A 72,089-nucleotide genomic window follows, 5' to 3' on the forward strand; every position below is an offset into this window, starting at 1 on the left:
TATGGGAAGCCTCAGTTAGCATAGGCACTAAGTTTGGCTCCTAAGCCACTCCTCCCAGCTGACAGTGAGTTGGAGTGGCCAGGGAAAATGAATTATTGAATTCCCCTGCATGCTTCTGATTCCAGTTATTAGCAGTTGCTGCATGTTAGAGAGCTCTGAAGGTGATTCTAAACTGTGACATGTTACCAGAATGTCCCCTTATTGAGGAAGTGGAAAAGAGTATTTCTTTGCTTGAACATCTTCTGTTACATTTGTTTTTAATAGTGCCAGCATTTTTTCAGGGATCCGCTAACATTTTGAAGTTTATGGCTCTTAAAGGGTATTCTGTGGAGACTATAGTTTGAGCACATTGTAAGAGAGATTTTTCAGTGTCAATGTAAGCAATTCACTGACCAAAACTAATCATAGACTTCTATTTAAAAATATCTTTCTATATTTTAGAGTAGTTTAGATTTTTAAAAAGGGCTTATTACATCACCAGAATTTGTCTTGTCAAGTTAAGCCTGTGAAAGTTGATTCAGCCTGAAAATAATTTATTCTTTGCTAAAAATACAAGGTTTCAGCACAAGGGCTCATTTGGTTTATGATAAGGGAGAAAAATCATTTAAAGTGTTTTTGTGTTTCAGTTTGTAATGCTTTTTAATGGAGTCATGAACAGGAGCAGGCCAGCTCACTGCATCTGAAGGTTCCTGAGAGGAAGGTCAGACCCCTCCTCAAAGATGCAACTATTTGAAAGTTACCTAAACAAATTGGAAGTGCCTGAGATGGAGGACAGAGTCTTAGGCAACTCAGTTTAGATTGTAGGAGAGGAGCACAGGAAGATGAAGGAAAGTCAGAGTAGGATCCAGGATTGTTGGGAGCAAAAGAGAGAAGCTAATTTCAAGAGCATTACATAACCAAAGAGGTTTCTGGACTAGTCGTGTGGTTTCTATGAGCCAGATAATCAACTAATGGAAATTGGCTCAGATCCACTGACTTCAGTAGAGCTACTAAAATTTACACCACCTGACTCACAGGGAACTTAATAAATTGCTTGATGAGAGCATGGATTGGACATTCTTGTTCCCTGAGTATTAGTATCAGATGGTTGCTTTTTAATATAACTGATTAATCACATCAAAACTACATCAGAAAAACATTAAATCCTGATCAGTGCATAATATACCTTCGCAAAAAACCAGACAATGTTACCTAGAGAGAAGATATGCTTAATGTAATCTCCTTGCAGCAATGCTAAAGGATAGGGCATCTGCAAGAGAATGAAAAATACAGGAAAATGCAGTTATAGTCTGTACGTGAAGATAAAATTTCAAATAGGGAAGGAAGGAGGCAACAGAATATGAGATTATATGATAGAGGCATGTTCCCTGTAGCAGCATGTTCTCATCTCTCAGGCACTTCCTCATGCCTGGTTGCAGCATTGCAAGGGGTCCTCACCTCTGGCACCTCTTTTTTGCCTCTCCATCAGGCCTCCAATTGCCTTTTCAGCCTGTCTTCTCCCAATTCCCCTTCTGATTGTTTTGTGGTTGGCCACCAGCCAAGTAACATAAAAGTCTAATCCCTTTCCAGAGTAGCATGAACAAATCCAAATACATTTTCAAAGTAATAGCCATTCCCCTTCCCTTGTAGTCTGTACCTCAGGGCTTCCCCTGCAGGAAGGTAACCTGCTCCTGTAGAGTTCTTCTTCATTGTCTCCTGTCTGTTAAACCCTATCCTTTGGCTTAACTCTACCAGAGAGACCTGTCTCCTTTGCAGTGTTTCCCCAAATGAACTCTCTCAGTCAATTTACAAGTATTAGCTCCATCTTCTCTGCCCAGAAAGCAAATTCCGCCTGCCCATTTTCCCCCAGGTGCAGAGCATGAGTATCTCAGGCCCTTCCCCTTGCTTTACAGGTAATGGCAGTTAAGTCCCATCACACACCCACACAGAACAGCTATAGTAAGATGGTAACAAGTATGCTTAGATAACAGGCCTTTTGCTCATTTTCTGGAGAAATTTAAAAAGAGAGCCATTTTTTCTTGGGTTCTGACTGATCATTAGAGAGTTCAGGTAAGGATTCATGTGCAAAAGGTGTAAGAAGCATGGAAAGGGAATCTGTCTAGAAAAAAGGTTGTAAGGTGTAAGGGACTGGATCTGAATTTTTCTCTGGATCCTCAGGCCCTGTACAGCTTGAAACGATCTTCTCTTCTTTGCTACAAACTCTTTTTGCCAGGGTGACAGATTGTGGAGTTTTCTGTCCACCTTTCCCTTTCCCAGCGGCATGAAGGCACCGTGGTGCATCCCCATGTGGTCAGGCATGGTGCTGCAGGTGAACCCCTGCCTCTGCTTCCCTCCATACAGGCTATGAACAAGTTCATATTTGCCTTTATAGTATTTAAGAGGAAAGCAGAAGACACAAACAAACAAAAGTTGCAGTCAATTATTCCCCTGGAAACCCTCCATCTTTGGGTTAATCAGTCACTATCTCACCCGTCCAGCCCCAGTACTCTCTCAAGGTGAATTCTCTGCCTTTGTTGGGCATTCAGCTGGATGGCAGTCATCCCCCCGAAGTACATCACTCCATGCTGAACTAGTCCAAGGGATCCCTCATTCAATTAATTCTCCTGGGCTGCTCCTTATCTGCAAGTACTTTCTCTCTGGGCCTGTTCCACTCTTTGTGAGCCTCTGCTCTCCTGGGAAATACAATATGGCATAGCTTCCTAACCAGCTATGCTGAGGATCCTTTTTGCTCTGGGGCTCTCTGACTAATCTCTCATAAGCCTTTATTAGGTCCAGGTTCTCCTTATCTAATTATCTATCCACACAGAGATCTTTTTCTGTCATAGGTAGGCTGGGTGCCTGACCTCCTTAGAAGCCCTCCCAATGTGACACCACCCACAGAAGGTGAGGCTAAAATCTTCTATATATATATATATATATATATATATATATATATATAGTATCCAAATGGGAGAGGAGTGACAAAGAAAAAGTAGACCTTAAATACTTGATACCTAGAAGCATTAAGGAAATATTATAGAGTATCAACACAATATTTATGTCCAGTTATTTTAATTCAATCCAAGCTAATTCAAGTACAATTAAAATAACAGCACTGTTAATTCATCAGCAGTTGTAATATGCTCATATGTTTCTTTAAGGAAGGTATGTGGAGAAATGGAAAAAAAGAAAGAAATCCCATTCTTACCAAGGTAATATGTAACTGTTGCCAAGGTAACAACATGGCTATTTTGTTGCTGTAGCAATGTTATAACAAGGCATATGTTACCATGGTTTAATCAATATTCCAAGAGTAAAAATAAAATAGTAAAATCTATTCATAAAGGTATTTGTTATGGAACATGAAATATTTTGCAAAAGTTAAACCAAGTGGCATTATTGTTGTATGGAACAACATCAACCACCATGCAACAACATCTTGCAGCAGGACAAAATAAAGATCAATAGCATTATTTTGTACAAAGTGTGGTTATCCCTCTTATTTATTCTGGGTCCCGGAGAACATAATATAAAACCTTTTATTGTGCACAGCATATGTCTCAGAAATAAATGGGTTTGTCATATGTTGAAATGATAGCTCACCTGCTGATCTATATACTCTACATCAACACATATTGTATATCAAATAGATCTGGTTGGAAAATTCCCATTATATTAAGTTGTGCAAACAAAAAGCAGGACATAACATTTATGATAGTTTTCACATTAAAACATATATATTACATACTAAATGGTGTTAGATGCCATACAAAACCAGGAAAGGCAGCAGCAGAGCTGGGTCAAAGGAACAGGACTGGAACAAGGCACAGCAGGGGTAAGACTACGGATAAGGCTCTGGTGGTATTACAGCCATAGGTGAATCAATGCTTTGAGGAGCTACTGAACAGCTACTGTTGCTTAGTTTAACAGCTGGTCTGCGTACCCTTCCCAGAAATCAGGCAATGTAGCCAATCAGGTAGCCTACTGGGCCAGCTGCTCTTGTTAAGTGTACAGATACTAGCTCTCCTGCAGGTCCTGATCCCCGAAAGAATGTGAAAAATCTAGTAATACAACTTTTTACCCCCTACTATATCTTTATTTGAAGACAACATCCTGGACTTAACATTCATTAAAAAATGTACCTCAGCTTTTTCCAACCCCTTTAGCATCACAAAAACATTAGGATATCTCCTTTACTGACTTGCTTCCAGTGAGCATAATTTCTGTTTTTCAGTATAAAAGGATGTCAGGGTTTGCCTAATATACTCCCCATTGCTAACAGTTGTTTTTTTTTGCTGCCACACTCAGGCAGGTGGGATGGTATTACCCTATCTATAAGGAAGGTAATAGTAGAGCTGAACCAGTAACTGATTTTTTTGGTTTGGTGGCTGAACCGAAAAAACTGAAAACAGAAAAATTAGTTTTTGGTCACCCCAACTCAGAATTTTTTTGTTGTTGTTTATGTCACTGAAATGAAAGACTGAAAACCCAGAAACACATTGTTTGGGGTTGAACAAATAAACCCTTTATCTGAAAAGTTTCATCCAGTTCTTTGAATTATTCTGCTACAGGTGTGTGCACTCCTTGGGCCCAGATGTTGGAGAACTTTTGCCACCAGAGGTACCCATCAGGGCAGCTCAAGGTCCCTATGTTGCCATGCACCATTGCATGCTGGTGTAAGAGGATGGAGCTACACCGATCCCCCTGTTCTCCTAGTGAAGGTTATTGGAGCGCTTCCAGTTGAAAGCTTGTTTCCCTCACTCTTTGCATATCTGTTTGCCATTTAATAGTTAGTACTTGGATATAGTTTATAGTTAGTGTTAGTGTAGGTTTCAATTTTTAGGTTCATTTTGGAAAAAGTTTGATTCTTGGGACTGGAACCAGAGCCATGTCTCACTCTCCACAGATGCTGGTCAGTGACCCACAGCCCAGGTGCCTAAAACTGGGGGAGTCCCATGTCAGTGACAAGTGTCATATTTGTAGAGAGTTTAAGCCTTGTTCTAAAAAAAAGATAGAGCAGCAAGACTAAAGTGTCTCCTTATGGAGGTGGCACTTCACACTCCATCAGTACTGTTGGGTTCAGAACATACTCTGAGTGTGGCACCTTTGGTACAGAGTGTACCTTTCTAAATGTTTTTGCCACCATCTTCTGTCTCTGAAGCCAAAGGAGAGACACAAATCTTCAAAGGTCATGGTACCTCAGTCAGCAAGACCTTCTGTACTGAGGCCAACTAGAAGGAAGAGCTCTGGTAGGGACCCTGAAGAGAAGCATTCCCCTGAGCTTTCCTCTGCTACAAAGGGAGATTCATTGACTACAGAACCTATGCCAGGTCAATTGAGTTGACCCTGAAGTTCCTATACATCAGACTCAAGACATAATTCTGGTACTGATGATGCCAGAAGCATACACTGACACCAGAAAATTGTTTAACCTTTTGGTGCCAGTGTCCTCAAGAGTGCAGGAAGTGTTTCAGATGGTATCCGTGACAGTAGTTCCTATACCAGTTCGTACACCAGAGCATGCAGTACCTATTCTGTTTCCAGTGCTTAGGAGTCAGTACATTCCAGGGGAAAGCCACAATTAATATCCCCATTACCACCATTTCTGGGTCCAGCTTCCTATCTTCTGTGTGCATGGATTCTGCTCCACCATTTTGTCAGGACTAAGAGTAATCTTTGTGGGATTCAGAAGTGGGGTCTTTTGTGTCCCATACCAAATGGGAAACTTATCTTCCATCAGACCCTTAGGGCCCATCAATATCCAGGCAGTCCCAAAAGTGGGAACGTTCCAAGCGGCAATGGCCTGAGTAAACATGGGACACCTCACTACCATGTGAGCTGCCTTTCTGGTCACTGTGGGGTATCACTCTCCCTGCTAGGACATCCCCTGGCCCATCTGAGTTGACTTCCTCAAGAGTGTACCGAGATCATTGGCACAGAAGACAACAATCTCTAACATCTGGGACTGGGACCAGGACCCAGCAACCAAAAGTTGCTGAGAAAGTTCCTCTGCCACAAATGGCACACCAGCCATTGCCTCATTGTCCTGGTACATCTTCCTCATCACCAGATGAGACTGTAGAAATGGTGAGTGATTCTCCACCACCAGAGGATTGTAAAGCTAACCAAGAACTGCTTAAAAGGATGGACTCAGTTTTAGACATTCAAGTGGAAGATGTACGTGAGACAGGTGGACATATTAGCATCTGCAGGGCTGTCCAGAATGGTGCTTTTGATTAATTAAGCAATTCTGGAGCCGGATAAAACACTTCAGAAGACCTCTTCTTCTTTCCCACTTATTGCTAAATGAGCAGAGAGGAAATACTATGTCTCTTCTAAGGTCTTTGAACACCTCTACTCTTACCCACCTCCAGGCTCTTTGGTGGTAGCAGCTGCTAGTGACTGGGAGAAGCAGGGGCACCAAGCATGGACACTGAAAGGCAAAGAATCAACAAGGCTGGACATGTTTGGTCATAAACTTATTTGGACAGGAGACCTACAGTTTAAAATTGCTATCAAGCAAGCTCTCATTGGTCACTATGATTTCGCCCTATGGGAAAACATCATGATGTTTCCTCTGCTACAAAGGGGGGTTCATTGACTTTGGCAACTGTGCCTGGAAGACTCCAGGCAGGAATTCACTCTGATAGTAGAGGAGGACAAGCTGTGGTAAGAGGTGGTAAGGGCAGCTCTTCAGGACAACTTAGGTGTGGCAGACTTAGCAGCTCAATCCCTGGCATCTGCCATATTTATAAGGAGGTGTTTGTGGCTGCAGCCTTCTGGTGTCCCTCCTGAAGTATAGCAGACCATTCAAGACTTACTTTTGAGGGTCCCTCCCTCTTTTCAGAAAAAGACAGATAGTAGGCTGCATAGCCTAACAGATTCCAGGGCAACACTGAAATGGCTTGGAATTTACACACCAACAACACATAGGAAAATGTAATTCAAAGCTACTTATTGACCCGGAGGGTAAAACACATTGACAAATGACCTAAGCATCTCATTCTCCGCTCACCACAAATGGTCATTACGTCCAGATGTGGCCAGGTCTATCTTCCAGGTGTGGGGAGCTCTACAAGTGGACGTGTTTGCAACAAAGGCCAATGGAAAGTGCCGTCAGTTTTCCTCACAAGGAGGTCACAGCCCAGAGTCTTTGATGAACTCTTTCCTGCTGTCATGGATGAATTTCCTGCTGTATGTTTTTCCTCTGATAGCATTCCTACCAAGAATCCTGTTCAAGGCCAAGTAGGATCATGCTTGCCTCATACCAATAGCAACAATGCAGCCTCAGCAACTCTGGTTCTTGACCTGCTACCTTTGTTAGTGATACCTCCACTACCTCTTCCATCAGATGCTAGAAGTCAATGCTAGAAGTCTAAATAATAAGATGGGTGAACTAGACTTCCTCATATTAAATGAGGATATTGATATAATAGGCATCACAGAAACTTAATGGAAAAAAGATAATCAATGGGACACAGTAATACCAGGGTACAACATATATTGGAAGGACAGACAGGTCATGTTGTTGGGGGAGTTGCACTATATGTGTAAGAAAGCATAAAATTAAATGAGATACAAATCTTAAATGAACCAAACTGTGTCATCAAATCCCTATGGATAGTAATTCCAAGCTCTAAGTGTAAGAATATAGCAGTAGGGATATATTATCAACCCCCTGACCAGGATGGTGATAGTGACCGTGAAATGTTCAGGGAGATTAGGGAGGGTATTAAAATAAAAAAAAACCTCAATAATAATGGGGGATTTCAACTATCCCCTTATTGACTGGGTATATGTCACTTGAGGCTGGGATGCAGAGATAAAGTTTCTTGACACCTTAAATGATTGCTTCTTGGAGCAGCTAGTCCTGGAACTTACAGGAGGAGAGGCAATCCTTGATTTAGTCCTAAGTGGAGCACAGGATCTGGTCAAAGAGGTGATTATAGCTAGACCACTAGGTAATAGTGACTATAATATAATTAAATTTAATGTTCCTGTGGTGGGGAAAACACCACAGCAGCCAAACACTATAGTATTTAATTTCAGAAAGGGGAACTACACAAAAATGAGGAGGTTAGTTAAAAAGAAATTAAAAGCTAGTGCCAAAAGTGAAATCTCTGCAAGCTGCATGGAAACTTTTTAAAGACACCAGAATGGAGGCTCAACTTAAATGTATACCCCAAATTTTAAAAAAAACCTAGTAAGAGAACCAAAAAAGTGCCACAGTGGCTAAACAACAAAGTAAAAGAAGCAGTTAGCGACAAAAAGGCATCCTTTAAAAAGTAGAAGTTAAATCCTAGTTAGGAAAATAGAAAGGAACATAAACTCTGGCAAATGAAGTGTAAAAATATAATTAGGAAAGCCAAAAAAGAATTTGAAGAACAGCTAGCCAGCTAGTATCAGACACATGATAGATAGATGAAAATAATTTGTTGGGGAAGAGTCAACCTGGCTTTTGTAAAGGGAAATCATGCCTCATCAATCTACTAAAATTCTTTGAGGGCATCAAAAAGCATGTGGACAATGGTGATCCAGTGGATCTAGTGTATTTAGATTTTCAGAAAGCCTTTGACAAGGTCCCTCACCAAAGGCTCTTAAGCAAAGTAAGCTGTCATGGGATAAGAGGGAAGGTCCTCTCATGGACTGATAACTGGTTAAAAGATAGGAAACAAAGGATAGGAATAAATGGTCAGTTTTCAGAATGGAGAGAGGTAAACAGTGGTGCCCCCCAGGGATCTGTACTGGGACCAGTCCTATTCAACATATTCATAAATGATCTGGGAAAAGGGTAAACAGTGAGGTGGCAAAATTTGAAGACGTTACAAAACTACTCAAGATAGTTAAGTCCAAAGCAGACTGCAAAAAGTTACAAAAGGATCTCTCAAAACTGGGTGACTGTGTTGCGGTTCGATGACAAGACAGCACAGAGATTTAAGCAAGCAAACAGGCTGGTCTGCCAACGGACTTCTGCCTGTCAGCTTTCCACCTTCCCCTTTATTCTTTCTCTCCCCCCACGCATTACATTCTCCAACAGATAAAAGGAGTACACTGGCTTTGTTTAACATTCTTATTTACCAATTTCTATCTACCGCATTCCTTGCTCTCGGGCCTTGAGCCCAGTCCTGGGAGGCTTCCCACGGTTCATGTCATCTGGGCGAGATTCCAAGGTTCATGCCCTTGAGAAGAGCTGTGTGTGCACAGCTCCTATACAACACTCCGGGTGTGCCCTGAATGTTGCCAAGCGCATGAACCTTGTATGAATCCTACATGACTGGGCAACAAAATGGCAGATGAAATTCAATGTTGATAAATTCAAAGTAATGCACAATGGAAAATATAATCCCAGCTACACATATAAAATGATGGGGTCTAAATTAGCTGTTACCACTCAAGAAAGAGATCTTTGAGTCATTGTGGATAGATTTCTGAAAACATCCACTCAATGTGAAGTGGCAGTCAAAAAAGGAAACAGAATGTTGGACATCATTAACAAAAGGATAAATAATAAGACAGAAAATATCATATTGCCTCTATATAAATCCATGGTACGCCCACATCTGGAATACTGCATGGAGATGTGGTCACCCATCTAAAAAAAAAAAAGAAATATTGGAATTGGAAAAGGTCAGAAAAGGGCAACAAAAATGATTAGGGATATGGAACAGCTTCCATATTAGGAAAGATTAATAAGACTGGGTCATTTCAGCTTGGAAAAGAGGATATTAAGGGGGGATATGATAGAAGTGTATAAAATAATGGCAGGTGTGGAGAAAGTAAATAAGGAAGTGTTATTTACCTCTTCTCATAACATAAGAATCACGGGTCACCAAATGAAATTAATAGGTAGCAGATTTAGAACAAACAAAAGGAAGTATTTCTTCACACAACGCACCATCAACCTGTGGAACTCTTTGCCAGAGGATGTTGTGGAGGCCAAGACTATAACACGGTTCAAAAAAGTACTAGATAAATTCATGGAAGATAGGACAGCCAGGATGGGCAGGGATGGTGTCCCTAGCCTCTGTTTGCTATAAGCTGAGAATGAGTGACAGGGCATGAATCATTTGATGATTATCTGTTCTGTTCATTCCCTCTGGGCACCTGGCATTTGCCACTGTCAGAAGACAGGATACTGGGAAAGATGGACCTTTGCTCTGACCCAGCATGACCATTCTCATGTTCTTATGTTATGTTCTTATTCATATGTGACTTCTCAGGACCATGGCTGTCTGCACCACCCCAACCTACAGGCACTCCACTTGACATTGTGGATACTTCATGGCTAATACTTGTGATGATGGCTTGCACAAACAATGTTCAGGAAGTGCTCCTGATTAGATGAAAGCCTTCAACTAAACATACTTATCTATCCAAATGGAAGCTTTTTCTATCTGGTCTCAACAGTAAAGTGTCTCTCCAGTGCAGTCTTCTGTTGACCATGCTTTGGATTATCTATTGCACCTAAAACATCAACATCTGACAGTTCCATTAATGTATGTTTGACAGCAATTTCAGCATTCAACCCTCCAATGGGTAATAGATCACTTTTTTCCAGCTCCATAACTATTAGATTTCTAAAAGGGTTGGACAGATTATACCCTCAAGAGCAAGAACTTGTTTCCCCATGGGATCTGAACCTTGTGCTAACAAAATTAATGGGACCTCCCTTTGAACCTTTCACAACTTGTTCCCTACTCCACTTCTCTATGAAAGTGGCATTTCTGATTGTGATAACTTCAGCAAGAAGAGTGGGTGAATTGAGATACTTGGTCTCAGAACTTCCTTATAGAGTTTTCCATGAGGACAAAATTTACCTCGGACTTCACCCAAAATTATTGATAAAGATGGTTTCCAATTTCCACATTAACCAGGCACTTTATTTGCCTTCATTTCCCCAAAGCCTCACAAGCATACAGTTGAGCAGAAGTTTCATTTGTTGGATGTGAGGACAACATTAGCTTTCTGCTTGGATTACACCAGATGATATTTCAAAAGATACTATGAAAGATTGCTAAATCCAAACCTACTCCAAGTTTAAGAAAGGTTCATCACGAAATTACAAATGGCTTTAAATGTATTGTTTTTAACCAAAATATTCCCCCTCTGTCAAAATTTTCTGTCTTCAGTCAGGACTGTGTTTATAGCAAATTTTGACATATTTTAAAATGTTGGCTTTAAGTTATCCAACTAAAAAATAGGAAACATTATGTAGTTGGTAAGCAACGTTTCCTTCCACCTCTATCCTTCAAATTGTGGGATTGAAATTACTTCTGGGCTGACATAAGACATTTCAATTTGAAATATGTTTTCTGATGAAGGTTGCAAGTGACTTTAACTGGTAAGTGTCATCTAATCTTTAATATATACCAAAGTGAAAGAAACAACTCATGAGCAGTGAATAGGGAATAATGGCTGTTTGTCGGCATTCAGACATTCAATAATGCATAAAAAAAATTTCCAAGAGACAAAACCCTAGTCATGCTGTTTATCATAAAGGGCTTGATCCTACAGATCTTTTTGCTGGCAAAACTTTTTGAAGTCAATGGGAATTTTACTTGAATGGGACTGCAAGAGTGGGCCACATGAAAGCTATGTCAGCCCAAACGACCATCTAGTGTGCATTTTTCACTCAAATAGGAATGCATATTATCTATTTTATGGAGTGAAATTTGAGTTTTCCCACTTTCAGAGAAATGAATATCTGTATTTTCAAAGTATCTAACCATCCTTCAACCTTCTATCTTCTCACTATCATTCTATGTATGCCCAATCTCTATGTATTATTTGAGAGCTTTCCAAAATTATGATGTATACATATAACAATATATTAATCTCTTTTTACTTCTTTCCAGTCAACAGGAAATAGACTTCCTTTATTTTGTATATTTTTCATTCTATTCTGTTTTATCTTTCCAAATGTGGTGTTATTGTGATAAAGCTACGTCAAATAAGAGATTTCAGTCCTATTAGAATCATTCTGTTGAATTACTAAAATCCAGAACATCTTTCATTTTAGTGTTAACGCTCTTGAAAGGTGCATTGACATTCATTCATGTTGTATGGCCCAGAAATTAAGTCTGCATAAATTGAGAGCACCCTTTTCTAAAAAAAGTCCAGAATTCCATTGACCTAGCAATTATCAGCTTTGAATGTCCTGCAGTGGACTCTTCAGGAGGTTTTCAATTCTTTTATCACCTTGGAATAAGAAACAACTCTTAGAATATATCAAGTTTTTCTACCTCTGCTTCTATTCTTACTAAAAAAACCCAGAACTGCTTGTTACCTACAGTATTATAAAGCTCAGCTAAGAAATGTCAGCTAACAAAAAAAAACATTTCATACCATTTAAGACTTTGGATGAGGATAACTATCACTCAGTAGGCTGGATATATTTAATAAAACATGAGCCAATAGGATTTTAATTGGACTACTTGTGCTTAAAGTTAAACACGGGCTTAAGTGCTTTGTTGAAATGGGATTTCGATTCACATTTCTATTTCTATTTGACTTTAATTATTTCCTAATAGTTAAAAAAAAAACGGGAATGGTTAATTTTTGTAGGCTGTGTGGTTTGCAAATAAATTAACCCAATATGATGGTCTTACAAGTAAATTAGAATGATTTTTTTGATAATTTGTTAACCCTAATTATATTCTAGATGTCCCAAATAGTAAGGATAAGAAGGAACACTTTTGAATGTGAAGAAGCTGGCAGACACATCATAACTATTATTATAAGTAACTAAGGAATGATAATTCCTAGCCTGTGGAGAAAGATGGGCTGCTCACCATGGGGCTGCCAAATCTGAATATTAACACAAAAGGTTGAATCAATTGTTAACCTGGATTGATGTCCATGAAATCAAAAGAACTCAATTCAACAAAATTTAGGTAGGTTTATGGTTTCTGTGTAACTCTTGGCACAGCCAAATACATCATCTTCCCAATTCCATGCTGCACAACCTTTCCCTCACAACACCTTAGAAGTTCTACACCAAACATTAATTCAGGAATAGGCCCTGGTCCTACGCTGACAGCCACATCATCCTCACCACTGCAAGTGCTAAGAACAGGCTAGACAAACACCTGTTAATGTCCTTGATCCTGACTCAGTCCAGAGGGCTGGACTAGATGACCTCTTGAGGTCCCTTCCAGCCCCAGTGCCCACATGGTCCTCAGTATAATATTGGGGCCTTAAGTAAATACTATTGTAAGAGAGCAGAACTAATAAGTTTCCAGGGATATGTAAGCTACTGATGATAGAGGAAAGTGATACATTTACCTTGATTCTTATATTCATACTTGTCTCCATCTATCTGTCATGTCTTGTGATAACCCTAGATTATGAACTTTTTGGGGTAAGGACTGTCTTTTTTTAATTCACTTTTTAATTCACTAATCAGTGGTTAATACATTGATCTCTGCTGGGGGTCACAAGATGCTACCAAAATATAAATAAAATAATAAAAAAAACTACATATTTTTGGTTCTGTAACTGAGATAGGAAGAAGGATCAGATCATCTCCTACACAGGAACAAATATTCATCCTTATACCATTACCAACTCTTCCAGTCATATAGGAGAGGATATATTTGCAAATGTAGAAGGGGAAGAAAGGGATCAGATCCCTAAACCTGGTGTTTCTCAGAGATCTGTGTGATCTATGTGTATCTTGAGGGATCTGCAAAGGCCAGGGACAACCTTTTTACAGTTTCCAGTATATTGATGATGTACAGAGTCAACAAGTAACATACATAATGTTAGGTTGGCATCTTACTTTCTAATTTCCAAGAGTTGGGAAGTATAGTGCTGTACACAGTGGCTGTCCCTTGGTAAAACTACTATGTTTGAACTGAATGAGTTAAGGTGGGTTGCATTTGAGATCCACCATTTCAAATTTTCTGACATTTAAAATCTCAACATTAGCATTACATAAATACACATCAGACTTCTTTTTTGCTGTTACAATGCTTACATTATATGCATGCATCCGATGACGTGAGCTGTAGCTCACAAAAGCTTATGCTTAAATAGATTTGTTAGTCTCTAAGGTGCCACAAGTACTCCTTTTCTTTTTACATTTTCCCTTGAAATTGGAGAAAGCAAAGAGAAAGAAAAATGAATGTGATCTCAGTATAGTAGCATTTGTTCTGCTGAGTAAAATCATCTTTATTGAAACTAAACAAGATTAATTTGGAATTGTTCATGTAAAAATGCTCCTCATATTGTGTTAATATTCCCAGAGGCCATTTTAGTTTAATTATAAATTTCCTTATGGTTTTCTTGATTTTAGCCAACGCTTACAAGGCTGTTTCTTTATGAAGTGTACTTTAATTAATTGCTCCCAAAATAATTTCTGTAAGCTCCCAATTGGACTACAAAATACACAGTACAGGCATATCAATGAACCGTTAATTACATAAATTATGACAATATTTTTATTATTTGGACAAAGCCATCTTTCATTTTTGTTTAGAACTTTAAGAAGCTTATAATTTAGTACATATTGTAGACTCAAAATTAAATAATGTATGAAAACTGCATAGAAACATAATTATTTTCCTATTTATCCATTATCTGATTTTCTCAGAATCTAAAATAATTTTAAGAACATTCAAATCATTTTTCTGCTGAGTTATGTGACTTCACATTATCAGTTCCTGCCATTAATATAGGAGACACAGTATTCAGTTCCACAGCTAATTTGAATTTCATGTATCAATATAACCCCTCTTCTAGTTGCTTATAACTTTGCAAACAAATTCCTTTTGGACTAAAATTTTGTATGTCTGGCCTCAGCCCTTCGACCACTTTTGAATTCTGTAATTCCAGCAATTTATTGTTCTGGGGTCATGGAGTCATTTAACTTTGAATTGGTCTCACTAAATAGTGTTCAAGATGCATCAGAGTTAAAAGAAAGGAAGCATTAGGTAAAGCATAATATTGGCAAGTCCCTGGGCAGAGCTTAAGGAGTGAAAGGTACCGTACAAAGAGTTGAAGAATATGATGTATCTGGGATGGCCACTTAGAACCATGAATGTCACCATGCATGTCCTTGATGCTGGAGAATGGAAGCCATTTATTTAACTATGAGACACATCTGTGCCTTAGTTTGTGAACATATGAACCGGGCAAAATTCAACTACTTCACTTAAAGATAAGCAGACATATTGAAAATGAGTACTTGTGGCACCTTAGAGACTAACAAATTTATTTAAGCATAAGCTTTCGAGAGCTACAGCTCACTTCATCGGATGCATGCAGTGGAAAATACAGTGAGGAAATTTTATATACACAAAGAACATGAAACAATGAGTGTTAGCATACAGACAGTAAGGAGAGTGATCAGCTAAGGTGAGCTATTACCAGCAGGAGAGAAAAATACCCTTTCGTAGTGATAATCAAGGTGGGCCATTTCCAGCAGTTGACAAGAACATGTGAGGAACAGTGGGAGGTGGGGGGTAGCTCACAAAAGCTTATGCTCAAATAAATTCGTTAGTCGCTAAGGTGCCACAAGTACTCCTTTTCTTTTTGTGGATACAGACTAACACAGCTACTACTCTGAAACCAGACATATTGAGTTGTTTCAAGTACCTACTTCCATATGTGTTTTCTGGGATGGGGAAAAACTCATTTAATTTTTAACATAAAGGACTCAATGGTTCTGTGGTATTAGCCTACAGGAGTATATGTTAGGTCTTATATTGCTTACAATATTACTTGATGTGACTCAGCCCACAGCATCTTGTTCTTTTATGAGTAGAAGCACATGTTTGGGGGCTCTATTATCTGTCATTTTTATGCCATTTGAACAAGAACATTTTGGCAGTCAACATCATAACTACTCCAGAAACAGTACTAGTGGCTAGAAGCTACTTCTTGCATGTGCAGTAGTGTGTAAAAAAGGTTAAGCTTCTTTGTATGACCTCAATTTAAATCCTTTGGATATTTTTCATTGTTCTCTTTTGTCTACTGTTTATATATTCCACTCTTGTTAGGCACACACACTATATGCTTTTTAAATGGTATAATGGCATGTATTGCTTGTGGGGGAGGGGGAAGATAGGTTTTCCATGAGCTGACATCCTACAGTGATTTTAGAAATCTATCCTAGGAAATAGCAGGGTGCTTTTAACACATAACTGTCTTAAACTTTAATACTCTCCTGGATTTTCTTTAGATCCTAATTGAATATTCATCATTTTAAAGATGAATAATGCTGTGTAAATGCTAAGTGTTGCTAAGTGCTAAGGGATCTTTGGACACTCAGTGAACTTTGTACCGTTCTGATGGCACTTTCTCTGCCCTTCATTTTTCTTTCTATTTAGCTTATCCCTTCCTAACTAAAGCCATCCCCCCAAAATGTGGAACTAACATGAGGTCCGCTGCCATCCCTGTGTCTACTTTATCTATTTAAATTGTAAACTCCTCAGAGTGCAAATTGTGCGCTACTATGTTTGTATAGTGTCTAGCATAATAGGGCACAATTGGTCTTTTAGGCACTCTTATAATAAAAATAACAATAATAAATGAAGGGACATTGGTAGGGCTGACAAATCCGGAAGCTGTTGCAGCATTTTTGTTCTTATAACATTTTTCAAAATTCTCCTAGGCACTTGTGGGAATGTAAAAAAGCTCCAAACTTTTCAATCCCATCGTTAAAAGGTTATCAGCCCAGCACTACTGGGCAAGCCTACAATAACACACTACTATCTGCACAGAGTGGGAAAATTCAGAGGAAGATTGTGGTTTCAAACTTCCCATCAGTAATTATCAGCGTCCTTTTATATTCCTAATTTTGCCTCTTTCTAACATATGTGCAGGTTTTTTTCCCCACAAGACTATATCATAGATGCATGATTGACTCCAACAAAATAAACTGAATTAGTTGTCTTGAAATTTTCTGTAATTCTTATAACACTTTTATACAGCAGTTTTTTTTCTAAGCAACTCAAATATTAAGCTTAGTAATACTCCTGTGACTTAGGTATGGCTATTTATATTCATTTAAAAGATGTGGAAACTAAATATGCTGTTATTTAGGGGCCTAAACACCTTTCAATATCTGACCCTAAGCCACTTTCCAAAGGTTACAATGTAAATGACAGAGATGGCAATAGAAATGGAGACCGTTGACTTTCAGTCCCTTATTCTAACCACTAGACAAACGTCTTCTCTTGTAAAAATGGTGAACCCTGATATATTTTCCAGTGGAATGACATAAAAACATAAAGACTAAAACTTGCTTTATTATAAAAAATGTGTCATTTTAATACCAACATTCCAAAATTACCAGATTCCTTTAGACCAAATTGCCTGTGCGGGGGAATCAATGCCATTGAAGTTTGCAGTCTGCTTTCCTGTGAGAATAATTTTGCCATAGGCACTGGCAGTGCTGTAAAAAATAATTTGTCAAGAATCTTGAGTTATAACACAAGAACACAAAGGTGAAGCACAGCCTCTTTTAATTATCTGTAATATTGCAGCGAATAACATTACAAGTCATTGTGATAATTATATGCAATTTAAGTTTATTTACACCTACTCAGTTCACTTTTTGAACTATTGTGGCACATTAGCTGCTACTCTATTTTTTTTTAATGAAGGTTACTTGAAGAAAAGGATGTTTTAAGGCAAAACAAATCTCTGTGAGACTGGGGGCATCAGTGCTGGAAGAGACACACTCTTCTCTCTTTTTAGCTGTGGTAGAGCCCAAATCAAAGCTCAACAGGCTCCCTAAACCCTCCAGGCATTCCACCATGTTTTTATTTCTATTTTTTTAAACAAAGAAAACTGAGTTTTTTAAAGGTTCAGCAGAACTGGACTCACTTTAATCTTCTCACAGGTTTTTCTAAACCACAAGTGCAAAAAAGTATAATTTCATTAATTAAGGAAATTTTAGGCAAGCACTTCTCGTAGCATTGTCTCTTCTGCCACTATTGTTACTTTTTAACAAAATGCCGTTATTTTAGACAAGTAAGCCCTGACAAAGAGAAGCCTATTCCATAAGCAATTCTACATCTGCTTGTTTGTTTGTTTTTCTTTACAATTACTGAAAAGATACCTTGCAGGAAGAATATTGCCAGTTACGCAAAACAATTCTACGAAAGCAAAGCCCTTTTATGATATAATATTAAATGCAGTAGCGTCTCTTTCCTACAGGCTTAATGGCAGTACCAGATGAATATAAGACTTCTTTAGAATCTGCAAGGAAGAATGTCTATGTTTTTATTGTAATGGTCTTTTCTTTGCCTTACTAGGAGTTAGTCATAATTTTTTTATTGTACCTTTAAATCAAGCCCCTCTCTCCTCCCTCTTTGGAGGTAGTTGTTCCTAGGGAGAGAAGGAAGTGGTAGAAAAGGAGAGAAGGTCTACATACTATTCCAAATTCCTGTCTGACTAAACAGTCCTATCTTAGATCCAGGTGCCCAGTGGGGTTCATCATACCCTTTTGCTGTCTTCCTTTTTGTATGTGACTTGGCCCTATTCATTGACATATTTCCTCAAGCATGTAGATAGTCTAGAAATTGAAGGTTTATGCAGGTGGTGTAGTGCTGCTCTGTGAAAGTGTGTATGTTTCATTTTCCCAGTGCTTTGCTGTTATGTGGTGTGACTGTGAGGAAGATGCACATATGTTTCTTCCAACTGTCAGCTTGAAGCCACCTTCAAAAGGGGAGGTAGGAGGAAACACCAAAATACTCAACTGCATTTTATATTTTAATAATTTTTTTCACACAAAAGAGTACACCAAATCACTTCCCCATGTCAACAGTTTATAACATGTTGTGTTCCATAATTATTTGCTTTTCTGAGAAAGAGAGTGAGTGAAAGAAAAAGAGGTGAAGGAAATTGAACATAAGGCTTACATACTGCCTCGATTTTTTTCTAATCTCTTATGTACAAAAGCTTTCAGAGTCCTGGGGAAGATAATTTGTGTGCATTCAAAGTTGCAGGAAAAAATGTAGTCTCTTATACTGTATTATATAAACAGAAATGAATAGGGAAATAATTGTATTATTTTAGAAGGGTGCTGAAAGACATACACTAAAGTGCAATTTCTCTCTTATTGATACATTCAAATACTGTAAACTAAGACCTTGTGCAAAGCTTCCAGATTTACTAAAGAAAAATTATTCAGTTTTAAATTGTGTTTCTTTAACTATAATTTTCATGAAGCTAAAACTGTTTATTAACAACTTATTCTTTTTCCTGCCAGCACCTGCCACAATAAATCAAGGCCATCTACAGCTTAAACAGCCTCTCTTACCAGTTTGCTGGCAGCCTGGCATCTACTTACCATGGCTGCCTCTGGGTCTGCCATTAAAGGAGGTTTGCCACTGTGGAGGGGCCTTATACAAATGGAAATGCAGCCTGGTTCTACAGTAGCTTTTTGTTGGCAATCTTCGCAAGACTCAGTGGGGGAAAGATGTTGATGTGCATCTCCTTGGCCCCAGATGGCCTCCACCCAATGTGGGCTGATCAGCTTTCCAGCCCTAGCCCACCTATTCTCCCTAAGTGAGCCCCAGCCTCATAAAGACCCTTGCAGAGAGTCTCAGGAAAGAGGAGCAGTGCATAGAAAGCAGTTAATTCCCCAATAAGTGCCTTCTGCATTCAGAGACGGAAACCTGTCGGTGGAGGGGTCCTGTAACACACTCCTTTTTCCACACTTTGGACCACCACAAACAGTTTGGATGCTTCTGAATTTATAAGCACCAGTTTCTTATTTAATGGTCTCCTCCAGCAGTACAGCCTACTACAGTAACATATAACTGGAAGTAAACATGTGTTATCCCACTCTCTAGGGACGGAGAAGGCAAGTTCTCATCATCCTTTGAGTGATCAGACTGTGGATCAGCTCAAAACTCCTAGCACCATGTCATGAATCGCTCCCCATTCTCCAAAGATGGGCTCTTCTTTCCCCAGTGCTCTCTCTTTTTTTCTAACTCTCAGTCTTCCCTTCCTACAGGAAGCATTCTGCCCCCTTTTTCAAAAGTATTTTCCAGAATGGTCATCAAAATTTCTTTGCCAAGTTAACCCATCCTCCAGCAACAAAAGCCACTCTATGGGTGGATGCCACCTGCACAACTTTGTTTTAGCATCCTGGTCCTCACCCTAGGGGAAACCTTAGGGTCTAGCTTTAATGTTGTCATCCCCTTTTCCTTGAAAAACCTCATACTCTAATACCCTGATCTCTCTCTTATCCAGGGCCTTTGATTCTAGAGTCCCTAAAAAACATGTTCTCAGGTTATGTATCCTGTTGCTTTCATTCCCAGTATTTCCAAGACCTCCAACTTCCCTCTAGTTAACTTGATCATTTTTTCTAAGTTCTGCTCTACTTTTCCCTTCACCTCATTTGCTTCATGGCTTGTTCCTCATTGTCTAGGTATCATTTGCTCACCTATAACAAACTTGTCTTTGTTCCCTCTGGCAGTTATGTCCCTTGTGATCATGGACTCTGGGCATTCCCTTTCTTCTGCAAAGGGAAGGATGTCCAGTCTGTCCCAATTACTACCAGGTGGGGGTTACATGCTAACCACCTCAACCCACTTTCATCAGAATTCTCCCCAGATCTCAAAGGGTATTCTGGTCTTTGGACAGGTTTTCTGTTCTCCATGGATACACTCGAGTTTGATACCCTCCTGGAACACCCAATGGGACTTCACCAAGTCCTTTTGTACCTAAAAACATCCCACAGTTGTGTCCATCAGGCCCTTTTTCCATTTCCTCCCCATCTTCACTGAGACAGTTGGGTTTGGTTTTTTTTTGGTTTTTCCTTTTGCAATTCCATGTATTCCAAACCAAACACAAAACTCGGCGATGCTCCAGACCATATAGGGACAGTCTCCTTCTCATTCCTCTGACCTCCTCATTGATAGGACAACATTTCTTGGCCTGTTCTTTCTCAGCTGGTTTCATCATTGGGAATCTCCATCATTTCCCCTTGGCTCATGCCCTCTGAAGAAATGGGTCCCCTTTCTTAGAAAATCCTTGAGGGCCTACAAGTCTGAAACCCAGGTGCATGGGTTCTTAGGCAGCCCTCACCATTGCCACCACTGGGCAGCTCACCCAAAACTATTGGAAGTGAGGGGCTAGTAGAACTCTGAACAGTCCCAGAGGCACTGCCCATTTGGATTCTGATTGGGGACAATGACAAGCCCCACCAATTGGCTGGACACATTATTTAAGTCAGAAGAAGGCACGGGAAGTTGTTCAAGCAACTGAGAGACTTCCTGGCTGGCTGATGCACTGGACCTGACTGTTGTTTGATACCTAGTTTCTGATTGCAAGTCTGACCCCTGACTTGGTTCCTGGACTTTGATTCTGGTTCTGACCCCTGGCTTGGATTCTAGCTCTGATCACTAGGCCGATGATTCCTGCTCTGACCTGAAGGTCAGAATACCCACCTCACAATTTTGACAAATTGTCCCCTTTAACCACTGGATCTGCTGTTGTAGGTTGATGCCTCCTCACCCTCACCTAGGTGTTTTTTTTTTTTTTTTGGGGGGGGGGGAGGCTTTGCAAATATTGCTCAAATTCTGGAGTTTATGAGCACTCCCATACTTTGGCTATTGAGCTTCAGCCTATCCTGTTACCTTGTGGAGCTCTGTCAGAGCTCTCTTTGCAGAAAGAGTTTAGTAATATAACTCAGTGTTTTCAATTGATATTGACAACTGTTGCAAAGTATTTCATTCTCTTATTGATCCATTTAAAGGACCATTTTGATAATGTTGTGCTTTGGCAAAAACCTGATGATAGCAAAATTTAGTTCTTTTTCCAGCTGGTTTTGACAATGCCATTGGGAATTCCTTCAAAATTACCTCTTTTTTTTACCTCATTACCTATAAGTATTTTTTTAAATCAGTTTGATGCTTATACAATATGTAATAGTGTAATACCTTCTAGTGGCTGTATGTTAGTGGCTATGGCCAGAGAGACTAAAGACATGAACAAAGAAGGGAAAAAGGGAATTCCCATCTTGTACCTTCTGGTATTTCAAAATGCATGGAAGCTATATTATTGCATAAAATTGAATTTGTATTCTGTAATTACTGGATTAAAGTATAAAGTAATTTAATCCTCTTATTGACTATCTCCTCAAAATTATAGTGTCTGAAAACAGCAGACAAAGAATTCCACACCTCCCTGCCAAATGCCTTTTCTGAAACTAGTGAAGTATCAGTGACAGGTTACTGTGAATCCTTCTCCACAATGTTCGATGAAAGACTCCTATGTGAACTTCACATATTTTTCCTTTTATAATTCGTACTTGGGAGATGTGTACCAATTGTGGCACTGGATCATCTTTATTTCTTGCAAGTAGTTTTGTGTATGTTGTTATGCTTAATTTAAGTAAAAATATCAAAGACTAGCTTGCACATTTCTGCAGATCTCTAACATTTTCTAGTATTCATTATAATGTTGCTTTATTCAGTCTGATGTTCAAATATCTATTTTTTCAGCTTCCTTAATCTCTGACAACATTATAAAACTCATCTAATTATGGTAGATGGTAAAATCTGGTAAAATTCTGATCTTCACCTGGCATGTTTGCAGTATTCAGCAAATTTAGGCTCTGATCCTGTAAGGATTTATGCATGTATTTAACTTTAAAAGCTGTCCATAGTTCCACAGAAGTCAATCTGAGTAGCCATGTGTACAGTTAACCATATGTGTAAGCCTTTACAGAATCATGGTCTTAACCCTGAAGGTTTTCTTCAGGTATGTTAGCAACAAGAAGAACAAGGAAAGTGTGGGCCCCTTACTGAAAGAAGGAGGCAACCTAGTGACAGAGGATGTGGAAGAACCTAATGTGCTCAATGCTTTTTTTGCATCTGTCTTCACGAACAAGGTCAGCTCCCAGACTACTGCACTGGGCAGCACAGCATGGGGAGGAGGTGACCAGCCCTTTGTGGAGAAAGACGTGGTTCAGGACTATTTAGAAAAGCTGGACGAGCACAAGTCCATGGGGCCAGGTGCACTGCATCTGTGGGTGCTAAAGGAGTTGGCAGATGTGACTGCAAAGCCATTGGCCATTATCTTTAAAAACTCATGGTGATCAGGGGAGTTCCCAGATGACTGGAAATAGGCTAATGCAGAGCCCATCTTTAAAAAAGGGAAGGAGGATGATCTGGGGAACTACAGGCCAGTCAGCCTCACAGCAGTCCCTGGAAAAATCATGGAGAAGGTCCTCAAGGAATCAATTCTGAAGAACTTAGAGGAGATGAATGTGATCAGGAACAGTCAGCATGGATTCACCAAGAGCAAGTCATCCCTGACTATCATAATTGCCTTCTATGATGAGATAACTGGCTCTGTGGATAAAGGGAAAGCAGTGGACTTGTTATTCCTTGACTTTAGCAAAGCTTTTGATATGGTCCCCCATGATATTCTTGCCAGCAAGTTAAAGAAGTATGGATTGGATGAATGTACTATAAGGTGGATAGAAAGCTGGCTAGATCGTCGGACTCAATAGGTAGTGATCGGTGGCTCCACATCTAGTTGGCAGCTGGTATCAAGCGGAGTGCCCGAAGGGTCAGTTCTGCAGCCGGTTTTGTTCAATATCTTCATTAATGATCTGGAGGATGGTGTTGACTGCACCCTCAGCAAGTTTGCAGATGACAATAACCTGGGAGGAGTGGTAGATATGCTGGAGGGTAGGAATAAGATACAGAGGGCCCTAGACAAATTAGAGGATTGGACCAAAAGAAATCTGATGAGGTTCAACAAGGGCAAGTGCAGAGTCCTGCACTTAGGACAGAAGAATCCCATGAACTGCTACAGACTAGGGACCAAGTGGCTAGGCAGCAGTTCTGCAGAAAAGGACCTAGGGATTACAGTGGATGGGAAGTTGGATATGAGTCAACAGTGTGCCCTTGTTGCCAAGAAGGCTGACGGAATTTTGGGCTGTATAAGTAGGAGCATTACCAGCAGATCGAGGGACATGATCATTCCCTTCTATTTGGCATTGGTGAGGCCTCATCTGGAGTACTGTGTCCAGTTTTGGGCCCCACACTACAAGAAGGATGTGGGAAAATTGGAAAGAGTCTAGCGGAGGGCAACAAAAATGATTAGGGGGCTGGGGCACATGACTTACGAGGAGAGGCTGAGGGAACTGGGATTGTTTAGTCTGCGGAAGAGAAGAGTGATGGGGGATTTGATAGCTGCTTTCAACTACCTGAAAGGGTGGTTCCAAAGAGGATGGATCTAGTCTGTTCTTAGTGGTACCAGATGACAGAACAAGGAGTAATTGTCTCAAGTTACAGTGGGAGAGGTTTAGGTTGGATATTAGGAAAAAACTTTTTCACTAGGAGGGTGGTGAAGCCCTGGAATGGGTTACCTAGGGAGGTTGTGGAATCTCCTTCCTTTGAGGTTTTTAAGGTCAGGCTTGAGAAAGCCCTGGCTGGGATGATTTAATTAGGGATTGGTCCTGATTTGAGCAGGGGGTTGGACTAGATGACCTCCTGAGGTCCCTTCCAACCCTGATATTCTATGATTCTATTATTCCTTTTCAAAATATCCCCTCTTCAAGAAATGATACTTCAATAAAACATTCTATGGAATGGCTTTTGGGTTTTTTTTAAACACATGCAGAACTTGGGGTTGGGGAAGAAACTGAAAGGATTTTGCCGAAACTTGAAAATATTTTTTTTAAAATAAAAAAATCACCTATTGGTGGAGACCAAGTACGGAAAATTTGAACTCCAAAAAAAGTTAGTTTCCCAGAGTTATGAGTATCTAAGAAAGGGGTGAAAGAGCTATAGAATTGTTAAATATAGCTGTTAGTCTTGCTATTGAAAAAAAAAAAACTAATAATAATAATTCCAGGGATACACTGAACAATACACAGCCTTATTTCTTTATAGTATTAATGTTCTAATGCAGTCTCTGAGAATTGGCTGTGCTTTTGGAAGCTTCACAACATGTAATCTTAAGTGGCACTAAATATTTGTGCAAAAACCTTTTGAAGCCAAATATTATGCTAATCCCTAAATGAAAAGAAAATACAGTTCATAATGACCATATTCTTCCCCACCTTTACTTTTTGATCTGTTCAAAATCAATATTTGGACTGCTAATGATTAACTGTGGTGTTGTCACTGAGGTAGATTTAATTATTGTGTAGTATTAACCATCTCCTTGGAATTATACATCTTTGATACAGAAATACTGTGGTCTTTTAGGAATAAAATAATTTGTATGATGGACATTTTCTTAAATTAATTGATAGCTACGTGTATGTTATAATACCACTTTGAAGGACTGGCTTCTTTACTCCAGTAGAATTCTGGATGTCAGCTGTATTCCGTCATCTACTTTACTGACCTATTTTCTCAGTCTACGAGTGGACAACATTGAATGGATCACTCGGTAACTGCCTGTACTGTTCATTCCCTCCAAAGCATCTCTCATTACCCAGTGTCAGAAGACAGGATACCGGGCTAGATGGGACCACAGGTCTGACCCAATATGGCTGTTTTTATGTTTCTTATGTTATGTTCTTAATACAAGATACACACTACATTCTCACATACAAAACCACAAAATAGGAAGTTAACAAACAGTTGACAATGTAATAATTGCAAAAGCATAGGAGGATCAAGTAAATTGTGAACTCATATCATACCATGTGCAACTACTGCTGGAATACCATGTTTACTTCTGGTGCCCACAATTCAAGCTGTTAATAAATTGAAGAAATTCAGAGAAGAGATAAGAATGATTAAAGGATCTAAAAAAATGCTTTATAGTGATACTCAAAGAGCTCAATCTTTTTAGCTTAACAAAGTGAATGTTCAGGGGTAACATGCTTACAGTCTGTAATTATTTACAGGGGGATCAAATATTTAATGGCTGGAAGTTGAACCTAGGCAAATTCAGACTACAAAGAAGATGTACATTTTTAACAGGGACTCCAAGTTTACCCATTGGCACAATTTACCAAGGGTTGTGGTGGATTCTTCATCACTGACAATTTTTAAATAAAGCGTGGATGATTTTCTTAAAGAAATGCTCTAGGAATTATTTTGGGGAAGATGTATGGTCTGCGTTATATGGAAGGTCAGACTAGATGATCACAAAAGTCCCTTCTGGCCTTGAAATCTCTGAATCTATAAAACCTGTGAAGCCATGTTGCTTACGAAAAATAGGCTGCTGGTGTTCTGAGACCATGGACTATTATGCTGACACATACTGTCTTTTGTTTCTTTGTGTTCTTCCCTCTGCCTATGTCTGTCATAAATATAAAGGGAAGGGAAAACATCTTTAAATCCCTCCTGGCCAGAGGAAAAACCCTTTCACCTGTAAAGGGTTAAGAAGCTAAGATAACCTCACGGGCACCTGACCAAAATGACCAATGAGGAGACAAGATACTTCCAAAGCTGGAGTGGGGGAGAAACAAAAGGGTTCTCTCAGTCTGTGTGTTGCTTTTGCCGGGACTAGAGCAGGAATGCAGGTCAAAACTCCTGTAAAAAGTCAGTAAGCAATCTAGCTAGATAGGCGTTAGATTCTGTTTTGTTTAAATGGCTGATAAAATAAGCAGTGCTGAATGGAATGGATATTCCTGTTTTTGTGTCTTTTTGTAACTTAAGGTTTAGCCTAGAGGGATTCTCTATGTTTTGAATCTGATTACCCTGTAAGGTATTTACCATCCTGATTTTATAGAGGTGATTCTTTTACTTTTTCTTTAATTAAAATTCTTCTTTTAAGAACCTGATTGCTTTTCATTGTTCTTAAGATCCAAGGGTTTGGGTCTGTGTTCACCTATGCAAATTGGTGAGGATTTTTATCAAGCCTTTCCCAGGAAAGGGGGTGTAGTGCTTGGGGGGATATTTTTGGGGTGTGGGGAGTTTCCAAGTGGGCACTTCCCCTGTTCTTTGTGTAACACTTTTAGTGGTGGCAGCGTTTAACTTAAGCTGGTAAGAATAAGCTTTGGGGGTCTTTCATGCAGGTCCCCACATCTGTACCCTAGAGTTCAGAGTGGGAAAGGAACCTTGACAATGTCCATCTGTTGTCTCTTGTTTCACTCTTACATTGTAAGCTACTGGCAGCATAGTCCTGGTCTATGATTAGGGCTTCTAAATACAAATAAACAAATAATAAATAACAGCAAAACATTTATGCTAACTGTATCTAAATTATTTTTTCAGCACATCATAAAAAAAACCTCAAGATTCTAATAACAAATAGCAGTTGTTAAATGATCTTCAATTCTAAATCCAAACACTAATCTTCCAATGATCAAAACTTGAATAATTCCCAGAAGTAGTTCAGAATGCCCAAATAACAGTTTCTGACATCACTAATCTTTGATGCATGAGCTATTAGGCAAATGATACCTTCAGATCTCCCTCTGCTCCTACTGAGAAGTATAAAATTTATCTCCCTGCAACAGTGGGAGACTGCATACCAGCAGAGGGGAAAGACCATTAAAGAGAACAGGTTTTCACTATTGTGCTTTCCAGGGGTGCATGTCTTAAATTTGCTGCTGGGACATTTAGAAAACCCTGTTGATAGAACTTGCCAGTGATGAAGTGAATTAGCATATTTCCCAGACACTCTACTAAAATCCCATGTGACAGGGCTCAACTCAACACTGTGGCACCTCCTGCTGGCTGTCCTGGGAATTAGCTTAGTTCACCAGTGAGCCCTCATCTGGTGACGCCTCACCGCCATCACATCTGCTCCAGGAAGTGTGTTGTCCCAAAGAACACAGCATCCTCTTCAGGACACAGCCCTCTGGCTGTATCATATTCTGTTCTGCCCCTTTCCAAGGGAATCATAGTCCACTGTCCAGCTACTTCCTTGTGGTTATTGGGGGCAAAAGGGGTGGGGACCAGGCCCGCCCACTACTCTGGGTCCCAGCCCAGGGACCCTGTAGATAGCAGCCACCTACTGCATCCCATCCTACCCCACAGTCTACTTCCCCAGGTCACTTCACCATAGTCCCAGCACCTTTCCCGCCTTTGTCTCAGATCCCCAGCAGGTAAGCAGTCAGCCAGAAGCTCACTCCCACTCCCCTGATCCTGCCCAGCATTGCTCTGCTCTGCCCAACATGCTAGCTGCCCTCTACCTGCAAAACAGCCAGTCCTCCTGCTTCCTCAAGCTCCAAGGAGTGACTGACCTGTTCTGCCCTGCAGCTCTTCTTATATAGGACTGCCCAGCCCTGATTGAGTGCTCCATATCGCCCTCTCCAATTGGCTGTCCCTAGGGTCTTCCCCAATTGGCTGCCAGTTGTGCAGCCTCCCTAGGGTTCTATTAACCCTTTATGACCTGGTGTGGGCGATACGCCCCATCACACACCCAAACTACGGCTCTCCATTTAGGGGCTGTGCATGGTGGCTGTGGGCCACTTTAGTGGAAGAGTTTTGAGAGTGTCTTGTGCCACTGCACGCTACCTTTCTTCAGATTTTCCTGCAGCCAATAGCACCCAAAGATGCATTTCATCTGAAAATCTCAAAAAACATATGTGGAGACCTCAACTCTGATGTATTTATTCATAAAAAGATGGGCCATATGGACACAGCTGGACTTGATCATTAATATAATTGAACTAAATGCTGAAGCAGTTTACACTGTACGGAATTATTAAGTATTGAAAGTACTGACTTATTTTTCTGTGTAGTCCCAGTAGCAGAGGATATATAGAACTGTTATTTTTTTAACCTACCTATCATTTTTTTCTGTAAACTATAGCCTTTTTCTTTATTTTCTTACTTTTTAAATGAAATAAGGAGAAAAAAACTATTACAGAACAGCAGGAATTATTAATCGTGGGTCAGTTTCTGATCCTCTTACTTATGTTGAATAGCAGCTTACTCCAAGACTTCAGAGAAATTACTAGTCCATATTGGCCCTGTTAAAATATATGTTTGCTGGACAATGTATTTCTTTTGAAAGCATTTTCCTCTGAAAAAAACAAATTGAGGCTGACATTATACAGTGGATATCACAAAGTGGGTGGTGGTTACTGAGTAACAAGTAATCAATGTCTATTGAAAATGGCTGTTTTCAATAAAAATATTACAGATGAATGCAAACAAAAAGATATGATGTTGGCGTGTTAAATATTCACTGTCCCTTATGTACCCTTTTCGTGATAGACTGCAGTGGTAGCCACAGAATGACACAGAGTGACAGCCACATATGCTGCAGTCATATGGTCTAGGAAGAATAAGATTCCTTCACCTCTCGCAGGCCCAGGAGAAGTCCTTTGTGCACAACCCATGTATTTGATCTGTGCACATGTTGCATCTGTAAAAATAATGCTATACTGTAAAGCATCCCAAAAATTCATAGGAAATCCCAGAGATCAGAATAGAAGCACACAGTTTGTCTCTTATTATATGGTTAAAGCAACCATTTCAAACTCTGCCTCTATCTCCACTTTTTCCTATGTATTCTTATCTACAGAAGAGAAGGGAAATAGCTAACATATGGGCAGAGGATGGGTTTAACGCTCCACCTGAAGGAATTTAATGTTAACTCTGTTAACATTAAAATTAATGTTTGCCTTATGTGGTGACAAAAGAACTATTATCCCTCAATCAAAATTAAAGCAAAATAGCTTTGCTTGGGAAAACTATAAGGGCCCCATAGAGTCCTACCCCAATGTACAAATATGGGCAGATAGTGGAAATTCAGTTTTAAATTCTTAACCCTCACCAAATTATTCTTATAGTACCATAACTCTTACTTAATTGAGGACGAGATTAAACTAATACCACCAGAAGTGATTATTTATATTATTTTTGTTGTCACTGATATCTGTGTTCAATTATGATATTTTTACATTCATTGCCCATAGTTTTATATTATTGGGAATATCCTACAAAAACAACTAAAGTATCAGTGGCCACAAATCTTCTCAAATCGTATGCTCACACACTTCACTGCTTGAAGACAATGAGAGTTTGCTTGAGTATAAACAGTATTAATAATAATATCTAGCTCTTATACAACACTTTTCATCTCAAATTGCTTTGCAAAGGAGGTCAGTATCATTGTCCCCTTTTTATAGATGAGGAAACTAAGGCAGAGAGCAGTGACATGACTAGCCCAAGGTCACCCAGGAGACCAGTGGCAAATCGAGGAATAAAGCCCGGTCTGCTGAATCCCAGTTCATTGCTCTTTCCAGATTATCCATGAAATAATGTGCCTTAGATGAATCAACCTTCCATCAATAAAATTCGCAGCAGGAGCCTTGGGTAGGTTAGGTAATCTCCTAGAAGGTTTTAGAACAACTACTGGAGATCAGGGCCATGTGCAGAGAGACTGTAGGCTTCTGCATCACTTATGGTCCCTGGTGGCCCTTCTGGAACTAATGGAATAGTGGTACCAGGACTTTCTCTAGCCACAGCTGAGTGCAGACTCCAGAACAAACATATAATAGCTCAGCTGGGGCTGGAGAAGGGACAATGTGGTGTGCCCCTTAGTTCTATTCTCAACCTGAGCAGCCTCTTCCCCACCTCCAGAGAGGATCCCCAGTACACAGAACAGCCTCTGCAAGATTGGGAGGACAGAGGCAGGATGATGCCACAGAGACAGCTGACAACTGCCAGTTTTACTTGGAAGGGAAGGAGATCTCTATTTGTTGAGATATAATTGTTGTGAATTGTCAAGGTTCCTCCCCCACTCTGAACTCTAGGGTACAGATGTGGGGACCTGCATGAAAAACCTCCTAAGCTTATCTTTACCAGCTTAGGTCAAAACTTCCCCAAGGTACAAAATATTCCACCCGTTGTCCTTGGACTGGCCGCTACCACCACCAAACTAATACTGGTTACTGGGGAAGAGCTGTTTGGACGCGTCTTTCCCCCAAAAATACTTCCCAAAACCCAAAACCTTGCACTGGACAAGGTTTGGTAAAAAGCCTCACCAATTTGCCTAGGTGACTACAGACCCAGACCCTTGGATCTTAAGAACAATGAACAATCCTCCCAACACTTGCACCCCCCCTTTCCTGGGAAATGTTGGATAAAAAGCCTCACCAATTTGCATAGGTGACCACAGACCCAAACCCTTGGATCTGAGAACAATGAAAAAGCATTCAGTTTTCTTACAAGACTTTTAATAAAAATAGAAGTAAATAGAAATAAAGAAATCCCCCCTGTAAAATCAGGATGGTAGATATCTTACAGCATAATTAGATTCAAAAACATAGAGAACCGCTCTAGGCAAAAACCTTAAGTTACAAAAAAGATACACAGACAGAAATAGTTATTCTATTCAGCACAATTATTTTCTCAGCCATTTAAAGAAATCATAATCTAACACATACCTAGCTAGATTACTTACTAAAAGTTCTAAGACTCCATTCCTGGTCTATCCCCGGCAGAAACCAGCATATAGACAGACACACAGACCCTTTGTTTCTCTCCCTCCTCCCAGCTTTTGAAAGTATCTTGTCTCCTCATTGGTCATTTTGGTCAGGTGCCAGTGAGGTTACCTTTAGCTTCTTAACCCTTTACAGGTGAGAGGAGCTTTCCCCTGGCCAGGAGGGATTTCAAAGGGGTTTACCCTTCCCTTTATATTTATGACATGAATAATCTGTTATCTCTTAAGAGTAACAAAAATGTAGTACATTATATTACACAACAAACAAAGTGGGAAAGACAAATTCAATCGCTATATTTCTACAGACTGATATTATTAAGGCATGATCCACTTTAGTAATATGTAAGCAGGATCTGAATGAGCTCTCCTCTGACATCTATTGATGAGCTGTGCAAGAGGACTTCAGGAGCCAGCCTTGTTTGCATGGACATACCCATTCTGCATAGATGAGCAACATGATGAAGCTGCTTTGCCCAAATGATCATTTTGGCAGGTGTTGGATTGCACTTTGTTACTGAGTCCAGGGGTACTTATCCTTGTCATGTGAATCAAGGGGATCAGAACCGTGCTTGGCATGCCCTGGTTCAGAGGTTCATCCTCAACTGAACTGTGGTTGCTAAGCAGGGGTTAGGGGTGCCAAAGCCTACTACAGATGAGAGAGGATGGGGACAGGCGTTTGTGCCTGATGCTGTGGATATTACCTAAGAGTTCTACACCCCATTTGATATTTTTTGGAGATTTTAGAGTCACTGAACTAGTATGTGGGTCAATGAGGGATACCTCAGGAAGTACTTTGGAGTGGAGAGATTTATAGTGGGTAATTTTTCCAGGTTACTGGGTGGAGGCTCGAGATGGTTCTGTGTTGTATTGTTAAAAAGGAACCCCTAGATATTAAACCCAACCCTTGTCGCTGCTGACTCTACAAATAGAAGGCCATTGTTCAAGCCCCATAGCATTTGTTTTGGGATAATTGTAATTTCAGGAAGTTATGGCTACTGAGAGTCCACCTTCAGAAAGAATTACAGGAAAGGTACTGTAGTAGATTTATAATTACTGATTTCATTGTTGAATTGTATTCATAAATTGTCACTTACACTTCTTTAGAGATTCTATTTTCCCCTCCCCTTCTCTTGCTCTCCCTCTTTAGATTGAGAGGATACAGAGACTCTTAAAAGTTCATTTGAGTTCCAATCACACTATTAACAATACTCCAGAGACAGCATATCCTTTCTTCAGGCAATGCTGTGCAAGGTTATTCTTATTAACAGTTACTGACAGTAATAAAAGCTGGGAACATATCGAGTTCAAAATGGATTCTGTCTTTCATACTCATCCTACTCAGTGGATTACACAAATTTAGTCTCTCTGTCAGAATTATTTCTTGTGAGGCCAGGTTGGAAGAAAGACAGGAGACAATGGATGTGGTTTAATTAGGCTGCAATTTCATTCACCTAAAAGATCTGTGAATACACATTAATAAATCATACAGTGCAGGTCATCATTATTTCTTTAATAATTCCCACCTGTTTTGGGGGGTTGCCGTCAGACTTCTCCTTATCCTAACCTTGTCTGAACTAGCCCATTGCTGTGACCCCACTGACTTATCCTCTTATGAGGGTTAATAGAATTGAAAAGTAGGAGGGCTGGCATCTCCATTATACCCGATGCTAGGATCCCTGAACTCCTCTTCCCCAGTTACCTTGAGGGATACTTTCCTTTAAATTCCCTTCCAATCCATTTTGTCCAATAACTATATTCCTTCCATGATGAGTATCTGCACTGGACATCTGCCACAAAGAGGCGCCTATGATTAGTTTGGCTGCATTCTTCTACTCCACCTGGGTTCCCAAATATTTACCGATAACTTCCATAATATCTGACAAAAATATATCAGCTCCCCAGTCAGAAAGGTGTACTCTATCCTCCCTGAATAACACAGGTGCACAGTAAATTTTGTCCAAATAAGTAATTACTAATCTGGCTTGGCTAAATATGAATGTAGCCACATCCCTATTCATGAACCTCCTTGCCTTTCGCTTTATCAACCCATGGAGGCTTCACGTCTCCCTGCTATACCAAATAATCATCACTCCCAGGAACAAATTCTAGATCCTCACGAAATCTCTCTTTGCTCTGATCAAGTCAACCCCCTTACATATTTCCAAATAGTTTTCACTGAGGTGAAGAATAATCACACCCAATGCCTGCTTCTGGGCTTCCAAAGAGAGTACAAGGGGCATCATCTGAACCCAGAGCATGCCCCTCCTTCCATGCTAGTTCAGGACTGCCTTAGTGCGTAGGCCAAGCTGTGGTGTCCCAGCAGCCTGCCTATCTACTCAGTACACAATATTGTGCCCACAGAACCTCATCACAACTCGCTTGGCCTGTTTGCGTGATCCTGATATTGCAAACACAGACAATTAGCCTTGATCCTCTACCTGAGGTCTCATGTACACTCTATGTACATTTGAATGCCATTGTCAGCTGCTTGAACCGTCTGCCGACAGCTGTCGCAGACCTGACCTTGGATGAGTGGGAACCCAATTCATGTACTTGTAGCCCCAACTTTGTAGAGATCCTTAGGGTCAAGATGACCACTTGCTCCTCCCACTATAAATCTCTCCACTTCCAAAGTACTTCCTGAGGTACCCCTCACTAACTCACATACTCGTTCACTCATGCTAAAATCTCCAAAAACTCTACCAGGAATGCATCCTTGAACAAAGTCACCATCTGTCTACTTATGCATATTTGTTTGGGGACTTGCCCCAGGTCCCTGAATGGCTGAACAGTGATGGGACATCAAAGATCCTCTATAAGCCTGTATTTCAAAAGTACTCCACTAAGAATCTCCAGACTGAGAACCTGCTACAAGGATCTGGGTAATCACTCATTTTACTGGCAAATGTAAGGCCTGATAGGTGGCTGGAGATGGTAGATGATGCCAGCCCATTGGTTGTCAGCAACACCATGTAGTAAAATATCTGGTACTCTAGAATAGACCATATCACAGGTAGCACCTCTGAAATTGCACAAAATCATTAGAACTCCTGTCACAAATAGAGAGGAGAGGGCTAGAAGGAATGGCTAGAGAAGCCCAAAATCTCAAAGAGATGGGATTGCTCTCCTCCTCCCCTGTGCCTTGGTAGTACGTAGACTTGGGGGAAAGCCTTATGTGGTGGAGAAAAAAAACATTTATAAAGCACATTGTGTTGAACTTGCCACTAATGTGTATGAGGGCTGTTTGAAGTAAGAATCCAGGTTGAATGCCCTTTGATACTCCACTTTTGAGTCCTCAGAAATAGACTTTGGGGAAAGATGAGCAGATGGGGATATTGGCTAACTGAAAGATGGGAGAAGAGGAAGGAGTAAGTTTCACCATGATTGATGCCAGCCATATTGTCTAATGGATACCTTGAGATCCACCATGACATGGTTGGGCCTTCTTTGTCCTGATCCTGAAACATGTCCTAACCAGACTGGGCCACAATGATAGACCCAAATGACACTGCCCCTGCCACCTCCACCTGCTTTGGCTAAATCCCAAGCACTACCTGAGATGTGAGACTTTGTCATCCCCTTTCCCTTGTGTGTCCTTTTTCTTCCCTGCCTTATTTCTTCTTTTCCCTATCCTCCGCCTTTTGCCTTCTCTCTAATAAGAGTGGCTTAGCTGGCCAAGACTGTATATTTTGCAGCACGGTTGTAAGATTGTTACCAAAGAGACACTTACAAGAAATGCCCTAATTAGCTCCCTGCTGGTTCAAGTTTGGCAGATCTTGTGGTGGTGAATAAGATGGCACGCTGTGCCTCTGTTTCTCCAGCAATGAGGTTGCAAATACTGTAAGTATCAACACCAGAGGCAGAAACCACATTTTCTATCTTTGCTGTTCCTTTCCTTACTCTTTTGTGTGTGTCTGTCTTGTTTTGTCATCTAAGAAATGGGTTTGGACTTTAGTAACAACAGCTTTAACCCCTCTTAACTAATTTCTCTCTTCCTCAGAAAGCACAGTTGTTATGATCTTTAATACCATCAGAGAGACTGTCATACAGAGTTGGTGGGGGAATATAGAGAGCGAGAGCTTCCTTCTAAAAACTCCCTTCAGCTAAAGGAAAAGGGAACAAGCAGTGTTGTTAAAATAAAAGCCTTACATAAGATTTTACATTACAAACAGTTTAACTATTTTTCTTTCTGTGCTGTATTTTTAATAAGCGGTTGTATCAATTGTTAGTGATGTGTTTGCCATAGAACTAAGCAGGCCGAGGTGTTTGTGTACCAAACCCCGAACCTTGTTTAAAACTGTTTATTCTTGATTGGTTAGGAGGTCATCTTAACATCTTTGACTCTCTGGATCCACTACAATACACTGCAGGCATGGAATGGGTGGCCCAGAATTGGGTGAAAATTGGATGAAGGAACCTACCTCATCCTTCCACAAGCCATGTGGAGTACCCAGGAAAGTTGTACCATAGGAGTGGAGGATCTGGGTATCTATTATGGATAAATCCAGAGTAACTCTACTCCTCTGCGTGTAGTTATGATGGATTCACAATGGAGTAAAGGAGAGTAGAATTTGACCCATGAACAATATATTACCAATATAATGACTGAGCATTAAGTGACAAATACAAACAGTTTAGCCGATGACTACAAGAAATATAGCCCGCATAGGCTAATATGACAGGCCTGACTCACTACTCCATTATACCAGTTTTATGTCAGTGACATACCACTGACTTCAGTGGAATTAGGTTAGCATAAAACTGGTTTAACAGGATAGCTAAAGAGGCCCTATATGTTTAGTTCTGGATAGCATTTTAGTAGTCTGTAATACATTTAATTAAAATAAGGGTTGTTGGTTTTTTTTTTTTTCCCCAGAGGGAGATCATATAGGATCCATCATTCTTTTTTTTTTTCGAGATTCCTTAGAATAAAAACAAGTTTTCTAAACATACAGTTCATAAAATGAATAAGTGGGCGTATATTGCCACAGGAGTAAAACATTGTAGTTCCAGAGGGTATCAAAATAGGACACTCACATACCAGACACACAGGGAGTAGATTTTAAAAGGAATCAGATATTGCCATCAGCAAACCAATTGGCAAGTTATTACACACACATGTGCCCAAGTAAATAATCAAAGCTTTACAAGAAATGCAGTTATCCAGGTTACTAACTTTTTTCTTCTTCTTTTTTTGTGGGTTGTATCGGAGGATATTCAAAGCTTGACTTTTAAAAACTTGACATTAGAATTTTTTGTTCTCGTTCCCCAGGGGTTAAAAAGTTAATTTATGTAATTAGAAATAAATGTATGCAATTTATGTAATTCTAAGGAGTCACCAATAAAAAAGAAAAAGTAACAGGGAATATAGTTATAGAAAAGGGCATTGAATATTGGCAAGTAATTCTTAACAATCTTAAGTCATGGAAAAATTGTTGCAGTTGGCTCAACCAAGGAATGCAGATGAAACTTTACTATAAGACAATATTAATAAAATCAAAAGAATATTAAGTTCGAGCCATTGCAGTATCTGAATCAGAAAAACAACCAACTTACAAAGTATTGGTAGCCAAGTTATAAAATATGAGTAACTTTTATCTCCTTAAAAAAGATTTTCAGAAGCACTCAGCATTGATCACATTCAGTGTGTGTGTGGGGGGGCAAATTAAGGTCATAGATGTGAGGGGATGCTAAATTGCTCTGTGGGGAAGGTGCTAAGAATTGTGAGGAGATGGAGTATGATTAGCGCAGATGGAAGCTTCAAAGATTTTAGTTGCTAAAATTTAAGTCTCTACTGATTCAAACAGCATTTTTTTTTCAAAGGCTTATAACATGGTCATATTTGGGTGGATTTTCATGGAGATTGCAAAAGGTACATTCCTGGTACAAAGCTTACCACACTGCAAAATTTAAAATCTCTGCTCTAAGGCATGGGGTTGCTAAAGGACTTCAAAGAAAAGGTCTCCAGAATTTTGTTAACATGGGCAAAACAACATATCTTCTCCTACCCTTGTTTGTGTAAATGACTGAACTGGTTTGGCTGACTTCTTTTCAGAATAATTTAGTCTATGGCAGACACCCAGCATGGAAAATTACAGCCCAAATATTTAAAGTTTGGCAAAGTTATAAACAACTGAATATGGAGTCTTACAATGGTACTTCTCAGGGAGCCTTAATAATGTGTTTCAGAGTAGCAGCCATGTTAGTCTGTATCTGCAAAAAGAAATAAGGAGTACTTGTGGCACCTTAGAGACTAACAAATTTATTTGAGCATATATGTTTGTTAGTCTCTAAGGTGTCACATGTACTCATTTCTGTTTTAATAATGTGTGGTGCCACCAAACTCATATATAAATAAATTGCTCAAATTCAAGACAAGTATCTCCACCCACCCATCCCCTGCACTGAGTTCCTCATGTGAAGTCCAAAACTATAACAGGGTTAAAAAAATTAGGTAAATCCATGGACAATAGATCTATCAATGGCTATTAGCCAGGATGGTGGGAATGCAACACCATGCTCTGAGTGTCACTAGCCTGTTTGCCAGAAGCTGGGAGTGGACGAATGGGGATGAATTACTCAATGATTGCCTGTTTGGTTCATTCCCTCTGACACATTTGGCATTGGCCACTATCGGAAGACAGGATAGTGGACTTGATGGACCATTGGTCTGACAAAATATGGCCATTCTTATGATATTAATAGAACATAAACACAGATTTAGTGTTCCCATTGATTGAAAAACTTGTAAACACAGATGATAGACTTTCAATCCCCATCAAAGTCCAAGGAAACACCTATCTATCTATGGTACTTATATGGCCCCCATTACCATATATCTGAGGGTTAGATGCACAAAAGGTGTTAGTGACTGCGTGTCACAATGCCCAACTATTAGGCGGCTAAAAAAAACAACACAGGAACAACTGTGGGATTCTCTTGTTTCCATCTACCAGATAGGGCGCTGTTGCAAGATAGATATGTGCCATCTATTCTCAGTTGCTTTGTGTATCTCCCTAGGGTTTAGGCAGGAGAAAGGTGCCTTGGCATCTAGTGTGAGACAGCAGTGCACATGCCCAGAGGCCAAAACATAAGCACCTAGGGAACTTTAACAGCAGTGAGTTTAGGCAACTATAGGATTCTATAGCAAAGTGGGGATTGTATATCACAGTAGGGCTGAAACTGTGACTTATGTGCCTAAAAATGGAACTTAGGTTCTTAACTCCTTTTGTGCATCCTGGCCTGAGAGCATGAGGTAGGAAAACATTATTATCCCCATTTTACAGGTGAGGAACTGAGGCACAGATAAGCATCTTCTCCAACATCCCACAGGAGGAGTATGGAGCATGTAGCTAATTTTGAATTTGAATGGAAAGTCTTAGTGATAATGAATTGCCAATTTTCTAACTATACAACATCTGAAATTCAAAAATACTAACTTGTTAAATTATCTACATGGGTGTCATAAATATAAAGGGAAGGGTAAACACCTTTAAAATCCCTCCTGGCCAGAGGAAAATTCCTTTCGCCTGTAAAGGGTTAAGAAGCTAGAATAACCTCGCTGGCACCTGACCAAAATGACCAATGAGGAGACAAGATACTTTCAAAAGCTGGGGGGAGGGAAAAAACAATGCTCTCTCTGTCTGTGTGATGCTTTTGCTGGGGACAGAACAGGAATGGAGTCTTAGAATTTAGTAAGTAATCTAGCTAGATATGCGTTCGATTATGATTTCTTTAAATGGCTGAGAAAATAAGCTGTGCTGAATAGAATGGATATTCCTGTCTGTGTGTCTTTTTGTAACTTAAGGTTTTGCCTAGAGGGCAACTCACAGAAGTTACTAGATCGCAGGCCATGTTTCTCATGGGAGACTTCAATCACCCTGATATCTGCTGGGAGAGCAATACAGCGGTGCACAGGCAATCCAGGAAGCTTTTGGAAAGTGTAGGGGACAATTTCCTGGTGCAAGTGCTGGAGGAATCAACTAGGGGGCAGAGCTCTTCTTGACCTTCTGCTCACAAACCGGGAAGAATTAGTAGGGGAAGCAAAAGTGGATGGGAACCTGGGAGGCAGTGACCATGAAATGGTCGAGTTCAGGATCCTAACACAAGGAAGAAAGGAGAGCAGTAGAATACGGACTCTGGAATTCAGAAAAGCAGACTTTGACTCCCTCAGGTAACTGATGGACAAGATCCCCTGGGAGAATAACATGAGGGGGAAAGTAGTAATGGTCTCAAGTTGCAGTGGGGGAGGTTTAGATTGGATATTAGGAAAAACTTTTTCACTAAGAGGGTGGTGAAACACTGGAATGCGTTACCTAGGGAGGTGGTAGAATCTCCTTCCTTAGAGGTTTTTAAGGTCAGGCTCGACAAAGCCCTGGCTGGGATGATTTGACTGGGAGTTGGTCCTGCTTTGAGCAGGGGGTTGGACTAGATGACCTTCTGGGGTCCCTTCCAACCCTGATATTCTATGATTCTATGATTCTATGATTCTAGTCCAGGAGAGCTGGCTGTATTTTAAAGAATCCTTATTGTGGTTACAGGGACAAACCATCCCGATGTGTAGACAGAATAGTAAATATGGCAGGCGACCAGCTTGGCTTAACAGTGAAATCTTTGCTGCTCTTAAACACAAAAAAGAAGCTTACAAGAAGTGGAAGATTGGACAAATGACCAGGAAGGAGTATAAAAATATTGCTCGGGCTTGCAGGAGTGAAATCAGGAAGGCCAAATCGCACTTGGAGTTACAGCTAGCAAGAGATGTTAAGAGTAACAAGAAGGGTTTCTTCAGGTATGTTAGCAACCAGAAGAAAGTCAAGGAAAGTGTGGGCCCCTCACTGAATGAGGGAGGCAACCTAGTGACAGAGGATGTGGAAAAAGCTAATGTACTCAATGCTTTTTTTGCCTCTGTCTTCACGAACAAGGTCAGCTCCCAGACTACTGCACTGGGTAGCACAGCATGGGGAGAAGGTGACCAGTCCTCTGTGGAGAAAGAAGTAGTTCACCACTATTTAGAAAAACTGGATGAGCACAAGTCCATGGGGCCGGATGATTGCATCTGAGAGTGCTAAAGGAGTTGGCGGATGTGATTGCAGAGCCATTGGCCATTATCTTTGAAAACTCATGGTGATTGGGGGAGGTCCCAGATGACTGGAAAAAGGCTAATCTAGTGCCCATCTTTTAAAAAGGGAAGAAGGAGGATCCTGGGAACTATAGGCCAGTCAGCCTCACCTCAGTCCCTGGAAAAATCATGGAGCAGGTCCCCAAGGAATCAATTCTGAAGCACTTAGAGGAGAGGAAAGTGATCAGGAACAGTTAGCATGGATTCACCAAGGGAAAGTCATGCCTGACTAATCTAATTGCCTTCTATGATGAGATAACTGGTTCTGTGGATGAAGGGAAAGCAGTGGATGTGTTGTTCCTCGACTTTAGCAAAGCTTTTGACATGGTCTCCCACAGTATTCTTGCCAGCAAGATAAAGAAGTATGGGCTGGATGAATGGACTATAACGTGGATAGGAAGCTGGCTAGATTGTCAGGCTCAATGGGTAGTGATCAATGGCTCCATGTCTAGTTGGCAGCCGGTATCAAGTGGAGTGCCCCAGGGGTCGGTCCTGGGGCCGGTTTTGTTCAATATCTTCATAAATGATCTGGAGGATGGTGTAGATTGCACCCTCAGCAAGTTTGCAGATGACACTAAACTGGGAGGAGTGGTAGATATGCTGGAGGGTAGGGATAGGATACAGAGGGACCGAGACAAATTGGAGGATTGAGCCAAAAGAAATCTGATGAGGTTCAACAAGGAGAAGTGCAGAGTCCTGCACTTAGGACGGAAGAATCCAATGCACCGCTACAGACTAGGGACCAAATGGCTCGGCAGCAGTTCTGCAGAAAAGGACCTAGGGGTTACAGTGGATGAGAAGTTGGATATGAGTCAACAGTGTGCCCTTGTTGCCAAGAAGGCCAATGGCATTTTGGGATGTATAAGTAGGGGCATTGCCAGCAGATCGAGGGACATGATTGTTCCCCTTTATTTGACATTGGTGAGGCCTCATCTGGAGTACTGTGTCCAGTTTTGGGCCCCACACTACAAGAAGGATGTGGAAAAATTGGAAAGAGTCCAGCGGAGGGCAACAAAAATGATTAGGGGACTGGAGCACATGACTTATGAGGAGAGGCTATGGGAACTGGGGATGTTTAGTCTTCAGAAGAGAAGAATGAGGGGGGATTTGATAGCTGCTTTTAACTGTCTGAAAGAGGGTTCCAAAGAGGATGGCTCTAGACTGTTCTCAATGGTAGCAGATGACAGAACGAGGACTAATGGTCTCAAGTTGCAGTGGGGGAGGTTTAGATTGGATATTAGGAAAAACTTTTTCACTATGAGGGTGGTGAAACACTGGAATGTGTTACCTAGGGAGGTGGTAGAATCTCCTTCCTTAGAGGTTTTTAAGGTGAGGCTTGACAAAGCCCTGGCTGGGATGATTTAACTGGGAATTGGTCCTGCTTCGAACAGCGGGTTGGACTAGATGACCTTCTGGGGTCCCTTCCAACCCTGATATTCTATGATTCTATGATTCTATGAAACACTGGAATGTGTTACCTAGGGTTGTGGTGGAATCTCGTTCCCTAGAAGTTTTTAAGGTCCGGCTTGACAAAGCCCTGGCTGGGATGATTTAGTCGGAGATCGGTCCTGCTTTGAGCAGGTGATTGGACTAGATGACCTCCTGAGGTCCCTTCCAACCCTGATAGTCTATGATTCTATGATTCTCTATGTTTTGAATCTAATTACCCTGTAAGGTATTTACCATCCTGATTTTACAGAGGTGATTCTTTTTATTGTTACTTCTATTAAAATTCTTCTTTTCTAGAACTGAATGCTTTTTTCATTGTTCTTAAGATCCAAGGGTTTGGTCTGTGGTCACCTATGCAAATTGGTGAGGATTTTTACCAAATCTTCCCCAGGAAGTGGGGTGCAAGGGTTGGGAGGATTTTGGGGGGAAAGACGTTTCCAAACAATGCTTTCCTAATAAAATAAACCTGGATAAACGTTTGGTGGTGGCAGTGGAAGTCCAAGGGCAAAGGGTAAAATAGTTTTTACCTTGGGAAGTTTTAACCTAAGCAGTTAAAATAAGCTTAGGGGGTTTTCATGCAGGTCCCCACATCTGTACCCTAGAGTTCAGAATGGGGAAGGAACCTTGACAACAGGTATCAAGGTTTTGCCAACATTTCTTTTCTAAGATTTAATAAAACTACTAATGGACCTTCAACAAACCCTCTTTGCTCCTGGATTAAGAAAATTGATCACTTCAAAGACTTGTGAATGTTAGCTGCTAACATAAGTTCCCTTCAATAAGACAACAAAGGGACAATGAGCTAAAATTGAAAACTCGTCTATTTTTTTTTTAGGTTTGTTTCACCAGTGAGTATATGCTGATACAGGTCTTTTGGCTGCATACAGGACAGCTCCTACTGCTTATTCTTCAGCTACAGAGTACTCTGATATCTGTGGTTTCGAAGTCTCAGGATTTCAGGTCACAGAGCAATAGCAGGTTGGCAATAAAGAAGCTGCAGCGCAGGAGACAGATTATTTTTTTTATGTTGAGAAAAATAGAGTTGTAAAGCAAAATCCACCATAACTAGTTTAGATGAAAGACACCAGGGAAATATAAAGACTTCTGTGTTGGTTTAGATAATTATCTGTAACATCTTATACTATTAGTTAGGTACCTGGGAGTTCAAATGCACAGATGAGAGTTGGCATGTGGAACATTCTTCTTAAGAGGGAAGCATGGTTCCAAAATGGTTGTAAGTTATGCTTCAAAACACTTTATTTTTGAAATAGTTTATCTAACATGTTTTAATCTTGAATGTGCAGCTGTTGCTTGTAACTGTTAATAACTTCTATCATCAGCGGTCTACTCTAGATGATAATATGTTACATTTGTCAAGACTTGCATGGATATCCTTATAAACAGATATTATCTGATTTGATAAAATCTGGAAAAAATAGTTAATTTAGAAGTTTTGAACCATTATTCTGAAATATAGTTAGGGGCAAACTGTGGAGCCCTTATTCACCCTGGTGAGCACTTCCTCATGAAACACTTACTCACTGAAGTCAAGAAGTGATCATCAGTGAGGATGGGTTGCAGTCTGATCCTTTGTAATTAAAAGAGAAATTGTGTCTAATCCAGCTGATTGCCAAGTAAATCATTTTAAATGCTTTTGGAGATAAAAATGTAATTGGTTGTGGCTTTGTTCTGGGCTGTACTTGAAGTAGAATTGGTCCATCCTTCCAGGAGTGGCAGGATGCACCACTGGTTAGGGATAAGCAAGTAACTACCTCAAAGGTTTAATTGCCTGTGCCACCACAGATTTGCTGTGTGACCTTGGGAAGTCATTTAGTCTCTTTTTGACTCAGTTCCCTGATCTATTAAAAGAAAAAGATTTAACTAATTGGGATAATGATACTTCTCTACCCAATGGGGGAAGTCTGAGGATCACAATATTAACAATTATGACACGCCCAGTTGCTATGGTAATGGAGGTCATATCAGTAGCTAAGAAAGACACATTGATTATGAAAAATCAAGTTAATCTTCAAAAAGTCTGGAAAGTAATGTGGTGGTTGCTGAATACATGTAAGATAAATAAAGCAAGATAATATAGAGCTAGGACAAGCCATAATGGCAGGTTGCGTAAACGCAATGCATTTTTAACCTGGAGTCATATATCAAAAACACCTTAGTCACGAAATGCAGAAACATTCTCAGTCTGAGAACTTGCCTGTAGCATTTGCAGAAGACAAAGTTACACATCAAAGGAGAGGTGATAAAGTACTCATCAAAAAGGTAAACCTCCCACAACTCCTCCTGCCTGAGCTGCTGTAGGGGCTGTTTAGCAGACACTAAGGCTGAATAACATCTTGTCAAAACAGTGCTGTGTGACATGAATATTTTAAGGAACACATATCTGTTACTTAAAATTATTCCTGATTTGGCTTCACATGGCCACTTATACCACTTGTCACTAAAAGAATGAGGAAAGTGATACTAAACAACATACTTCATAGACGAATCCACCCATATGTGCTGTGATTTAACTGTTGTAATTTCTCCATAGAAACAGGATAACTGCCAAAAAAGTGGTGTCTAGATTTTTTTTTTTTTTACTCCAAGCAGACAATTTCTTATTAATTGCTGCTCACGATGTTATTTTATCAGAAGAGAAAGCTTATGTTTTCCTGCAGGTTGGCAAAGGCAAGATGGAGCTCTAACATGAAATCTGTTCGCATGAAACAGTGGGCTTGCATATTTACTCAGGGGCATCTAGGACAGAGTGTTATAGTGCGCTCATCCTCTCTCTGAGCAAATGGATTAATTTGTACTTTATAATCTTCATTACAAAAATGGACACTCTTTGTCTCTTCCACAAAAAGACAGAAATTTAAATAGCAGGTTTCAGAGTAGCAGCCGTGTTAGTCTCTATTCACAAAAAGAAAAGGAGGACTTGTGGCACCTTAGAGACTAACACATTTATTTGAGCATGAGCTTTCGTGAGCTACAGCTCACTTCATCAGCTGCATTCAGTGGAAAATACAGTGGGGAGATTTATATACACAGAGAACATGAAACAATGGGTGTTACCATACACACTGTAACAAGAGAGTGATCACTTAAGGTGAGCTACTACCAGTGGGTGGGGGGGACCTTTTGTAGTGATAATCAAGCTGGGCCATTTCCAGCAGTTGACAAGAATGTCTGAGGAACAGTGTGTGTGTGTGTGGGGGGGGAATAAACATGGGGAAATAGTTTTACTTTGTGTAATGACCCATCCACTCCCAGGCTCTATTCAAGCCTAAGTTAATTGTATCCAGTTTGCAAATTAATTCCAATTCAGCAGTCTCTCATTGGAGTCTGTTTTTGAAGATTTTTTGTTGAAGAATTGCAACTTTTAGGTCTGTAATCGAGTGACCAAAGAGATTGAAGTGTTCTCCAACTGGTTTTTGAATGTTATAATTCCTGACATCTGATTTGTGTCCATTTATTCTTTTACTTAGAGACTGTCCAGTTTGACCAATGTACATGGCAGAGGGGCACTGCTGGCACATGATGGCATATATCACATTGGTAGATGTGCAGGTGAACAAGCCTCTGATAGTGTGGCTGATGTGATTAGGCCCTATCATGGTGTCCCCTGAATAGATATGTGGACACAGTTGGCAATGGGCTTTGTTGCAAGGATAGGTTCCTGGGTTAGTGGTTCTGTTGTGTGGTGTGTGGTTGCTGGTGAGTATTTGCTTCAGGTTGGGGGGCTGTCTGTAAGCAAGGACTGGCCTGTCTCCCAAGATCTGTGAGAGTGATGTGTCGTCCTTCAGGATAGGTTGTAGATCCTTGATGATGCATTGGAGAGGTTTTAGTTGGGGGCTGAAGGTGATGGCTAGTGGCGTTCTGTTATTTTGGTTGTTGGGCCTGTCCTGCAGTAGGTGACTTCTGGGTACTCTTTTGGCTCTGTCAGTCTGTTTCTTCACTTCAAATCAGTGGCACTGCTATGGGTACCCACATGGCCCCACAGTATGCCAACATTTTTATGGCTGACTTAGAGCAACGCTTCCTCAGCTCTCGTCCCCTAATGCCCCTACTCTACTTGCGCTACATTGATGACATCTTCATCACCTGGACCCATGGAAAAGAAGCCCTGGAGGAATTCCACTATGATTTCAATAATTTCAACAATTTCCATCCCACCATCAACCTCAGCCTGGACCAGTCCACACAAGAGATCCACTTCCTGGACACTATGGTGCTAATAAGCAATGGTCACATAAACACCACCCTATACCGGAAACCAACTGATTGCTATTCCTACCTACATGCCTCCAGCTTTCATCCAGACCACACCACACAATCCATTGTCTACAGCCATGCTCTACAATAAAACCACATTTGCTCCAACCCCTCAGACAGAGACAAATACCTACAAGATCTCTATCAAGCATTCTTACAACTACAATACCCACCTCCACTGTTCCTCAGACATTCTTGTCAGTGACAGGACTCAAGAGAGGGGAGTCAGGGAGCTCTGGAAGAAGTTCAGAGTAGACCAGATAAGACCTTTATAACATCAATCAGGCTTTTGGTAGTGGGGATGGAGAGGAATGGGTGAATTTTAGGATTGCACTTGTTTCTGGGAGGACCTTACACCCTTTGCGAACATTCCCTGAATATTACTCATTCGGTAACTGGATAAAATATATGTTTGACTGTCACACTCCCTACACCAGTCTCATAAAATGACAAATGGGGGAACAGGCAGTTTCAAAGAAGCTCCCCTGTCCCTTTCAAATATCTAGCAGTTGTAAAGACTGTGATTTAATAAATCTGCATTTTGGATACCCCTTACTACCTGAGCCATTCAGCTGAGCTCAGAACCATAGAAGTGTTACTATCCTGTAAATAGGAAATAGCCAAATTAAATCCCAATGGTGACAATACTGTTTTAATGTTTCCAGACATCTTACAAAAATGTCATAAACTTGGCATTTAACAAATATATCATCGGCACTCCAAAAATACACATACAAACTTGAGATACAGACTTGGTGGACAAAAGCAGTAATACACTTGGAAATGACAGGACCTTCTTTTTATATGTCTAATTCACTATTTCATTTTATTTGATTTACATAGGTATTTTATTTTATTGTGACTCTTCACAGTCAGCCTAACTAAAAGTACTGTTTCCTAGCCCTTGATAGTTTCAGGGATATACTAAAACAAACCAGCAAACTTAATTTGTTTAGTGCCATATGCTGAAAGAACAGTGGAGGTGCTTACAAAAGCAGTAAGATGGGTGCTTGTCTTTTCTTTGTTGACATTTATTAGAACATTTCTGAATACTTAGCAAACAGGTAACCTGTGGGGTGTGTTACCATCAATGTCAGCAAACCCCATATTGCTACAAGATGACAAAAATACACCTTGAGCAAAATGATCTAAAAGTTCTGCAAATCTCCTGTTTCCTCCCACCAGAAATCTGAAAGAAAATGTGTTGAATAGCCATCTGGGATATGATGTCTATGGGGATCTATAAATCCAAGTGGGCGACTGCCTGCTTTTATTGTACATATAATTGATAGCATACTGTAAGTTAAGCTTACCAAAAATAAACAAATAAACAAAAAAACTATAACAAAACAAAATAAACCTTTTCTATGTTTTCATGGTGTTACAGATGATCATTTCAAATTAGAATGTATATCTGAGTCATTATTTAGTTTCTTTACCACTGTGTATATTTTCTAGGAAATTGCTTTATATATCTTCATTCCAAATTCATTGTTTACAGAAATTGAAAGCTCAAGGAAATTTCCTAAATCTGAAGTAACATCTTTCTTTTTTATAGCCATATGTTTGTTTCCTCACACTTAACAGAAAAGCTACTTAAAAGTATCTCAAGCCTAAATAAATTTCAACTTAAACTTCAAACCTAAAGAAATTCAAACTTTACTTAATAAAGAACGTCAGTATTTTAATTTAATATGTGTCAGTAGAGAAGAATCAACTTCCCACTTCTCTGCATAGTCTGAAAATATCTGTGACACGAGAATAATTAAATTATTACAGATGAGCAAACCAGTACGGACAATGTAAAAATCAACCAGAATATGTGCCAAGCAACTGAAACAGAATTGAGGTAGAACTTTTTCTGAGTTTTGTAAAAGCTCAGTTAATTTTCTTTTCTTGACATCTTTGAACATTTTATTATGAGCCTGTGGAGGAGTAAGAAACTTTGTAAAAAGATCTTTCTCACAGAAATTCCAAAACAACTATATTTGGAAGTACTGAGAAGCACATGAAGCCACTTCTTCACCTAAAAATTCATACCTAATGAATAAGCTCAAGTAGTTTCAGATGAATCAGGATTCATTTTAGAAGAGCAAGATGATGATAATAATAATATGTCTTGCTTATCTACAGCCTACTTCTGTTGAAGAGAGTTTAAAACTCTCATTTATTTCAGTGGTTCAGAATAAGGGCTGTAATGCCTTCCTACACGATCTTATCACACTTTACAAATATTAATTAATTTAGACTTCAAACAACCCCTTGAGGTAGATAAATAGTTTGTCCCTGTTTTTAGAGGAAGAAACTGAGGCACAATTTAAATAATTCAAAATGTTGCAATAGAATGGGTTTTGTGGACAGAGAACTAGGCTGGGAGTCAGGAGATCTAGGTTCTGTTCCTGGCCTGCAACATCAGAGGGCTTCTAATATACCCAACTCATATGCAAGGCGAAGAGGAGAGACGGTCTTTATGCCCATTCCCTACCTTCTGTACTACAAAGGCAACAGATATAATCTTGCATTTAGTGATAACCTGGAAGTTAGTGTGAAATTTGGATTTAGTGATGTGCAAAATGCACCAGATATAGGGGGTGCATCTCTATCTTCCAACTCCATCCACACCCCTGTCATAGACGGTTATTCACAAGTGTTCTGTCCAGGATACAGATTAGGGTGAGGTTTTATTACTGTGGCTAGGATTTTTCCTACCCATGCTTGTAAACCTTGACCATTCTTAAAGTGCAGGATTGGGCCTAAACATCTTGGAGAATTTTTAATATTTTGAAAATTAGCTTTTCAACACCTATTGATTATGGGGGACAGCAGTCTCTAATTTGCTGTATTATGGCGGGTTCCACTTTTTGTTCAGGTCTCCATTGCTGATTCGCCTTAATGTACATAAGGTATGAAAAACCTGAGTGTCTCTGGATTAAGTTTAGAAGTGTGTGCAACAAGAGTGATGTAGTGGTGGGAGTCTGCTATAGACCACCGGACCAGGGGGATGAGGTGGATGAGGCTTTCTTCCGGCAGCTCACGGAAGCTACTAGATCGCATGCCCTGATTCTCATGGGTGACTTTAATTTTCCTGATATCTGCTGGGAGAGCAATACAGCGGTGCATAGACAATCCAGGAAGTTTTTGGAAAGCATAGGGGACAATTTCCTGGCGCAAGTGCTAGAGGAGCCAACTAGGGGGGGTGCTTTTCTTGACCTGCTGCTCAGAAACCGGGTAGAATTAGTGGGGGAAGCAAAAGTGGATGGGAATCTGGGAGGCAGTGACCATGAGTTGGTTGAGTTCAGGATCCTGACGCAGGGAACAAAGGTAAGCAGCAGGATACGGACCCTGGACTTCAGGAAAGCAGACTTCGACTCCCTCAGGGAACGGATGGCCAGGATCCCCTGGGGGACTAACTTGAAGGGGAAAGGAGTCCAGGAGAGCTGGCTGTATTTCAAGGAATCCCTGTTGAGGTTACAGGGACAAACCATCCCGATGAGTCGAAAGAATAGTAAATATGGCAGGCGACCAACTTGGCTTAATGGTGAAATCCTAGCGGATCTTAAACATAAAAAAGAAGCTTACAAGAAGTGGAAGGTTGGACATATGACCAGGGAAGAGTATAAAAATATTGCTCGGGCATGTAGGAATGTTATCAGGAGGGCCAAATCGCACCTGGAGCTGCAGCTAGCCAGAGATGTCAAGAAGGGTTTCTTCAGGTATGTTGCCCATACTAGGTCTCTTCCGCATTTTGTGATGCCCAGCGCAGCAGTCTGGGAGCTGACCTTGTTAGTGAAAACAGAGGCAAAAAAAGCATTGAGTACATTAGCTTTTTCCACATCCTCTGTCACTAGGTTGCCTCCATCATCCAGTAAGGGGCCCACACTTTCCCTGGCTTTCTTCTTGTTGTCAACATACCTGAAGAAACCCTTCTTGTTACTCTTAACATCCCTCGCTAGCTGCAACTCCAGGTGCGATTTGGCCTTCCTGATTTCATTCCTACATGCCCGAGCAATATTTATATAGTTATCCCTGGGCATTTGTCCAATCTTCCACTTCTTGTAAGCCTCTTTTTTGTGTTTAAGATCAGCAAGGATTTCACTGTTAAGACAAGCTGGTCGCCTGCCATATTTGCTATTTTTTCTACACATCGGGATGGTTTGTCCCTGTAACCACAATAAGGATTCTTTAAAATACAGCCAGCTCTCCTGGACTCCTTTCCCCCTCATGTTATTCTCCCATGGGATCCTGCCCATCAGTTCCCGGAGGGAGTCAAAGTCTGCTTTTCTGAAGTCCAGGGTCCGTATTCTGCTGCTTTCCTTTCTTCTTTGTGTCAGGATCCTGAACTTGACCATCTCATGGTCACTGCCTCCCAGGTTCCCATCCACTTTTGTTTCCCCTGCTAATTCTTCCCGGTTTGTGAGCAGCAGGTCAAGTGATCCAAGTGACGCTAAAATGGATTGCTAAAATGTTAAAAATGGGCTCCCTCGTACATGCTGGCATTCCCAGTGTAAAATACTCTTTGTACCAAGAAGACTCCATCAGTTCCATACTCTTCCCTTTTCGAAATAAGTCTCATTCATTTCTCTCTCACAGACACACAGATACATCAATCGGTCCATCTTCTCAAACCATCATTCTTTCCCCAACCCCAACACCTAGTCCAAGTGGCTCCCCTAGTTGAGTGCTGTTCTGCACATAGTTCTGTACCCACTGCAGGCTGGACGTCCTGTGGCCTCTGCCTTTGAAATTGTTAACTGGGTGTGGAACAGACAACCTCTGGTGTTGGGCAGGGTGACTGCTTGAGAAATGACTTTGGTTACTGAAGTGGGTAAGTCAAGTGGGCAAGTTTGTGGGGAAGGTGGTTGGAGTAGTGGGTCTCCTCTGATTTCTAGCATTCTCTTCTACCTGGTGTGGAAAGTTAGGCTAGAGGTGGGGATTGAGAAGGAAACATGGGTGTGGTCTCCCTCCCAATGCTGACTCTTCAAAATGTAGGTGTGATTGGGTTGGTCAAAATTGGCAGAGAGAGAAGAAATCTACAAAGGCTACAATACTCTACTCTGAACAGCACCAGTGTGACTCTTCTTCCATTCCTTCCGACCCTTGCACACTGCAGGAGCAACTGCAAGAGTTGGGTGTTATGTAGGAAATCTCTCATGTTCTTTTAGCAGCATTTGTCTTCCTTGAAGCAACAGCAAGGTCCACATTACAGCTGTGTGAGTGAGCAGCAGGCAGCTAAGTTGTACCCTCAGACAGGATTAGACATTTTAACCCCTTTCATACTTACCCAATTCCTGCCACCATTATTTATAGCCCTATGTGTGAAACTAGTTAAGGATTTTTCAGAAATGTCAGCAAAAGGATTCCTTGGGAAATACCCCAAACTTACTTGACTCATTTTATATAAGTGGAGTATGTGTGTGTGTGTGCTGGGCGGGGGTGGTTAGAGCATGTCAGGTGTTAAGACTCTTACCCTTTTCAATCCTAGGGACTGGTTTGCATTTTTAAGACTACCCTGAAAAAGAAAAAGCTAGAAATTCAATAAAAATAAAATAGAAGTAAGGTTCGAGTTCACGGGGCCCAAAGTTCTCCTTGCTTCAGGAGCTTATTACTTGATCTTTCCTGAAGGGATCTGCTGTTCTTTCAAATAAAATTAAAGAAACTTGGTTGGCTAATCTCTATGGTGATATGTAACAGCTAAGATTTTTTGTTGTTGTTAAGAAAAGCTGATCCAGTTGGCCTCAGATTATGTTTCCCATATACAAAATTGAAGATTTAGCCTCACAGTTTTAGAATTCCTTAAATAGTTTTATTCTCTTCTTTAATTAAAATCTTACAAACATATTTGCAATTTCAGAGAACAACGGCTTGGGTCTTTTCAATTTTCTCTGCATACTCTTGCCTTGATTAACTATTCATGCTCATTCTTCATGCATCATTTGTTGTATGGGAAACACCTGCTACCTGCTTCTACTTAGAAAGGCGGAAGTATTCACAAGCAAACTATAGTGTTAAAAAGGACAAAGATCAATTTCAAATCTTGTTGTTTGATTTGCTTTAATTTAGAATTGCTGATTTGTTTTTTTCATCCACATATTTTTTGTCTGGATGGTAGAATAATATCATGGAAATGATCACTGGATGGATGGATAGACACACACATACATGGATAGATACCTTTTAGGTCTTGAAACAGTAAAATCTGTACTAGATAAATTAGGAGGCAATAGGACAGATGAAAACAGGCTACTTATTTGGCCTATCCTCCCGATGACTTGTGCAGACTCAGAACAGTACCTATCACATCTGAAATTTAATGTGACTACTATGATCATGATCACACTATATCTTCTGCATCTGTAGATATTGGCCTTCCCTGCGGATCATCTAATGGTTCTTCTCCATATTGTGAACTTATAGGGAGCAAAGCTGGTCTACCATGATTTACGGGTAGATACCACCCCATTTTAAGACTGGGGACCAGTGTCCATGCTTGTACTCAACTCTGCACCATAGGTGTTGGATGTAAGGTCAGGGAGAAATGCAAGAAGTGAGACAAAGAACTGAGGGAAAGTATACACTACAGCACTACATCGGTGCAGCTGCATCAGTGCAGCTGTGCCGCTGTAGCATGTCTGGTGAAGAGGCACTATGCCAATGGGAAAGCACTCTTCCACTGGCATAATTACTCCACCTTGGTGAGAAATGGAAGCTATGTCAGTGGGAGAGCATCTCCCGCTGACATAGAGCTGGTGTGGATAGTGCAAAACTTGTGTCACTCAGGGCGGAGGTTACACCCCTGAGCTGCCTAAGTTTTATCGAATTAGGCTGTAGTGAAGACCTTCCCTGAGAGCAGATTGATAAAGAGTGAATGAGGATGAGAGCTAGAGAGGAAATCACAAAGATAACATTCTCACAATTCGTACTAATCACTATGCTTGTAGGCAATCTGTGCAGAGAGTCTAAGGCCTGAGTTAGCTTAAAGGCTGAACCACTCTATCATCCACAGATGTGGACTCTCCAAGCTGGGGCACATGGATGAACCACTGTGCAGAAGACTGTACTGCTCCATTCCATGTTTCTATGTAAGGCATATGTGCAATTCTTGTGAAAGGTACCCCATTGATTGATCTGGAGATTCAAGTCAGCTATTTGTTAATATACATATTTTAACTGCAACAAATACCTGAGTTGAATCTCCGGAGCTACCAAAGCAGTACCTTCCACAAGAACCGCATTCACATAGGTCTTCCTATGTGTGCACAGTACCTCGCACAACATGGCCATTATTGGCACACTACTATTACTAAATTTACTAGAAGAATAAAGCAAAGCACTGAAAGGATGAATACAATGCAGTGAGGTCCCAGAGGACTGGAGAAGAGAAACAGTGTACCTATCTTTTAAAAAGGGGAACTAAGAGGACCTAGGCAATTATAGACCTGTCAGCCTAACTTTGATACCTGGAAAGTTAGTGAGACAATTATTAAACAATCAATTTGTAAGCACCTAAAGGATAATAGGGACATAAGAAATAACCAGCATGGATTTGTCAAGAACAAATCATACCAAACTAGCATAATTTTGTTCTTTGACAGAGTTACTGGCCAAATGGATAGGGAGGAAGCAGAAGACAGTTCTTGCTTTTAGTAAAGCTTTGGACACAGTACACTTGACATTGTCATAAGTAAACTAGGGAAATGTGGTCTAGATTAAACTATTATAAGATGGGTGCAAATGTAGTTCAAAGGCAGCACTCAATGATTCACATCCAAACTGGGAGGATGCAGAGTTCAGTCCTGGGACCAGTACTATTCAATATTTTCACTACTGGTTTGGATAATGGAGTGGGGAGCATGCTTATAAAATGTGAAGATGACACCAAGCTAGGAGGGGTTCCAAAAACTTTGGAAGACAGGATTAGAGTTCAAAATGACCTTGACAAACTGGAGAATGACCTTGACAAACGAGATGAAATTCAATAAAGACAAGTACACTTAGGAAGGAAAAATCAAAAGCACAAATACAAAATGGGGAGTAACTGGATAAGTGGTAGCACTGCTGAAAAGATCTGGGGATTATAGTGGATCACAACTTGAATATGGCCAAACAATGTGCTACAGTTGAGAAAAAAGTCCAATATATTCTGGGCTGTATTAACAGGACTGTCATATGTAAGACATGGGAGACAATTGTCCCAAGCTAGTAGGGACTGGTGAAGCCTCAGCTGGAGAACTGCGTGCAATTCTGGGTGCCACACTTTAGGAAAGATGTGGATAAATTGGAGAAAGTCCAGAGGAGAGTAACAAAAATTATAAAAGGTTTAGAAAAACCTGATCTGTGAGGAAAGGTTAAAAAAATGGGCATGTTTAGTCTTGCAAAATGAAGACTGAGTGTAGACCTGATAATAGTCTTTAGCGATAGTAAGTCAGTGTCCTCAGTGTCCATGTCCACTGAGGGACAAGAAATATCACCCACCTGAATCAACGGGTGGGGAAAATTAATGGGAATGGCAGGGAAAGGGGACCGTCACAGTAGCAAAGGAGGGAGGCACTTGCCAAGGGAAAATATGTAGCACCTCCCCTGGGAGTGTCTGGCACCCACTGGCCAGCTGGGGAAGAGGGGTGCTGATTGGCCAGTGTTCCCCAGCTCCCAGTATTTAGCCCTGTTCTCATTTTGCCGCTATGTCCACATCAAATTAGTTAGATATTAGTAAAACTCTTCTCACTATGAAGGTAGTTATTCCAGAACTTAAGCTTCCAAGGGAGACTGTGGTATCCCCCATCACTGGACGTTAAGAAAAGGTTGGACAGACACCTGTGAGGGATAATGTAGGTATACTTCATCCTGTCTCAGCACGGGGGACGAGACTGCATGATTTCTCAAAGTCCCTTCCAATCCAACCTTTATATGATTCTCTGATTATAAAATCAGTGTTAAATGGACTGTAATTAGTGTGCATTAATGGATATGGTGGTCACATCATGTCATACCATTAAATAACATATCAGGAATGTTATATGTTTGTGGTCTCCACTTTATTTGTAATTACTCTGATCACCCACCCTGTTATCTATAGATGAATTGGACTATTATTTGTAGGTATTGCAATTACAGTAATTAGGAAACTAAGCTTTTCACCAACTGGTGCAAAGAAACTGTGGTTAGAAGAATCTTACTCAGTTTAAATATCCACCGGACATATGTCATAAAATGTTACAAGCTCCATTGAGTTCCAATGCTGTTGAAATGTTAACAAATCTCTCTCTCTCTCTCTCTCTTTCTCTCTCTCTCTCTCTCTCTGATTAGTGAAGTGATAAAACTATAAGTAACAGCAGAGAAAAATACAGATAATTAACAGTATACATATATAGCAGATGTATATTTGGAGAATGTCTGATTTTCAAGTATTTTATTATTATCCAAATAACCTGTATGATTATATTGTTCTGTTTGCATATTTCCAGGTTCTTTATATTCAGCAATACGTTCAAGCTATATAATATTCTTAAATTTCCTATTTGTAACTTATTTACTATGGGGTCTTGAGACTTATATTCTAGAACAAACCAATTTGAACTGTGAAAATCTTCATTTCTTCTGGGAATTTTATTTTTATATTTTTAGCTCCCTCTCCATCTGCCTTTGAGCAATTTTCTGTGCTTCAAGCATGAACAAGCAATATTAATCCAACTTCTAGTTTCTGTGAGGCACATTAAGTTAGATCATATGCACCTCAACTCTACTCCTCAGGAACTATGTGTTTATTTAACTGTTTCATTGTCTCATTCTGTCTGATCTTGTGTTTTCATTGTCTCATTCTATCTGATCTTGTGTACTGAAAGAAAGATTATATATCATGTGAAAAACATAGATTTTGGTGGTTGTCGCTGTATTTTTTCTAAAAGAGAGGTATTACTGGATTCTGAGAGGTACCTTGTCAATCTTAACCCAAGGGACAAATCCTAGTGCATCTCCCACTCCTTGTCCTACTGGGATTATTGGGCCTTTTTCCTGTCCTTGCTGTCTTTCTCCATGGTGTCAGTCATATTGGCCCTCCAAACCCTTTTTTCACAGTCCAGTATAGCACTGGCTTTCAGGATCTTGCTGTACATTTCCTCCCTGGTCCTCTTCTTTCTCCTCATCAGCATCAGGCATTTTGTGGTCATGGAAGGAGCACTTCCTAAGGCTTCCATGCCAGAAGCTGCTGACAAAAACAAGCAGATGTACCACTGAATATACAGTCACAAGGGAAAATGAAAGAAGAGTTTCAAAACTCTTTTTCCATATTCCCATGGTTTTAATGAGAAATGTGTATTGACACTTCAGTTTTAGTGTTCCTCAGCTGATATCTCACTCCTGAGGGTCATAAAGGCACAGAGAACACACTACTACTGGACTCTCGAAGCCACTCAAGCCTGTATGCCACTAGCCTGTTTATTATAAATGTGCCAGCTGAACTAATCACTAAGTGCCATGGGAGAGTGTCCTAAAGCGGAGGAAGAAATATGGCTACCATCTCTAGAAACCTTCCACAGAGGATTGCAGAGTATCTCCATGAAAGTTTTTGAGATCTCTCAGGGTATAAGAGCAGTGATAAGCTGCCAAAATCTTAACAACCAGTTACAATCACCCCACGAGCGGGTCATTGCCCACCCCCGCCCCCAGGACTCCTGCCCCATCCAACCCCCTACGTCCCCCCAAGCTGCCCTTTCTGTGGCACCCCAAACCCCCTCCCCTCCTGCCTTGGTTACGCTGAGGCTGATGCATGGCCAATTTACAGCCAGCTGACTTGGCTGCTTTTAACAATAAGCAGTAGTAGTTTCAGGCACTTTACTGGTTTGCTGACAACAGTTCAACTATGGATCTATACTATTTGGGGACATTGTTTTATTACATCACAGTAATAGGGTGCTTACATTACACAGGGACAAATTTTTGTGTAGAAACATGCACACATATGTTGATACAAAGTGACTTACATCAACCTATGTTTGTAGTGTAGACCAAGCCTAAGAGGGATAACACAAAGCCTACACAAAGAAAATATGAATGGGATCTTATTCTCAGTCTCAGTCCATATGTATTCTAATAATTTAGCAGCATGTTTATCATTAATTTTTGTATTTGTCATTTTAGAGAAAAAGGTGAATGTCTTTCCCTTTAAAGCAAACAATGCACGTCATAAAGAATCAACTGGCAGTACTGTATGGTCTTCATAAGAAAAAGTGGCCAGTGTGGCTGACGTTTGACCTCTTTCTCTGCTAGGTGGCATGTCTCTCAACTGCAGAAATGTTTTCTCTTTCTTACTCGCCTACTTCACAGGCATGCTGTAGTGATTAATTACTTAATGTTTTGAAAATGTAAACTTCTATAGACTATAAATGCCAAATACTGACCGTGACAACCTCACCCAGTAGCTCCCTGCCTGCACACCACTCTAGAAGGAACCAATTGCTGCATAGCTTGTGCTTCCAAGTCAACTGAGTCTGGTCAGAGTCTAGTCAGTCTTTCTAGCCCTGGGCCACTAAGGCACACACACAGGTTCAGACCTTTTGTGTGAGACCTTCCTTGGAATGCGGGACCTCACATTCCAGCTGCCTAAGGTCCAGAAACCAGTGCCTCAAATCTCCCAAGTCCTATTGCTTATTTACACTCCTCCAGAACTTCACTGAGGTGGTGAATTCTCTGGGCTTCTAATTTAACCCCTTCAGGGACATCACAGTAGCAAAGCAAGGAACACAGACTTAGCAAAGGATTTTTTTTTTACTCAGTATCTTCACTCTTAAAAGCACTAGAGAGTTACAGTTCTATGATCTCACCCCTTGTTTGATCTGACCCCTTCTGAGAGTCTGAGGTTTATCAGCATTTTCAGGCTGGGTAGAGGCCCTGCTCCCCTCTCTCTCCTGAACATCCTGCTTATATGTGCCAGTGGTCCTTCCCCCTGACTCAGAGCAACATCTTTTTCCTCAAATAGAGTCTCTGTCTTCTTGCCATGTGCGCTACAGGAATATTCCAACCCCTTCCAACAGCCATGTTGCTCCGTTCCCTTCCCAGACCCTTTCCCCAGCCCAGTCTGCAGGCACCCTGAGTAAAAAAGAACCAAAAAAACAAAACAAATCATTGTTCCATGGGAATGGGCCGGTAGTTGAATAATCAAAAGTTGATATTCCCAGAGTGTAGTGTGGCTTTTCTGTTATATTTCTTCAATGAGGTCTCAAGCCCCTTTCCTGAGCAGAGCAGCTATCTGTAATTCAATAGGCTACCCTCTGGCAAGTAAGTTCAACACATCACACAAAATGGAGTTCCTAATACAAAGTGGAGCTCACAATTTGATACAGACATATCCTGTTCTGTCACACTGAAATGAATACAGTCATCAGTGGATAAACAGATTTCTTAGAAGATAGAATGTCACACAATTCTTTCTCTTCTTAAACTGTCATCTGCTTTCATGCCAGTACCTCTTTTATTTTAATGTCAAAGAAAAAGATACTTTTTTAAGTGAAGACATTTAAAATATCTAAATAAACCCTTTTTAAAAAGTCCAGAAAACAAATACATAAATAACAACATCACCAGAGATGTATATATCAAGATAACATTTTTCCTCTCTCTTTAAAGAGACTTCAGAACTATATGTATATATTCACTCATAATTAATATATATAAACAGAATGTTTAGCTTTATATCAATGAGTTTGACAAATCTCCATTAAGCTATAGATCTAATTTTGATTATGTAATCATTGAAAGACCAAGGTCTTGTCCATATGTTTTAAAATTATTTGTATATGTCATGTGCAACAACATTTTAAAACATAAAATGCTTGGTCTGTTAAGTTTAGACAAAAGAAACACAAGCTTCTCTCTTTATTAACCAAAGTAAAAAAACCTGGAAAATGTGCTTATATAATGTATGGCTGGTTGCAAAATTAATTGTGGAGAGATGAGTATCTCTTTGTTAAGTATATACATACACATATAACATAACTGATTTTATCATTGAAAGTATAGGAAGTCCTAAAACTTTCTATGGGTTGGGGAAAATAATTGATATTTCTCTTCTATTAGTAAGGCAGCTAGCTCATTTTAAATTTCAGGGTCTCTTCCTCTGTCTTTCTTTGTTCTCTGTACTCTGAATAAGGAAGCACATGTGTACTTCCTTGTTGTGTTCCAGGAGTCAGGCATGCAGAACTTGCTGTGCATTCGGGGCACTGGTATAGCCCCAGAGAAACTTTGTGATTTGTATCTCTGCTGACAGGCTGGTAAGATTTGTGGGTCTGCCTTTAAAATATATAGTCTTACATGACACATCTGAGATATAGCCTGCAGAAAATGATGGGTTGAGAGAATGAATCAAGTCTACACATGTATGGGTTCTTTCACGTGGACAGTAATTCTTTTCTACTGTTATGTTGGTTGGATGAATAGCACAAGCCGTAGTTAAAAGAAAATCACATCTATAGGGTCTGATCTTGCAAATAAGTCTATAACTGGAGTCATACAAGTAGTTCCATTAAAATCAATAGAACAGTTTGTATGAGTAGAGTTGCTGTAGCTGTGTTGATCCCAGGATATTAGAGAGGCAACGTGGGTGAGGGAATATCTTTTACTGGACCAACTTCTGCTGGTGGAAGAGACCATTTTTTGAGATCTGAAGAAGAGCTTCGTGTAGCTCAAAAGCACATCTCTTCCACCAGCAGAAGTTGGTCCAGTAAAAGATAATACATCACCTACCTTGTCTTTTTTGAATGAGCAGAGGTACTTGCATGGGTGTTGGCTGGGTTTGGCCCATAATGACCTATATTCTGATTTTTGGTTCACAGTTGTAAATCCATAGTCCATTGAGCACTATCTTATGTATTTATATAGACCCCAATTCCGTCATAGCTGAGCAACTCTCAAACAGTTGATGTATTTATTCTCACAACACCCCCGTGAGACAGGAAGTGCTATTATTCCCTTTTATATTTGGAGATCTGACAGAAAAACTAAGTGTGGTGAAGCAACAACTTGCAGCCACATATCCTGAGTACCAGGGTAGCACCCTAATCACTTCATCATTGTTCCCCTCCAGTTACTCTGGCTTTACACCAATATAACTAGGAGCAGATTTTTTTTGTGTGATATTTGCTTATTTGTCAATCTAAAGTAATATTTTTAAAGATAAAAGAGGGTTTGTTCTGTGCATGTAGGTGCCACAGAGTAAGTTTCCTGTACAAAATATTAGTTTTGTTTTGTTGGCTGTACTTGGGATTTCTGTATGTGTGTTTCTCATGCTCTGACTACCAAGGTAACTTTCAGTGCAAAAAGTGAGATAAAGGGAACTGGAAAAAACATAAAAACTTACAAAAGAGTAAGGATTTGGAAATATGTCTTCCCCAATGTTACATGTAGCAGAAATACAGCATGATTCCTTTATAAACACACTAAACTTTAAATCTGTGTGGACTCCTTTCTTAAAGTGAGTGGCAGCATATTCTCAAACCCTGCAAAAGACAAGAGGTGGGGGGGAATGAAAAGAGGGACAATTTACATTTGCCTAATTTTCACAACCTGTGGTTTTTTTTTTTAAAGAGTAAAGAACTTGTGTCAAGTGTCATTGGAGTAGAATGTGAATTCTTCTTGAGTTAGATGTTTGTTTCAGTATGTACAATCTAATGCCGGGTATTCATACATGAAATATGGTGTTATTTAAATTCCTATTTTTTGTTATTTGATATTCTGACTTTTTTTCCTGTTTGACAAATGCACATGGAGTGTTTATGATAGGAGAAACATTAGAAGTCCAAATTAAATGTATCTAGGAATTGTGTATTATTGGTCTGATTTTAAATAAGGTAATCATAACCGTATAATGTAAAAGATATATGGATATGAGTTAAATAAAAAAAGGAATTAGAAAGAATTTATAATTTAACAGTTGATAAAGTATAATCTATGAGGAAACTAAGTCTGATGCTCATTTTTCTGGGGAAAATAATTCAAACTGACAACGTATCAAGTGACTTTATGTCTACACTAAGAAATTAGGTCAAATTTATAGAAGTCGGCTTTGTAGAAAGCGTTTTTATACAGTTGATTGTGTGTGTCCCCACACAAATGCTCTAAGTGCATGTAGTCGGCGGAGTGTGTCCACAGTACCGAGGCAACCGTCGACTTCCGGAGCGTTGCACTGTGGGTAGCTATCCCACAGTTCCCACAGTCTCCGCCGCCCATTTGAATTCTGGGTAGAAATCCCATTGCTAAAACATTGTCGCGGGTGGTTCTGGGTACATATTGTCAGGACCCCTTCCCTCCATCCTTCTGTGAAAACAAGGGCAGACAATCGTTTTGCACCTTTTTTCTTGAGTTACCTGTGCAGACGCCATACCACGGCAAGCATGGAGCCCGCTCAGCTAACCATCACGGTATGTCTCCTGGGTGCTGGCAGACGCGGTACTGCATTGCTACACAGCAGCAGTTTATTGCCTTTTGGCAGCAGACAGTGCAGTATGACTGGTAGCCATCGTCAACGTAGTCCTGGGTGCTCTTTTAATTGACCACGATGAGGTCGGGGCACCTGGGCAAATATGGGAGTGACTCAGCCAGGTCATTTCCCTTTTAAGTTTCATCTCATGGTGATTCAGTCCTACCAGCAGTGCACTGTCTTTTAATCAGCAGCCAGGAGAAGATGATGGCTAGCGGTCATACTGCACAGTTTGCTGCCAGCAAGATATATAAAGATAGATGAAGTGGACCAAAACAAGAAATAGACCAGATTTTTTCTGTATTCATTTTCTCCTCCCTCCCTCCCTCCATGAAATCAACGGCCTGCTAAACCCAGTTTTGAGTTCTATCCTTGAGGTTTTGAGTTCTATCCTTGAGGGGGCCATTCTGTTTCTCGCGAAGCCACCCCCTTTGTTGATTTTAATTCCCTGTAAGCCAACCCTGTAAGCCATGTCATCATTCGCCCCTCCCTCAGTCAGGGCAACTGCAGACAATCGTTCCGCGCCTTTTTTCTGTGCAGATGCCATACCACGGCAAGCACGGAGCCTGCTCAGATTACTTTGGCAATTAGGAGTACATTAAACACCACACGCATTATCCAGCAGTATATGCAGCACCAGAACCTGGCAAAGCAAAACCGGGTGAGTAGGCGATGTCAGCGCAGTGACAAGAGTGATGAGGACATGGACACAGACTTCTCTCAAAGCACGGCCCCTGGCAGTGTGGGCATCATGGTGCTAATGGGGCAGGTTCATGCAGTGGAATGCCGATTCTGGGCGTGGGAAACAAGCACAGACTGGTGGGACCGCATAGTGTTGCAGGTCTGGGATGATTCCCAGTGGCTGCGAAACTTTCGCATGCGTAAGGGCACTTTCATGGAACTTTGTGACTTGCTTTCCCCTGCCCTGAGGCGCAAGAATACCAAGATGAGAGCAGCCCTCACAGTTGAGAAGCGAGTGGCAATAGCCCTGTGGAAGCTTGCAACGCCAGACAGCTACTGGTCAGTCGGGAATCAATTTGGAGTGGGCAAATCTACTGTGGGGGTTGCTGTGATGCAAGTGGCCAAAGCAATCAAAGATCTGCTGATATCAAGGGTAGTGACCCTGGGAAATGTGCAGGTCATAGTGGATGGCTTTGCTGCAATGGGATTCCCTAACTGTGGTGGGGCCATAGATGGAACCTATATCCCTATCTTGGCACTGGAGCACCAAGCCGGCGAGTACATAAACCGCAATGGGTACTTTTCAATAGTGCTGCAAGCACTGGTGGATCACAAGGGACCTTTCACCAACATCAACGTGGGATGGCCGGGAAAGGTACATGACGCTCGCATCTTCAGGAATTCTGGTCTGTTTCAAAAGCTGCAGGAAGGGACTTTATTCCCACACCAGAAAATAACCGTTGGGGATGTTGAAATGCCTATAGTTATCCTTGGGGACCCAGCCTACCCCTTAATGCCATGGCTCATGAACCCATACACAGGCAGCCTGGACTGTAGTCAGGAGCTGTTCAACTACAGGCTGAGCAAGTGCAGAATGGTGGTAGAATTTGCATTTGGACATTTAAAAGCACGCTAGCGCAGTTTACTGACTCTGTTAGACCTCAGTGAAACCGATATTCCCACTGTTATTGCTGTGCGCTCCACAATATCTGTGAGAGTAAGGGGGAGATGTTTATGGTGGGGTGAGAGGTTGAGGCAAATCACCTGGCTACTGGTTACGCACAGCCAGACACCAGTTCAGTTAGAAGAGCACAGGAGGGCGCGGTGCACATCAGAGAAGCTTTGAAAACCAGTTTCATGACTGGCCAGGCTACAGTGTGAAAGTTCTGTTTGTTTCTCCTTGATGAACCCCCCCGCCCCTTTGTTCACTCTACTTCCCTGTAAGTTAACCACCTTTCCCTACTCCCTTCGATCACTGCTTGCAGAGGCAATAAAGCCATTGTTGCTTCAGATTCGTGCATTCTTTATTAATTCATCACACAAATAGGGGGATAACTACCAAGGTAGCCCAGGAGAGGTAGTGGAGGAAAGAAGCACCAGGAGGGGTGGTGGAAGAGGGAAGACCACACAGCACTTTAAAAGTTTAAAAGCTTAAAACTTATTGAATGCCAGCCTTCTGTTGCTTGGGCAATCCTCTGGGGTGGAGTGGCTGGGTGGCTGGAGCCCCCCCCACCGCGTTCTTGGGCGTCTGGGTGAGGAGGCTATGGAATTTAGGGAGGAGGGTGGTTGGTTACACAGGGCCTGTAGCGGCGGTCTGTGCTCCTGCTGCCTTTCCTGCAGCTCAACCATATGCTGGAGCATATTAGTTTGATCCTCCAGCAGCCTCAGCATTGAATCCTGCCTCCTCTCATCATGCTGCTGCCACTTTTCATCTTCACCCCTCTCTTCAGCCCGCCATTTACCCTCTTCAGCCCGCCACCTCTCCTCCCAGTCATTTTGTACTTTCCTGCACTCTGACATTGTCTGCCTCCACGCATTCGTCTGTGCTCTGTCAGTGTGGGAGGACAGCATGAGCTCAGAGACCATTTCATTGTGAGTGCGTTTTTTTTTCGCTTTCTAATCTTCGCTAGCCTCTGGGAAGGAGAAGATCCTGTGATCCTTGAAACACATGCAGCTGGTGGAGAAAAAAAAGGGACAGTGGTATTTAAAAAGACATATTTTATCAAACAATGGGTACACTCTTTCACGGTAAACCTTGCTGTTAACATTACATACATAGCACATGTCCTTTCGTTCCAAGGTCGCATTTTGCCTCCCCCCAGCACGTGGCTAGCCCCTCCACCCTTAAGAAAAGCACCCTATTTCAACCAGGTGACCATGAATGATGTCAATCTCCTGAGGATAACACAGAGAGATAAAGAACGGATGTTGTTTGAACACCAGCAAACATACACTCCAATGCTTTGTTCTACAATGATTCCCGAGTATGTGCTACTGGTCTGGAGTGGTAAAGTGTCCTACCATGGTGGATGGAATAAGGCTGCCCTCCCCAGAAACCTTTTGCAAAGGCTTTGGGAGTACATCCAGGAGAGCCGCGAATGCCAGCGCAAATTAATCATTAAACATGCTTGCTTTTAAACCATGTATAGTATTTTAAAAGGTACACTCACCAGATGTCCCTTCTCTGCCTGGCGGGTCCGGGAGGCAGCCTTGGGTGGGTTCGGGGGGTACTGGCTCCAGGTCCAGGGTGAGAAACAGTTCCTGGCTGTTGGGAAAACTGGTTTCTCCACTTGCTTGCTGTGAGCTATCTACAACCTCATCATCATCATCTTCCTCATCCCCAAAACCTGCTTCCATGTTGCCTCCATCTCCATTGAAGGAGTCAAACAACACGGCTGGGGTAGTGGTGGCTGAACCCCCTAAAAGGGCATGCAGCTCATCATAGAAGCGGCATGTTTTGGGCTCTGACCCGGAGCGGCCGTTCACCTCTCTGGTTTTCTGGTAGGCTTGCCTCAGCTCCTTAAGTTTCACACAGCACTGCTTTGGGTCCCTGTTATGGCCTCTGTCCTTCATGCCCTGGGAGATTTTTGACAAATGTTTTGGCATTTCAAAAACTGGAAGGGAGTTCTGATAGCACGGATTCCTCTCCCCATATAGCGATCAGATCCCGTTCCTCCCGTTCGGTCCATGCTGGAGCTCTTTTGCGATTCTGGGACTCCATCATGGTCACCTCTGCTGATGAGCTCTGCATGGTCACCTGCAGCTTGCCACGCTGGCCGAACAGGAAATTGAAATTCAAAAGTTTGAGGGCCTTTTCCTGTCTACCTGGCCAGTGCATCTGAGTTGAGAGTGCTGTCCAGAGCGGTCAGAATGGAGCATTCTGGGATAGCTCCCGGAGGCCAATACCATCTAATTGTGTCCACAGTACCCCAAATTTGACCCGGCAAGGCTGATTTCAGCGCTAATCCCCTTGTCGGGGATGGAGTAAGGAAATAGATTTTAAGAGCCCTTTAAGTCAAAATGTTGGATCATATTGGAGAAGTTCTGTATTGGAGTCAGGGATGGGTTTGATTCCCCATGGTTTGAATTCCAGGGTATTACTGGTTAAGAGGTCTCTTGGTTTTTGGTACTGTTTCTCTCCCTCTATGTTGGAAACTTGCAAGCTGCTAATTGCATTAGTACATTCTAAGACAAAGCCTGTTCTCAAAGCAATTCTTTGTAATAACAACTACTCACACAGAGACAGACTCAGAGCAATACTCTGTAACAATAGAAACAGCACCCAGAGACTCCCTGCCCTTTTGCTGTATTCATCTTGCTTTGTCAACAATTGTGTTTAAAATAGAGATAAAGTATGTATGCGGATGGATGCTTGGTGTGGATAATAACTGAATGATCAGGGAGGTGCCAGCCTAAGAATCCAGTATCCATCAGCTGAAGAAGGCGTCAAGTGGAAACAACCAGAGGACCCCCGGAGAGCAGACTGGAATCCACCCAACAGCTTCAAGAATGGGAGAACCAAAGAACAAGATAACATCTAGCAGCACGGAGCCGTCAGGAATGTGCTATCTGCTGATTGATTCAGCAACAGCATGATGAAGCAATTCCCATAGACTGGCATAGGAAGAAATTCCTATAAAAATGGACTCTAGAAAGTGAGAACTTTGGGGTCTGATTCTGCAAACCAACTTCCAGGAGCATGAGATGTGCACCTGACAAGGCCCTGCTGCCTCCTCATGTCCAGGACAACTGGCCAGTGGCTTGGCATGAGCAACTCTAAGGCTGGTAACTATGATAACAACCTTGCAAAACCTGTGTGTGTGTGTTTGTATGAATGAATGTGTGAATAAATATGAGATTGAATGGAATGTTATAGCTATAACTAACTGCTTACTATGATTCTTTCTGTATTCACAATAAATGTGGTATTTTGCCTTTTTCCCTTTAATAACATCCTGCTGGTTTTTATTTTATTGGTATAACAGAAAAAAGGGCTTCGTCGTGTGGACGGGTGCAGGGTTAAATCTATTTAACACTGCTAAATTCGACCTCAACTCCTAGTGTAGACCAAGGCTTAGCCAAAACAGAAACTCATCAGCACACTTTAGCAGTTCAAAGCATTTTACCTGATAAGTCAGGACAACTCACTATTATGTTCTGTTTTATCTTTTTAAACATATTAAAACAGATTAAATATGATAGATACCTAATTAGAATGCTAGTTTTGAAAGCTACTATTTGTCCCTTCTTCCTTTATCTCTTTCAAGCACAGAAATTAAGGATGGAATTACCTAAAAGTGGGAGTGGATATATATCTGATTTTGAATCTTTTTTTTTGTACATTATTAAAATGTATTGGAGTAATAGTAATTTCTTATATTAATCTTTTAACTGCTCTTTTAAGGAAAATATTAAACCCAAAAATTGTTTACCACTAAGATATCCAATACTGTCCTTAAAAATAAACAAAAAGAATAGGAGGTATGATCAGCATTCACAACACACTCCCCCATTAGTACCTGTCCCAACCAGATGATCTAACCCGCGGACCAAATTTGCTGATGAATTCTGGTCATGTGCCACCTGAGGCACACTGTGCATATGCTAAGAAGAAGAAGAACAACAACAAACTGAAGGAGAGCTCTTGGACCAAGAGAAGCTGTAACAGGAAAGTTCATTATTTTTTCAGAAAATGGATAAATTGTTCAGCATATTCAAGTGGGAAAAAAAGCTCTATACTATAATATGGATAGCTACAGTGCCAAAATAAAGTATGATTGAAATCTGAATTATGCTTTTGCTTATTTCTTATCACTCATGTTGTATATCCTACAATTTCCCCAAAACCATATATTATAATGTATCATTTAGGGAATAAACTAAAGTTCCAATAATGTTTGATATGTAGCTTTTTCCTATTGCTTCAGCCCAACCTTAGAAAATTTTATTACTTACTCACTCTGGGATGGTGAGTTTAACTGTTTTTGATGGGTGAGTAATGTTATTAGCTTTTTCATTGGATCATTATAGTTGAGATCAAGTGAGTTGCCTAGATTAATACATATTCTTGACATTACTGCAAGGCTGCTTTACTCATGCTTTTTTAATCACTGTAGATGTAAGCGGGGGAATAGTCCCGCTATTGTGGGGAACTTTCCTGGCTTCTGCACTACCGTGGTGAAGTGGGCTAGCGAAAGGATCTGAGTCCTCGCTCCCACTTCCTTTACTCAGTGGCCTTCCTGCCCTTGAAGACTCCCCTCCCACTCTCCTGTCTGCCAGAGTCCTTGTAACCCCAACAAGGCTGGGCCCAGGATTCCTGGGGGGCTCAAACCCCAACCATGCTGTGGTCACCTAGGACAGGGGGCTAGGGTGTCCCCACTCTGGGGTACTCTGTCTGCACTGGGCACTTCTCTGACCCACTGACCATTACATACAATTTAAAGCAAATGCAAGTTATTTAATCAACAATTAATTTTAAAAAGAATAAGGAAAAATGGGAAAGGTTAAAGGAAACACATCAACCCGCTCTGTGGCAGGGAACATCACAAACAGTGTCTCTGGAATGTCAGGGCAGTTCACAGTCTGTTCCTTGTAAGTCCCAGGCCTTCTTCTCAGGCCCTGGCTGGGCTGCAGGGATGCTGTGGGTTGGACACTCGCTCTGGTGGTGGCCACAGGCTCTAAGTGGCAGGGCCCTTCTTCCCAGCGCTGCCCCTGCCCTGTCAGGGTTACCAATCCCCCTTCGAGTCTGGCCTGCAGAGCCTCCTGGCTGAGGCGTCTCCCTGTGTTGGGCCCACTGCTCAGGGTCCCCCTCGCTCTCCCCAGCTGCTCACCACACCCAGCTCCAGACTGCTCCAGCCCCAGCTCCAGCTCCACAATGTCTTAGCTCCCGCTCCACTCTGTCTCAGCACGGCTGCTGCTCTGCCTCCAGCTCCCTGGGCTGCTTCTTTGGCCCCTCTGCCTCTGGTTGCGCCAGCTCTGCTCCCAGGACAGGTCTGCTCTGCAGGCTGCTTCTGTGACTCTGCTCCCAGCACTGACCTGCTTCCTGGGCTGCTTTTCTGGCCCCTCTGGCTCTGGTTGCTGCAGCTCTCCTCCCAGGGCAAGTCTGCTCTCTCTGGGCTGTGCCTCGGCCTTGGGGCTGCAGCTCTGCTCCCAGGACAGGGGCTGCTCTCTCTGGGCTGCTTTTCTGGTCCCTCTGGATCTGGCCCAGCTCTGCTCCCCAGCTTAGCTTGGGCCCCTGCTTTCTCCTTAGCTCGGCCCCACTCTGTCTGACCCAGGCAAATCCAGCTCACAAGGAGGACAGGACCACCCTTGCCTCCTGACTCCCTGATTAGCCTGCCCGCCTTGTCATTCAGGTTGACCTGGAGCATTGGCCTCTCCCCATTGTTCCTGGGGGCTGTCAGTCTCAGGGTCCTGATTCTCCATCGACCCTTCCCCCTTTTTAGTACTGGGAGCTAGCAACTAAAACACCCCCACTGAATGTTAGTAAGGGGGCAACAGTCCCCTTACATAGATTTACTTGTCCTCAAGTTGGGAGCTGAGCAATAAAAACTCATCTACTTCAAGTTCTTTTACAGTCACAATTGATAATTATGCAAGGTTCTTTTAATATGGTAAGTGTGATTCTTACTTTAGTATTTCCAGTAGTAGCTAACTGTTAATGAATCATTTGATAATCAGCAATGATTTATAAAATGCAGCAAAGGAATTTTATGGTTGTATTATCCTCTTCTGGGGAAAGCAACCAATTCGTACATTTTTAAAACAAAACTTTAGACTGATGCCTTTAGTAATTTGCCATCTAGAACAAACCACCAAAACTAGCTGAAATACCTGGGCTATCATGACATGCTCATCTTTTTGTCATACTTCTGGATTCCAGCATTTTCCTTAATTAAATTGCAATGCTAGCACAGCTGCAAAATAGACATGACTTTGTAACCCAGTGCTGAGTGTGTTATAGATCCCCTTCTGTGCCTGACCTACAGGTATGGTATGAGTCTCTCGGAGCCTTGGCCCTTTAGATCAAGTTGTTGCAGCTCAAGCCGTTTACAATTCAGTCACTGCTTCTGGCAAAAATGGCGGCTTTTACATAGTGGGAGATCATCCAGGACTTCAACTCTTGTAGGCCTTACATGGTCAAGGTGAGTTTCCCATGATTACAGGAAGTGTATAAGCCACTGGACAGTGGGTGTTGTTTTCCCCCATTCTGTGCCCAATCCACAGAGGATGTGAGACTGCTACCACTCCAGCCAGCACTGACAAAATGGGGAATAAGGAGGGACAATTGTACTAGGGCCCAAAAATCTCTAATGTTTTTAATGTTTACAAGGATAAATATGATATGTTTCAGAGTAGCAGCCGTGTTAGTCTGTATTCGCAAAAAGAAAAGGAGTACTTGTGGCACCTTAGAGACTAACAAATTTATTTGATTGCGAATAGATGAGGAAGTGGGCTGCAATAATTTATGAATACTGTATACCTTGTTATTGGCATGTGTGCTGTATAATGTGTTTAATAGAAAGCCGCAAGGAAAATCAAAGAGGAAGAAAACAATGGTTTAACATAAACCACCCTGCAGTAAACATTAAAAGTTGATAAGAGAATGCCTAAACCATTAGCTGTGAAGACTCTTCCTCTTGGGTCCGGCAAATTTACAGAACTGGTTTTGACAAGCTGAGCCCAAGTACAGGAACTGACAAGAACAAAGGAATGCTGGCTCTGTTAAAAGGATCTCTCTCTCAAGAGAGGAAGTAGTTGTTCGGAGGGACCACACTGACACAAAGGATGGTGCTGGGGTATCTGAAGAAGTTAGGCCTGCCTAGCTTACCATCACAGGGTAGTAAGACTTTTGTACACTGTTGTTTTAAAATCCCATTTCTGGAAATGCTTTGTTCCTACAATAAAAATACTTTGATCTTAAGAAGGCTCACTATATTCACCACTGGTTACAGTCACCCAGTCACCCCTGCTGGGTAAACATTGTTGATGTCCAAGTTATTGTATTCTGGTCTAAGGATAGCTGATTCCACCCCAGGAGAGGTAAAGTCACGAAGCCTGACACCTTTGGGGGTGCACTCATAGACTAGGAAAGAGACAAAGGTGCAGTTAGCCTTGTAAATGTGACACACCCTATGAAAAAGTTTGAGAATTCTTGATCTATATGAGATGCCTCAGTCAGTAAAATCTTTTAGAATTTAGAGTAATGTACCAAATTAAATGTCATTTTTACAAGGTTTGTATCCTTTTTCATGGCTGAACATTTAAATCTCAGAGGGTACTAAATGTTCCTTTTCTTTTAAAAAGTGAAATGGAGCTCTTTAATGAAGCTGTCAGACTTTTATTTTGGTCTGACAGGACAGTTACATCATTAACTGCACCAAGAAGCTTTTATAGCCATTAAATCTGATTCTGAGTTGTTACTTGTTCGCTAGCTGCCTCCAGCTACCTTTGGCACATTTCTGCACTTTGCCACTTCATTCATTAACAACAAATCCTTGTTTCTGTAAAAAGAAAAAACACTCATCATTTAAAGGTGCCCTTGCAATCACTTTCAGAACAGCACAAGCCAAAAGTTTTCATAGATTATTAAGCAAGAAGGGACCATTGTGATCATCTAGTCTAACCACATAACACAAGCCATAGAACTTCCCCAAATGAATTCCTGTTTGAAAAAAGCATCCACTCTTGATTTAAAAATTGCCATTGATGGAGAATACAACAGAGACCATGGTAAATTGTTCCTCAAAATTGTGCTTCATTTCTGGTTTAAATTTGTCTAGCTTTGACTTTCAGCTACTGGATCTGTTATATCTTTTTCTGCTAGATTAAAGAGCCCTCTATTATAAAATTTCTGTCCCCATGAACATACTTTTAGTCTCTGATGTAACCACCCCTTAACCTTCCTTTGATAATCTAAATAGATGGAGCTTCTTGAATCCAGCACTATAAGGCATGTTATCCAATCTTTTAAAAATTCTCATGGCTCTTTTCTGAACCCTCTTCAATTTATCAACATTCTTCTTGAAGTGTAGATGCCAGAACTCAATACAGTATTCCAGTAGTGGTCACATCAGCACCAAATACTTAGGTAATATCACCTCTCTAATCCTACTCAAAATCCCCATTTAATATTTTGAAGGACTGCATTAGCCCTTTCAGCCACAACCTCATGCTGGGAGCTCATTTTCAGCTGATTATCCATCATGACCCAAAATATTTTTCAGAGTCACTACTTCTAGTATAGGCAACCATCTTGTAAGTATGGCCTACATTTTTTGTTCCTAGATGTATGGCCTTACACTTGAAAGGCATATTGTTTTCTGGTGCCCAGATTACCAAGCATTGCAGAACACCTTGCATCAGTGACCTGTCCTCATCATTCTTTACCACTCCCCCAAGCCTTGCGTCAGTTGCCAAAAAATAAATAGATTTTATTTTTTCTTCCAGATGAGGGGAGCACTGTTAAATAGCGCAGGGCTAAGAACTAATTTCTGTGGGCCCCCACCA

The sequence above is a fragment of the Lepidochelys kempii genome, chromosome 1 (genome assembly GCF_965140265.1).
Source record: "Lepidochelys kempii isolate rLepKem1 chromosome 1, rLepKem1.hap2, whole genome shotgun sequence".
In the NCBI taxonomy this organism is placed as follows: Eukaryota; Metazoa; Chordata; order Testudines; family Cheloniidae; genus Lepidochelys; species Lepidochelys kempii.